Here is a 72089-nt window from a genome sequence, read left to right on the forward strand (position 1 = left end):
GGGAGGGCGGAGGGGCCGGGCAGTCCGGATCCAAGCGAGGGGAGGAAGGCGGGTCGCGTCGAGGTCGAACCACTAGAGATTCGTTCTGAGATTTTTCTGGCTCTGTTGTGATGAGGAGAAGGGAACGCCGCGGCGGCGAGTGGCCGTGGGGGGGAAATAGCCGAGACGGTGCGGCGCGTCCGTGGTTTCGGGCTCGGGCGGGCAGGCGGCGCTCACGGGATTGGGTGATTTTGGAGATGCCGTTGCGTGGTTTCCACCGCGTTTACGGCAAAGCAGAAGGGGTGGAATTTCAGTTCGCGCTGAGGGGCTGCAGTCCACTAGAACCGAGTCCGGGTTGGGAATTTGCCAATTTGGGGTGTGCTGGTCTGGCATCGGTGACGGGCTAAATTTGATTTGAATTTACAATTCTCGTTCGCAATTCCCGTCATCTCATAAAATTGGTGACAGGCTAAATTTGATTCGAATTTGTTTTGCTACAGTTGCTCAAGGAAGAATTATAAATAAAAATGTTGTTCAGAGGAGTACGGGACGGTAGGCATGGTCAGGCTTGTAACACGGGGACGGCAAAGTTGTGAGGTCAAAACGGCGGTCGGTTGGCTAATCGCCGTCCACGACTATTTGCTCCCCCACATCAGTCTTGTTTCCCAAGAAAGGGAGAAACTTGGTGCCGGGTACTCGGGATTCGGGAAGCTGGTTCGCAACTTGCAGAGAAGTGGGAAGAGGCGGATAGCGAAGCAGTGACGTTCAGTTCAGGTGTTCAGTACATGTAAGAGCACCACCAACACCACGCATGCTAACACACGGTCTATTTGGAGCTGTTTCTCCCTGGCTTAAAATAAAAAATAAAAAAGCCCACGAACGGCGCAATTTGAAGGTAACTTTTTCTCCTCGTGTCCTGTCCGGGATTAATATTAGGTATCCGAAGAAGAGTTAATGACCATCAACGTTGATTCATCCACGTGATCAAAAGCGCGACTACACCGCTTACCGAGTCACTCCTCGTCCGTCCACCGAGACCATGGGCCCCGCCTCAAGCTGACTCCCGAGGAGTGGCTCCGTCTCGCCTGACGTCTAAGGGCAGACTCCGTCTCGCCCGACGTCTATTGGCTTACATTTATCTATCTTGAATCTCTTGAGAAGATCATTTGTATATTTTTCTTGAGAGATGAAAATCCCTTCTCTTATTTGCTTGACTTAAAAACTAAGAAAGAATATAAGCTCTCTAATCATTGACATCTCGAATTCCTTCAACATTAATTCACCAAACTCTTTACAATAATCTTTATTTGATAATCCAAAGATGATATCATCAACATACACTTGACAAATGAAGATATGTCCATCATGCTTCTTGGTGAATAGTGTGGTGTCGACCTTTCCAATGGTGAAGCCCTTCTCAATGAGGAAATCTCAAAGGCGCTCATACCAAGCTCTTGGGGCTTGCTTAAGCCCATATAACACCTTGAACAACCTATAAACATGATTAGGATATCTAGGGTTTTCAAACCTGGGAGATTGATCAATATAGACTAGTTCATTAATAAAGCCATTTTAAAATGCACTTTTCACATCCATTTGATATAGTTTCATGTCATAATGTGATGCATATGCAAGGAGGATACGAATGGCTTCTAGTCTTGCAACCGGTGCAAAGGTCTCTCCAAAATCCAAACCTTCAACTTGAGAGAACCCATTTGCAACTAGTCTTGCCTTGTTCCTCACAACAATGCCTTGATCATCTTGCTTGTTGCGGAACACCCACTTTGTTCCAATGACTCTTGCACCTTTTGGTCGCTCTTCAAGAGTCCAAACTTCATTGCAGGTGAAGTTGTTTAACTCTTCATGCATGGCATTTATCCAATCCGGATCTTGAAGAGCTTTTTCTACCTTGGTAGGCTCAAAACAAGAGACAAAAAAGTGATGTTCAATGAATGAAGCAAGCTTTTGAGAACGAGTCATTAGTCCCTTTGATAGACTCCCTATGATGAGATCTTGTGGATGAGCTTGTAGTAAAGGTGAATTTATTCTATCAACCACTTGAGGGGGGGGTTGTGGAGCATCAACATCATGTGCTTGTGTCACCATTTGCTTATGAGAGACATGAGTGTCTTTATTTTCTACTCTCCCATCTTTTTCATCATCTTTTGGCACACTTGATGAAGAAGGTGGATTGATCACTTGTACATCATCTTCATCATCATTAAGCTTGATGTCTCCAACCGGAATATTCTTTATGGCCTCCCTCAATGGTTCATCACCTACACCATCAAGATTCTCAAGTGCTCCTTGGGAGCCGTTAGATTCATCAAATTCCACATCATATGTTTCTTTAATCAAACCGGTGGCATGATTAAATACTTTATATGCTTTGGACTTTGATGAGTAACCAACAAGAAAACCAATATCACAACATCTTTGAAACTTCCCTAGGTGTTGCCGCTTCTTCTAGATGTAGCATTTGCAACCAAACACCCTAAAGAAGGAGATGCCCAGCTTCTTCCTATTGAACAACTCATAAGGTGTCTTGCCAAGAAACTTTTGAAGGAGTAGGCGGTTGGATGCATAGTATGGGGTGTTGATAGCTTCCATCCATAGAGCTTTAAGAGTGTTGTACTCATCAAGCATTGTTCTTGCAAGAGTGATCAATGTCCGGTTCTTCCTCTTAACTACACTATTTTGTTGAGGAGTATATGTTGTGGAGACCTCATGCTTGATCCCAACTTCATCACAATAGGCTTCTATGTTTGTGTTGTTAAATTCTTTACCATTGTCACTTCTAATCTTCTTGAGCTTTACTTCAAATTCATTTTGTGCTCTGTTGGCAAACTTCTTGAAGCATGATGCAACTTTGGATTTGTCATAAAGGAAGAATACCCAAGTGTATCTTGAATAGTCATCAACAATCACAAGACAATAAAGATTTCCTCCCAAACTCTTGTACGTTGTTGGTCCAAATAAGTCCATGTGAAGGAGTTCTAGCACTCTTGTGGTTGATATAAAAGCTTTTGTTGGATGAGTATTTACAGCTTGCTTGTCGGCTTGACATGCACTACAAAGCTTGTCCTTCTCAAACTTCACATCCTTCAACCCTCTCACCAAATCATTCTTTATTAGCTTCTTGAGTGAGTTCATCCCAACATGAGCAAGTCTTCTATGCTATACCCACCTAAGTGTTATTTTGGTGAATAGATAAGTCTTTAAATTAGCATCTTTAGAGGTGAAGTCCACTAGATATAGGTTGTTGTATCTAAATCGTTTGAATATCACTTGATCATCATCCTTCTTAGATACAACAACTTCCTTCTCGGTAAATAAGCATTGGAAGCCAAGATCACACAATTGTCCAACGGATAGCAAGTTGAAGCTCAATGAAGCAACATATAGCACATTTGAGATAGAATGATCATTTGATATTGCCACTTTGCCCAATCCTTTAACATTGCTCTTTAAATTATCTCCAAATGTGATTCTTTCTTGTCCATCTACTTCTTCATCTAGTGAGGTGAATATACGAGGATCACTAGTCATATGTTGTGTGCAACCACTATCAATAACCTAATAACTTCCACCGGTCTTGTAGTTCACCTACACACAAGAGATCAAGCTTTAGGAACCCAAACTTATTGAGAGCCCTTCACCTTCTCAACAAGTGACTTTGTTACCCAAATTTTCTTAGGCCTATTCTTATTGGAAGGTCCTAAGAACATGACTTTCATCTTTCCACTAGAATCTTTTCTAAGCATGTAGTGAGCATTGAAAGCAAAAGGTCTAGCATGCTTGGGCAAGGGTTGTGGTGGTGGAGTTTGGCACTCATGGGCAAAGTGATCTTATCCACACTCAAAACATCTCTTTGGCTTTGGCTTTGACTTGTGTTGTTGTTGAGCTTGAGCCTTCTTCTCTTGGTTTGCCAAGTACCCAATGCCACTTCTATCCATCTTTATGACGGTATTCATTAGTAGCTCACTTTGAAGATGCTTGCCTCTTGTGAATTTGCTCAATCCAATCTTAAGATGCTCTTTCTCCAATTTGAGCTTCTTGTTCTCTTTCTTGAGTGCATCATTATTTTCTCTTCCTTGAGCTTCTTATTCTCTTCTTTCAACTTCTCATTCTCAAGAATCAAATCACCATCATGATCAAGAGTTTCTAGCACTATGGTGTTAGTGGTTTTGAGCTCTTCAAGATCTTTCTTTAGCTTTTTATTGTCATTCTTGAGCTTGACATACTCATCATAACTATCGGTCTCAACCACTTGCTTGCCCTTGCTACCAGAACTTTGCTCAATGCCCTCAATGATCAAATCATCATATGATGTGGCTATATCAATCTTAACAACATTGTTAGTAGTATTATATGGCTCATTGGATAAATATTCTTGAGTAATGACAAGATTATCATGATTAATCTTAAGAGTAGTATATTCTTCTTTTATCATGTTGTGGCTAGTGATGAGCTCATTGTGTATCCTCTCAAGTTTATCATGTTTTTCTTTAAGCTCTTTCTTAGAAGATTTGAGCTCCTTGAGTTTAGATGATATAGCATCATTTGCCTCTCTAAGCTCAACACTAGCCTTTTTGGCTATATCACATTTAGCTAAAAGAGAATTATTCTTAGCTTCTAGTTTTTCATTTTTAGCTCTACTCTTTCTAATGATCTTAGTGTATTGATTTAGCAATTTAACAAGATCATCATAAGAAGGTGATTCATATTCATCATCATCACTATCGCTATTATCATTGCTAGCATGTTCATCACCACTACTATCATCATTTGATACCTTGTGATCACCCTTGGCCATAAGGCATAGGTGTGTAGAGGATGATGGCGATAGTGGTGGTGAAGATGATGAAGAGTCAATAACAATGGCGGCCACCTTCTCGTTATCACTACTATCATCGGATGAGCCACTAGATGAATCAATGTCCATGAGCCAATCACCAACGATGTATGCCTTTCCACTTTTCTTCTTCTTATGGAAGTCCTTCTTCTTGCCATCTCTCTTCTTATATGGCTTGTTTTCTTCTTCTCATCTTCTTCTTCATTGCTTGAGTCATCTTTCTTGCCCTTGTACTTGTTCTTGAACTTGTCTTTCTTGGGTTTGGTGCATTGGTGTGCTAGATAACCAAGTTCTCCACAATTGTAGCAATCCATCTTGGAGATTGGCTTCCTTCTAGAGCTAGTGAAGAACTTCTTCTTCTTGCCATCAAACTTAATGCCACTCTTGTTGAGCTTCTTTAGCATCTTGGTGGTTCTTCTCACCATGAGAGCAAGACTTGCATCATTAATTTCATCATCACTTGAGCTCTCATACTCAAGCCTTGCTTTGCCCTTCTATTGGCTAGCTTTGAATGCTAAGTCTTTTTCTTTCTTCTTAGTAGAGGATGAGCCATCTTATGGTGTGATGTACATGTATATCATGAGCATTGATCTTTCCTAAGATTTGTGTTGGTGTAGCGGTGGAAAGATCACCTTGATGAAGCACGGTCACAATATACCCATATTTATCAATGGGGAGGACACTTAAAATTTTTCTTACAACATCAGATGGTTGCGTTTGAGTGAGTCCAAGCCCATTGACTTCCTCTACAAGAACATTCAAACATGAGTACATCTTATTAGCACATTCTTTAGAAAGCATCTCAAAAGAGTTAAGCTTTTTTATGACAAGTTGATAGCGTTCCTCATGCTCACTCTTTGTTTCCTCATGGAGCGCACAAACATCCGACCACAGTACATGGGCATCCTTGTGGTTTCTCACCCAATTAAACACATCTTTACAAAGTCCTCTAAAGATGGTGTTTTAAGCCTTTGCATTCTATTTCTTGTAATTCACCTCATCGCCTTGTAGGTGTGTAGCATCCTAAGGTTTTGGTAAGCCTTGTGAGGTGGCTCTAAGTATTCCAACATCTAGAGCTTCTAAATACGCCTCCATGTGGATTTTCCAATATGGAAAATTATCCCCCTCAAATATAGGAGGGGGTCTATCCCCGTGAGACATCTTTCTCTAGATGGTTAAGTCTAATTCATGAGCATGAGGCTCCAATACCAATTGAAAGGATCAAGATACCCAAGAGGGAGGGTGAATTGGGCTAATTCTAAATTTCTTTCAATAATTAAGTCCTATGGTTAGCCCAATTAACCCTTTGCGCCTAGAATGTATTTCTATTGATCTACCACACAAAAGTTTAGCAACCTATGTTCCAATCCTACTCTAGCATGGCAATTCTATGAATGTAAATGACAAGAATTGAATTACTCAAAGTAAAAAGAGGAGGAATGCAGTGATGTTTTGCTGAGGTATCAGAGAGTCGCCACTCTCCACTAGTCCTCGTTGGAGCACCCGTGCAAGGGTGTAGCTCCCCCTTGATCCACGCAAGGATCAAGTGCTCTCTACGGGTTGATTCTTTGACACTCCATCACGGTGAATCACCCACAACCGCTCATAACTTGAGTTGGGTCATCAACAAGCTCTGCTGGATGATCACCAAGCTTCCAATCACCACCAAGCTGTCTAGGTGATGGCGATCACCAAGTGTAACAAGTACAAACTCTCACTTGACCACGACAAGCCTAATGAGAAGGGTGGATGCATAGTTTGCTACTCTTGCTTTCACTAATGAGGGCTCTCTTTGGGATTCTTAAATCTCAATCACCTCACTAGGACCTTGCTCTTCTTGACACTGTCAAAGGTGTTTCTCAGCTGTAGGAATGAGCAAAAGTACCCCCTTACATGAATGGAGGAAGTATTTATAACCTTGGTTGAAAAACAAACCGTTATGTGCCTCTGCGGGGTGACCGGACGCTCTGGTCATGTTGACCGAACGCTCCGGTCAGTTCTCCCCAAACTCTAGTGTTTAAGTTGTGACCGGATGCGTCCGATCATGATTTTTCCTCTCTGGAACCTTACTAGAGTCGATCAGACATGGGCACCCAGCGTCCGGTCACTCACCTCTCAGTGTCCGGTCGCATCCAAATGATTTCACCTTGATCAAATGAACTGACCAGACTCTATGCTAGCGTCCAGTCACTCTGGAACCAGCATTCGGTCAGCATTTGACCCTCCATTCACTTTTAACTCTCGATCATACATGAATGAAGTTTGCTCCAATGGATCTAAGGGATTTTTAGGAGCTATCTAGTGCTAGATTTAGCAAGTGTGCACCACAGCTAACCCACTAGACTCACCTAGGTCAAGCTACCCGTCCATACCCCCTTAATAGTACGACCAAAGGAAAAACAAAGTCCTAAACTACTCTAAGTATCTCCTCAACACCAAACGACACTTAGAACTAGTCCATCCTTTGAAAACCAAAATGATTCCCATCGTAGGGGCATGACCACCATGATAGCCCAATCGATCTCCATTACCGTGACCTAACTTAATTGCCTCTGCAAAACACACATTAGTCACAGTAATCACGTATTGTCATTAATCACCAAAACCCAACTAGGGGGCTAGATGCTTTCAGCGCCGCCTGCTCCCCATAGGGTCATGGATGAGCACCCTGGTCCATCGCATTGACCGCTGGAGCAGGATGGGATGTGACCACTTGCTGATAAAGCCAAAACATGGCATCATCAGCGGATAAACGCCCAACATGGCCCTATCAGGATTAGCAGACTTGCACCCAGCATGGAGCTATCCCTAGCACCGTCTATCGTGTCAGCAGGACCTGCTTAGAGGAAAAGGAAGACCCAGCATCTTGGTAGAACCTCCTTTGCCTTTGGTTTCTCTTCTTTCTCCCATTTGTAATCCCTGCTTCCCCTTGGTCTATAAAAGAGAAGGCAGGGCACCCTACTAAGGGGACATATAAATTGAAGACACCACACATCACATCACACATAGCTGAGTAGCGACCAGGCTCTTGAAAGGTCCTTGTTTGGTTTTGGTAATTGAGTGACAACTTAGGTGGACTAATTGTGTTTATGTGAGATACACAGGTGATTAGTCCACAGGTATATGTGTGTGAGCAACATATGCCATGAAGGTGAAAATGGCTTGGAGATGTTGCAAAGCTCACACATGTGATGATGAAGGAGCTTATTGCACATGAGACATGACATTGAGTCATGTGATCAAGGTGGAGAAGATCAAGACAAGACTTGGCTTGATGGACCGGTTGCAAGCGTGAAGGGCAAGTCGAAGGCTTTGGAGTGATGGACCGCGTGGCGGTGAAGCTTGAGCAAGACTTGGCGCCGATGGACGATGGCAACGGTGAAGAGTAAGTAGAGTCAAGATCGATGAACCAATATGATCATGTGATGATATGAAGTGGATCATATCATTGTTGATCATGTTGGTGCATGTGTTGCATCGACATTGAAGGAGATGGAATGGAATGCGCAAGGCAAAGGTATAACCTAGGGCATTTCATTTCACCGGTCATAGGTGTGTAGAGAAGTTTATGACCGGGTTTAGGATAGATGGCCGTACTATCAAGAGGGGCAAACTTGTTTGCATATCGGTCATCTAGTGCCACTCGAGTGATCTAACTTTGCATTGTCGCTAGGATCGAGTGGCGTGGCAAGTTGAGTGGCTAACATCCTTTGGAGAATGATTGTGAAAATGCTAACACACATACACATGTTGGTGTACACTTGGTGGTGTTGGCACATTTACAAAGGCAATGGTGTTTGCAGGGGTGAGATGGGTTTGGGTCCCTCTCTCCCTCCCGCCGAGCTTGCTCGGCGGGATTCGGCGCTTTCGGGAAAATGAAATGCCTATTTTCTATTGCGCCGGATGCAAATTCTTGTGGTTAGCACACTTGAGCAAGGGTGAAGAGAATGGAGAAGATGCTGGCGTCGGTCAACTGACCGGACGCTGGATCTGCATGCACCGGACGCTGGCAGGCTGCGTCTGGTCGCGCTGACGTGGAGTGTAGCAGTAGCTAGAGAGTGACCGAACGCTGGCTGCGTCCGATCGCGTTCGACCGGACGTGTCCGGTCATGCTCGGGAGCTTACTGGAAACGACCGGACGCTGGGGGTTCAGCGTCCGGTCAGTTGAAGCTGGAGCGTCCAGTCAGGTCAAGTGACCGTTGGAACCAGGACATGTGGTCGTCTGTGGGCGACCAGACGCTAAGGTCCAGCGTCCGGTCAACACGACCGGAGCATCCGGTCGGCCCGACCGTTGCCCAGTGAAGGGATAACGGCTAGTTTAGCCCTTGGGGCTATAAATAGAAGTGGCCCTCGGCCATGGCTGGGGTGGAGCACCTCAAGGGACTTAGTGTCCATGCTTGTGAGTGCTTGGGGGCCCTCCATCACACACATACTTGATAGTGATCATTCGATTGTGTGAGTGAGCGATTCTAGTGCGATTGCATCGTGAGGTTGCATCGAGTGGCACTAGGTGATCGAGTTGCAAGCCGGTGGTGCTTGTTACTCTTGGAGGTTGCCACCTCCTAGACGGCTTGGTGGTGGTCTCCGTCGAAGCCCGCAAGAAGCTTGTGCGGTGCTCCGGGGAAGTGCTTGTGAGGGGTACTTGTGCTCGCCCCGCGGGAGTCACGAAGAGCAACTTTAGTAAAGCGTGTCATTGAGCTACCCTCACTCAAGGGGTAGGTTCTTGCGGCGCCCGACGTGCGGGCTTAGCGGGTGATGCTAATTAGCCGCCGAACCACCAAGTGAGCAGTCGACACAACGGGGACTAGCGTGTTGGCAAACACGTGAACCTCGGGAGAAAAATCATCGTGTCAACCTTATTCTTCCCGTTGGTTTGCATCCCCGTTACACAAGCTTGCAATTACTTTTATACATATTAAGCTTGTGTAGTTGCTCTTGTAATTAGATAGCTTGTGTACCTTGCTAATTACCTTCTTGCTTGTGTAGCATAGAAGTAGCTCCCTTGCGTGGCTAATTTGGTTTTAGTAACCTTGTTAGTCACATTGCTTAGTTTGTGTAGCTAAGTATTTGAGCTCTCTAATTAGGCATTGGTTGCCTTGTTATTGAGCATTGCTAGTGAGCATGTTAGCTTTGTGCTTTTGCTTACTAGCATGTGTAGGAGCTTCCTTGTTGCTTAAAGTACTAGTGGCATAGGTTTGTGTAACCTTGCTCCTAGAATTGTTTAGGAGAGCTCTAACTAGCCCGGCACCTTTGTTGCATAATTGTTATCTTTGCAAGGTGCTAGTGAACATATATAGTGGGGTATAGTCTTGGCTAGACCGATAGTCTTAATTCCGCATTTGTATCGGTTAGCCGACGCAATTAAGTTTTAGAAAAGACTATTCACCCCCCCTCTAGTCGCCATCTCGACCCTTCAGCTCTCAGCACCCATTGGACCTTTCCATCAGTGGCTTGGGATCTTTCCCTCTCTCGCTCGTTTATAACCCCTACTATGAACTTTTTAGTGCAAATAACATGAGCAACAGCCATGAACTGGACGTAGGGATATTCTGCTCAAACTAGTGTAAACCTTGTGTCTTTTTAGCACACCATTCGGCCTAGATGCGCAATAACACAAATTTACTTGTTGGCATTTACTTGAAACACCGATAGTTGGTGCGCCAGGTAGGGGACCTTTGCGTGTTCCGATATTAACATCAGCCCATGGATGGCTAGCCATGGTATCAGTTGGGTTCTAGGCGCACACGTGCATTTCGGGGACCTGGACTTCATCATCACAGTGGGAGGAGAGTTGGCATTGGCTCACGCTGCCATCCAACCTCTCCCCTCCATCGGCCTCAACTATAGGAGGCTTGAGCACCAGCTCGGCATCTCCCTAGGACCCTAGCCATCCAGGGAGGACCCATGCCACCTTCCCTTCTCTGACGCCAACATCATGGCGTGGCACACCAGAGGGGAACCCCTCTCTCCAGAACACCTCATGCAAAGCACCCCAACAGTGCTTCCGTTCGGTCTCCTCAATGTTGCGGTGACCGTTAGCCACCTTGTGGCACAACGCATGGTCCCACCTCCCATGAATAATGAATTTGTGGGGGTGATCGAACACACCGTAGAATCTTTCCATGACCTCCTAGCAGAGGAGCCAGAGTTGCCCTCTTGCTCTGACTCCAGTAGGGGAAGCCATCACCCCTCTTGGAAATGCTTCATGACGAGTACCCCCGAGGGGCACGTCGAAAGCGTCCACGAGGGGGAGGCTACCCCAACAAACGACATCGATGACGAGGCCGAGAGGGAGACAGCAACCCCTCCACATATGCTAGTGGAGCAGCTTAAAGCCTAACACCGAGAGATCGAGGAAGCGTGACTCTAGCTCGAGCAGGAATGCGCAGAGCTCGATCAGGAGATCGAGCGCCGCGGAGACGGTGGGTGCGCTCACACCATAGCCCATGACGTGAACTGAAGGATCATCGCCGATGATGAAACCCTCCCTCGCTTCACCCGGGCGAGCCAGAACATCGCCGCCGCGGCAGCCTTGCCACATGGCCTTCCAGAGGCCACGACGCCCGAGGATTGTTGGGCCCACTGTGAGATTCACACGCTGCTCGAGCGTGCGACGGCGTAGTAGGCCAAAAGCTTATTATCTCTATGATGTGAGCTCGACGCTAGCCAGCGCACGCCCTCAGAGCTTCCTGGTAGGGACATGTCGGTCCACCAAGAACCACAAGGAAGTAGGCAACACACCTCAGTCCCGGTGCATCAGTGTCTCGATCACAACTGTGACGCGCACAACACCCTCGACGCCCGTACACGCGCCTACGACAACTCGAGAGAGGGAGCCAGATGTGGCTATCACCCTCATTGTGGCTGATGCTATGACAGTAGCGAGGACCGAAGTCTGAGCCTTGGCCCACTAGGGCCTTAGGCCTTCGGTCGACACATCCTCAACACTGCCTTTCGCCAAGGTACCGACCACCAACCAATATCCCAAAGTACTCTAGGAAACAAACCCTAGACTATAGCTCAAAGACTATTGGCTTGCCTGCCAAGCCAATGGTGTGGATAATGATGACTTCATTATCCGCAGCCTTCCATTATTCTAGGCCGATTCGATAAGAACCTAGTTGGAACACCTTCCGTCTAACAGAATCCAAAGTTGGGTGGACTTGAAGGAGATCTTTGTGGGAAACTTCCAGGGCACATACAAGCACCCTGAAAACCCATAGGACCTCAAGAACCATCGGTAGAAGGCTAGAGAAACCCTCCATGGGTACATTCAGTGCTTCCTCTAGCAATGCAACGAGCTCCCTAACGTCGCTGACGCCAATGTTATAGGAGCTTTCCTATCCAGGACCACCTGCGAGTCTCTAGTTCATAAGCTAGAACATAAGGGCCCATGAACCACCAAGGAACTCTTGGACATCACCACCAGCCATGCCTCGGGTGAAGAAGCGGTTGGAGCCATCTTTGATCGCTTCAATGGCAGGGTAGGGTGAGACATGGACGCCAGCGAAGGCACCTCCAATCGTCCTGTCAAAAAGAAGAACAAGGAGCAACGACGCGAGGGCTCGCTCATGGCCACTGCTGACTGAAGGGGTGGTCAGAAGCCCATAGAGGGCACTCCAAACCATTTCAAAAAACTACTCGAGGGGCCATGCCCAAACCATGCTTTCCCTGTCAAGCATCTGTACAAGGACTGTAGGCTCATGCAGTGGTTCTTGTCTGGAGGCTCCAACAAAGGGGAGCACGGAAAGGATTCTGACCCCACCACGGATGACGCTGAGGAGAAGGACGACAAATTTCCAACACCGGATGGTTGCCTCATGATATTCAGAGGATCGAAGGCCTATGACTCCAAGCACCACCAGAAGATCGCACGCCGTGAGGTCTATGCGACCGAACCGGCCACACCCGCCTTCCTCCAGTGGTCAGAATCTGCCATAACCTTCAACTAGACTGACCACCTAGAGAGCATCCCACAACTGAGGAGATATCCCCTCATGGTTGACCTAATCGTCGATACGAAGCGCCTCACCAAGGTACTGATGGATGAGGACAACAACCTCAACATCCTATACACCGAGGCGCTAAATGCCATGGGCATCAACCAAGCGCACGTCCGGCTGATCGGAGTGCCTTTCAATGGTGTCATGCTTGGAAAGCAGGCCTTACCACTTGGGCAGCTCGATCTACCCATCACCTTTGGGGGTCCATCCAATTATAGGACGGAGACCCTCACCTTTGAAGTGGTTGGGTTCCATAGGACCTACCATATCATCCTAGGATGACCATGCTATGTAAAGTTCATGGCCGTTCCCATCTACACCTACCTCAAACTAAAGATGCCAGACCTAGGCAGGATCATCGCCATCAGAACCTCCTTTCAGCGTGCCTATGAGTGCGAGGTTGAGTGTTGTGATCACACCGCAGCAATCATCGCCTCTATAGAGCTCGCGGCCCTTAGGAAGGAGGTCGTCGAAGAAGCACCTGACCCCAAGCGGTTGACCGGGTCCTTCAAGCTAGTGGAGGGCTCCAAGGAGGTCCTTGTAGACCCTGAGAGCACCAAGGGCAAAATGGTGCGCATTGGTACCACGCTTTCCTATGAATAGGAAAATGCACTCATCGGTTTCCTCCACGCCAACAAAGACATCTTCATGTAGAAACCCTCATACATGCTAGGCATTCTGAGGGAAGTCACTGAGCATGCCTTGAAGATCTACCTAGGCTCCAAGCCAGTGAAACAATGCCTACATCACTTCGATGAGGGGAAACATAAGACCATCGGCGAGGAGCTCGCAAAGCTTTTGGTGGCCGGATTCATCAAGGAAGTGTACCGCCTAGAGTGGTTAGCCAATCCCGTTCATCAAAAAAGTGTACCACCCAGAGCGGTGAAATAAGAGTGGGACATAGAGGATGTGTGTTGACTATACGGGTCTCAACAAAGCATGCACAAAGGATCCATTTCCTTTGCCGTGCATAGACCATATAGTTGACTCTACCTCGGGGTGTGAAACCCTCTACTTCCTTGATGCATAATCCGGGTACCATCAAATTATGATGAAAGAGTCTGACCAGCTCGCGACATCTTTCATTACCCCCTTCAGATCGTTCTACTATGTCACAATGCTGTTCAGTCTAAAGAACGTTGGGGCTACATACCAGCACTGTATGCTCAAGTGCTTCGAGAAACTCATTAGGTGGATCGTTGAGGCCTACGTTGATGACATCATGGTCAAAACCAAATAGGCTGACCACCTCGTAGCCGATCTTGAGCAGACCTTTGCAAAACTCCAAGCGAACAACATCAAACTCAGTCCCGAGAAGTGTGTTTTTGGGGTCTCGAGGGGCATGCTGCTTGGTTTCATTGTCTCTGAGTGCGGCATCGAAGCCAACCTAGAGAGGATCTTAGCCATCACAAGGATGGGCCCGATTCAGAACATAAAGGGGGTACAACGGGTTACGGGTGCCTCGCCATGCTCAGCCGCTTCATCTCACACCTCGACGAATGAGGTCTCCCCTTTATCGACTTCTGAAGAAGGCCGATCACTTTGAATGGATATCCGAGGCCTAGGAAGCACTTGACATGGTTAAGCAGCTCTTGACAAAGGCCCCGATCCTAGTTCCTCCTACCGAGAGAGAACCCTTTCTGCTCTACATCGTGGCCACCACATAAGTGGTCAGTGCCACCCTGGTAGTGGAGCGGGAAGAAGAGGGACACACCCTCAAAGTACAGCGCCTTGTGCACTTCATCAGCAAGGTCCTATCCGACTCTAAGACCCGCTACCCCTAAATCTAGAAGCTTCTATACGGTGTCCTCATCACCAGGAGGAAGCTACGCCACTACTTTGAGTCACATCTAGAGATAGTCATGACGTCCTTCCCCCTCAGTGAGGTCGTCCAAAACCAGGATGCCATGGGAAGAACCATGAAATGGGCACTCGAGCTAATGGGTCAGGGCATTGTGTATGCCTTGCGGACAGCCATCAAGTCCTAGGTGTTGGCCGATTTCATCATGGAATGAACCGAGGTCCAAATGCCACCGGTAGTCGTCGATCAAGAGTACTAGACAATGTACTTTGATGGATCGCTGATGAAGAAGGGCGCCAGCGTGGGGCTGGTCTTCATGTTGCCCCTCAGGGTATGCATGAGGTACATGGTCCATCTCCATTTCCCCTCCTTGAACAATGTGGCCGAATATGAGGCGCTCATCAATGGCCTATGCATTGCCATTGAGTTGGGCATCCGATGCCTCAAGGAGATTCTTAGCTAATCGTTGACCAAGTCATGAAGGAGTCAAACTACCATGACGTCAAGATGACCATGTACTACCAAGAAGTCTACCGGTTGGAGGACAAGTTCGATGGCCTCGAGCTCAACCACATCCCAAGGCATCTCAATGAGGTGGCTAACATGCTTGCAAAAGCAACATTCGATCAAGAGCCGGTGCTAATGGGCATCTTTGCTAGCGACCAACACAAGCCCTCGGTTTGCTACAAGGAGTTAGAACAAGGCGGTGATGGTCTGTAGCGAACCATCAGCTACATCCGGCTTTGAGGTCAAGGAGCTCGAAGAGGACCCAGCGACAGAGCCCCACCCTCTAGTCGACTAGAGGATGCTCTACCTCAACTACCTCCTCTATGACACACTACCAATGAATAGGACAGAGGCTCGACGGCTCGCACGTCGCGCCAAGTCCTTTGTTCTTGTGGAGGGTGAACTCTACAAGCGAAGCCACACTAGGATCCTGCAGTGCTGCATCCCATTTGAACAAGGGAAGCGTTTACTGAGCGATATCCATAGTGGGGTCTATGGTCACCATGCCACACCCAGAACCTTGGTTGGAAACGTGTTTTGATAGGGCTTCTACTAGCCTACCACGGTAGCCGATGCCGAGCAAATCATATGCACCTGCGAAGGGTGCCAATACTACGCTCGACAGACTTATCTACCGGCCTAAGCACTCTAGATGATCTAGTTGGACCACTAAAAAAGGCACCCAAGGGCTACACCCACTTGCTTGTCACCATAGACAAGTTTACAAAGTGGATAGAAGCTCGACCAATTTCCAGGACCAAATCCGAGCAGGCCATACTATTCTTCCTCAACATCATCCATCGCTTCGGAGTCCCAAACTCCATCATCACAGACAACGGCACATAGTTCACTAGCAAGAAATTCCTCTAATTTTGTGATGAACATCACATATGCGTTGACTGGGCCTCCGTAGCGCACCCTGAACAAATGGGCAGGTAGAACACATAAACGGCATGGTCCTATAGGGCCCCAAGCCTAGGATCTTCAACAGGTTGAACAAATTTGGCGCACGCTGGGTCACTAAACTTCCTTCAATACTCTGGAGCCTAAGGACAACCCCTAGTCGAGCCACTGGCTACACACCCTTCTTCATGGTCTATAGTTCTGAGGCTATCCTCCCAACCAACCTCGACCATGGAGCGCCAAGGATCAGGGCATATGATGAACAGGGAGCCAAGGCATCCCACGAGGATGCCATGGACCAGCTGGACAAAGCACGAGATGTTGCCCTCCTCTACTCAGCCAAGTACCAACAGGCGTTGCGACGGTACCACAGCCGACAAATGCGGGGCTGAGCCTTCAATGTCGGGGACCTGGTCCTCCACCTCATACAGAGCAACAAGGACCACCACAAACTCTCCTTGTCGTGGGAGGGACCAAACATAGTTGCAGAGGTGCTCTGTCTAGGTTCCTACAAGCTTAAGAACATCGACGGTGAAATCTTCACCAATGCCTAGAACATCGAGCAGCTACATCACTTTTACCCCTAATAAATGCACACTTTTTTACTTATCAGTTTCATTATCAAATCTCCTCGATCCTTCATGACATCTAACCCTAGTGAACAGTAGGGGGTCGGGCCTCACTCGGGGGTTGATATGAGTACATTTATCCTGCAAACATTCTCTATGCCTGCCCTCTTTTCTCACGTTAAGTCCTAAGAGCTAGGTTTTCGGGAATAAGCTCTGAGTAAAACTAGGTGGACTGCGAGACACCTACGCCCCAGTGGCTACGACGCCTTTGCTCGCCAGCATAATCAGAGCTAGCTCACCGACACTCTGAGCTTTTATGACCTTAATTATGGGAAGGGTCGGAATGCACTAAACCTCTTTTACAAAAAGAGGGAGAAGAGCTAAAAAGCTATTCGATATAATGAAGAGCTAGTCCATTTTGCACAAATTCGATGCTTGGCTTGAGTGGGATATTCTCATCCTCTATTTCCATAGGAAAATCTTGTCTTGATAGGTAACGCGGGTCAATCGGACGGCTTGGCCACCAATGAGAAGCAGATAAGGAGAAGATAGTATCACGCTCATATCCAGGGGAGGCTTTCCGAACCCATCGCTCTTACCATCGAGGTAAAACTGGTGCCCAGGTCGATCAGACGGCTCAAGACCATTGCCGAAAGATAAGCATTCTCACTTAGTTACTTTACATATTAATTTCATTACCGAGCCTCCGACCCTAGCAATGGAAGAGGGTCGAGAATTGCTCAGAGGCTGATGAGGGTGTCTATTCACTAGACGTTCTCTTTGCCCAGCCCCTCCTTATGTTTAAAAAACTAGAGGCACGGTGTGCAGGCACAAACTTTGAGTAAGCCTGGTCAGACCACTAGGACCCTACGCCCTAGTGGCTACGGCATTTTTTTATCCACCAGCGCAATCAGAGTCCCTATCTTCGCACTCCAAAGCTTAACCTCCACCTTCTCGGGAAGGATTTGGAGAGGCCTACCTATGGAATCTCCATCAAGGAGAGGCTGTCAGGTCACCCAAATCGATCGAACGGCTCAAGCCACTGTCGAACGATAGATATAGAAGAATGGGAGGCTCATGCAGGTTACAAAGGTTTCGTCATGAACAATGGGCCCGGACCCCCACACGAACATATCCGATAAGAGCTCCCAGAACCCGTCACTCATACCATTAAGGTAACATTACCAACCCCCACTATTTCTTTATATAATCATTCATACACTTATCTCATACACCCAAGCATTGCATATGCAATTGCTACATCACAACGCTTTGCATCGTGTCATGAAGCGGTAGTCGTCTCATTCGATATGAGCGGGAACCGACCGAGGTTCGAAGGCCAGCCCACGAAGGGCTCGAGGTGGCCTCATGTCAAACAGAGCCCGGGGAGAAAAACTGAGATGAGCCCCAGCGGCCTTGCCCGACCCCGCTTAGAAGTGGACAAGGACATCTTGACCTCTCTCATTTGATTCTAACCTCGAGCCAAGCCTATGGAATCTCCATCGAGGAGAGGCCAATGGGCCACCCGAGCCTATCAAATGGCTCAGGCATCTGTCGAGAGGCGGGTTAAGTAGTGGAATACCACATGAGGGCTCTACCGACCCCGTCAGTGGATGATGGACCCGGATTCTACTCGAACATGCCCGTTAGCGAGCTCACCGAGCACGACACTCAAGCCATCGAGGCAAGTGTCATTAGCTTAGCCCCTCTGGTTGTGGAAATTGAGGATGGGGTGATGCATGAATCACGGCTGACCCCTATCGAACCCCACGGGGCTTGGGGGCTCGAGCCGCCTGATCCTAGATCAAAAGACCAAGGGTCAAAGGCTGGCTCACGGAGGGCCTGAGGACGCCTCGTGTTGAACAAAGAGCCACGGGAGAAAAATGCAGATGAGCCTCAGCGGCCTATGCCCATCCCGCTTAGAAGTGGACAAGGTCATCTCAACCTTTTTGTTCGATCCTAGCCTCTATCCAAGCCCACAGAATCCCCATTGAGGGGGAATTTATTGGAAGGCGGGTTAAGGAGCAACAGAATGCCACACGAGGGCTTTGCCAACCCCATCACAAGCGACAGAACCAGATTCCATTCAAACATACCCGTTAGCGAGCTCACCGAGCATGTCACTCGAGCCACTGAGGCAAGTAACGTTAACTCAACTCCTCCAGTTGCGGAAACCATGGACGGGGTGACAGTCACAAAAATGAGCCAACCCTTGACCGATCCCTACCATGCGCGAGGGCTCGAGGAAGGATGGACTTGCAAGGAGACCTAATGCATGGTCGTAGAATGATAGCTAAGATCCTAGGGGAGGGTATGTGCGAATACAAGAGACGCATTCTCCTAAAGTTTCGCTATCTTCTCCTTGATTTTTAGTGACATTCAACCCTAGCAACGGTAAAGGGTCGGACCCCACTCGGGGGCTGATATGGGTATAAATACACCTTTTCTAAAATAGTCATTGCGTCAGACCTCTTCCTCATGTTAAGCCTAGCGACAAAGTTTGTGGAAACAAATAACTAGGCATGCCTGGTGAACTGCAAAAAACTACGCCTCAGAGGCAACGGTGTCTTTGCTGACCAGTGTGATCGAAGTTTTTCCTCTTACACCTCGGGCCCTATGGTCTTAACGAACGGAGGGGTCAGAAGGAGACCTTCTTTTGCATATAAAAAGGGAAGAAAACATGTTCAATTAAATAAAACGAAGTTATGAAATTGTTTTTGATACATAAAGGTCGACCCTTGTTCACATATTACAATAAGTGTTTCATCCGACCTATATGACTAACTACCCCTTTAGGGGAGAACTATGTCTTCAACTTTATCCGCCAGGTCCCACATGAGAGGAGACACCGCTATCTCTATCTCATCTAGCTCGGAGGCTTCGTAGCCAGGCGTGAAGCCAAGGCTCATTGTCTCTAAGTTAATACTATCCGCATAATGAGATCGGGTGATGGCAAAGGCTTGGGTGATCCTAGAGCGAAGGGCTTCCCTCTTGAGATGGTGCATCCATGCTGTGATATCTATGGCACGGGCCACAAGTGAGCTGGTCCCCTCTGGCTACACCACCTCCAGGTCATCGTAGACCACTCCGAGGGCAGCGCGTAGGAGATCGTGCTCGTCGCTCTCCGCCTAAAGGCCCCTCCATGCCTCGGCGAGCTCCATGACTAGCCCAACAGAGATGCTCTTGGCCTCCATCCTTAGGGTCATCGTGGTTCTGAGCTCAGCCTAGAGGGAGTCAATCCTCTACTGTGCCTCGTCGTGCTCTCGGACGGCCTGGTCGCGCTCCCCGTGGGCCGCGTCATGCTCTGAGCGGAGGCTCTCCGTAGTCTAGCATAGCTCATCTTGCTCCTTGCATAGCTAGGCAACCACCTCGATATCTAGGTTCACCCTCTGCTGCAGGGTCATGGACCTCTTCTTGGCTCCTAGCTTGAGCTCCCGCTCCATCTCCACCTTGGCCAGGAGGTCGAGGATCCACTGGCAGGCCTCGACATCCCTCAAGAGCAGCTCATCCTGCTCCTTCCAGACTCTGGCGGCCTCCTCCTCATCCTGCCATGCCCTCATTGACAGTTCCTCAAATGCCTTCTCGGCTTCCTCCACGTCCCGATGGGCCTCGGCCTCCTGTAGCTAGAGACTGCCCACCTCCTCGGCAAGGGGAGTCAACTTGACCACCCTCTATCAGAGCTAGGTGGTCACATCCTTGTGCAACTGTGCCTCGTTGACGAGGCGATCCCAGTCCTCCTTATGCTCATGAAGGAACCAAGATTTCTCCCGGCTATGAGCGATAAGAGACTGAAAAAGATGGTGGTCAGAACATAAAAATACATGAAGAAAGAAGAGGGCGAGAGGCTAGATTAAGTGAATATCTAACTGGTGGGAACGACGACATCGCGTAGGGCGCCCCTGGCATGATTCAGAGCTTCCAGCATGGCTACAATCCCCTCGTCGAGACTCTCTAGATCCATGCTCTCAGTAACATCATCGAGGGTAAAGAGTGTCGACGATGAGTCCTGTGGATTTGCCCACCGAAGCAGGGACTCATCTCATGGAGGCGAGCGGCTGCCCCCCGACATCAGGGCCAAGAGCACCTCCTCGCCGGTCCTCTTTGCCACCGGCACAATGTTCGAGGGCCCCTCGGTCGCGTCCCTCTCCGTCTAGCCCATGTCGGGCGCCGCCACTTGGGCCAATAGTGGCGCAGATTGCACCACTACCTTGGGCACCGCCATGGTGGCATCCGGCTATGGCCCACCCATCGTGGCCACTACTACCTTTGCCTACATTGACGGGGCCTTGATGGGCAATGTCACGTCCGCTATGGCCAACGCCACTTGCACGATCGATAGCTCCATCTGCCCTATCGCCGGTAGCGGGATCACCTCCATCGTCGGCTATTTAATGACCTCCGAGGTCGTCCATTGAGTCCCCTCATCCACCTGTCCCGCCGAGGGCACAGGAACCACCACGGGTGATGCCTGACCGACCGACGAGGTAGCAATGCCGGTGGTGCCACTCCCGCCCAAGACTGGTGCGACGACAGCCGATGGCTCTCGCCTCACCCAAAGGGCGACACTCTTCTATGGCGCCACCTCAAGACACTGCAAGAATAGAAAAGGCATAAGTCACGCTAAAAACAGAGAAAATGGAGGAGTTAGGGACTTACATTGGCGCTGTTGGGCATTGGATACGTTTGGGGGATGAACCCCTAAGTCCCTGCTCTGCCTCCTCGGGATGGGGTCATTTTGTGCCTGCCCCCTACTCTCGGGCCGAGGGGCTTGCCTCCCTTGCACCCGAGGGCACGGCAGCAGAACCACCCCCTCCATCGGCACCTTGGGCATGGCGGTGGATCTGCTCAGTGGGGCCACTGCCCTCCGCTGGCACCTCAAGTATGGTGGTAGAACCGCCCGCTCCTACTGATTCTAAGGACTGGCCAACGATCTATCTTGCCTCCTCTGGTCTCATGGACTCGTCTCCCCCTACATGGATCAGGAAGGGTCCCTGCAAGGATGAGTGGATACCTATCAGCGTATCCTCGCTCTCTAGGTCATCCCACTTGGTGTTGGCAACTACCTTGTCATCTTCCTTGTCATCATCATCATCATCACTGTCCATGTCCTCCCCTTGCTCCCATGCCCACAGCTTCTGCTCCTTCTTCCTCCTCTCATCCTCCTTCGCCTTCCACTACCGCTCAGCCACGGCGCGGTTGGCCGCCATCACGGATGAGTCATTTGGTAGTGGAACCGTGTGATCTGTAAGGACAAGTCTCTTTGGATGGTCCCCCTATCTCAATATCAGCAACAAGAGGTCAGGAGTTCAATTAAAAAGGAGGCACGAGGAAAGAAAACTTACGAAGATAATGTACCTCGGTTCCAGCTGCATTGGGGGATGCCCCGGCACTGGATATACAAAATCAAGGATAGTGCTAGCGTCGTCCTACGGAGGCTCCATCACCTCCTTGATGCGCTGTGCTAGTTTGAAGGGGAGGGCGCTCCCTCAGCGAGCGCCATCCCATCGAGTGAGGCCCTGGGCCCCATCATGTGCAGGGAAAGCACATGCCTCATCAGCGGTGCCACCCTCCGTGTGTGGTAGGTGCCGATGATCCCTGACCCCTTCACACCCCTATCCTTTAGGATTTGGATGGTGATGAGATGGTCTTGGATTCTCTTCTTGTCTTTCTCCGGGACTCCCCACTTCCTCCATGAGTCTAGGACCTCTTCGATGAGGCGCCTGATGAACTCTGGCAAGGGGGCGGCTGCGTCGTTCTTGACGTAGAACTAATGCGAATGCCACCTCTTGTTGAAGGTCGACAGACGCATCGATGGGTACCCACTGACCTGGTTGTTGCGGAGCTAAATGCCGACGCATCCCATCGGCATGTTCAACTCCTGCTTCTTCTCCCACTTTTTAGGAGGGTGACGGTGAAGAAGTACCACCATAGATCAAAGTGGGGACTAATCCCCAGGAATCCCTCACACAGGGCGATGAACGCCGCAATGTGCTAGATTCCGTTGGGATTAAGGTGCTGCAATTATACCTTGTAGTAGTGCAGCAATCTCCAAAGGAACTTGTGGGCGAGGGTGGCGAATCCCCACCCGTGGAAGTGAGCGAAGGACACGACATAGCCATCGGGCGGCGACAACACATCCTCATCGTCAGGCAGCCACCACTCCTCGGTGGCGGTCCGCGCGCAAAGAAGACCATAGCGAACGAGGCCCTCCAGGCGCTGGAGGGTGATATCAGAGCGGCACCACGGCTCCATTAGAGGATTGGAGTGGGTGGATGCAAATTCAATGATGGCTGAGACGTGGATATGGGAGGCTTAGGCGATTGGTGGCGGAGGTTGTAGATGCAAAGGCAAGGAGACAAAGTATGAAACCCTAGGGGCGAACCCTTTGGTTTTGTTGGGGCGATGGATGTGAGGAAGGTAATTGTCCAGCTAGATCTCTGTGCCTACCATGATTTGCCACCATGTCACATCACGGGATATGTGCCCATAATCTCTATCCTTTCTCTCCGAAGGCGCGCCGGACGTTTTGCCTCTCCGGGCAGACTAGGACTCTTTACCAACAAAAGGGATACGGGTCAAAAAGCGTTCCTCTAGCCCACCTGAGCCTAGGAGTTCGAGGGCTGGCCCATTAACAATTTCGACGGCCATCCCAAGGCACCCTTATGGCAAAGGATGGGCCCACGAGCGGCCAAAACTCAGGCGCACGAGCTTCATGGGAGTCTTGTCTCGCGATCGAGTCTCAGCCGGGCTGACCCTGGCTGGATCCCCGTGAATGGGATACCAGGATCCCAATTGAGCTATCCGGCTAAAACAACCACCAAATCTCATGACCCTACCCGCGAAGGGACCGACCTCGGCGAAGAAAAAATCACCATCTTCAGGGTGCGCCGTGGGCAACAATAGAGGGCCAGGGCTCTCAGAGTCCTCTCTTTTGAAAAACCCTCCAAAGGAGTATCCTACTCCTCCGCAGGCTCGAGGGCTACACCCACCAAGTGCGCTCGCGCGCACCCATTGGCAAGTCAAAAAATCCCCTAGGCAATTCTACTCGAATCATCCGGGGGCTCGGGGCTTACTGTCGGGGACCAATTTTAGGATACCCGAAGAGGAGCTAATGACCATCAACGTTGATTCATCCACATGATCAAGAGCGTGACTACACCGCTTACTGAGTCACTCCTCGTCCATCCACCGAGACCATGGGCCCTGCCTCAAGCTGACTCCCGAGGACTGGCTTCGCCTCGCCCGACGTCTAAGGATAGACTTCGTCTCGCCCGACCCCCGAGGGCCGGCTCTACCTCGCCCAACATCCGGGGGCTGGCTCCACCTGGCTCGATGTTCAGGGGCTGGCTCCGTCTCGCCTGATGTCTGAGGGTGGGCTCCACCTTGCCCGACGTCCGAGGGCGGGCTCCACCTCGCCCGATGTCCGAGGGCTGGCTCTACCTCGCCCGATGTCCGGGGGCTGGCTCTGTCTCGCCCGACGTTCGAGGGCTGGCTCCACCTCACCCGACGTCCAGGGGCTGGCTCTGCCTCACCCGACGTCTGGGGGCTAGCTCCGCCTCGCCCGACGTTTGAGGGTAGACTCCGCCTCGTCCGATATCTAGGGGCTGGGTCCGCCTCGCTCGACGTCTGCGCGCTACTCCCTCATAACTATGCGCACAGATAAGGCAGGGCACTCAAGTCAACCGTAATATCAAGGACAATACCCTACACGCCTGTAGGAAGGTACCATTAGGATATGACAAGATGTGCGCTTTAAGCCTTTCCAGGCATGTTAGAACTCGAACAGTGTTGTAGGCGCTGACATTTGTCTACACTGTTGTGGGCGCTACCATTTGCCCTCGGGCGTGGATCCTGACGGAAGCATACGATAACCACTACGGTCCAGAAGGAAACTCGCATAATCTATAGTACGAGCATGCGGTCACTGTGCCACCTGCTCCCTGTAGGGTCGCGGATCAGCACCCTGGTCCGTCGCGCCGACCGTCGGAGCGGGATGGGACGTGACCACTTGTTGACAAAGCCAGAACATGGCATCGCCAGTGAATAGATGCCCAGCGCGGCCCTATCAGGATCAGTAGACATGCACCCAGCATGGAGCTATCCCCGGCACCGTCTGCCATGTCAGTGGGACTCGCTCAGAGAAAAAGGAAGACCCGGCATCTCGGTACGACCTCCTTTGCCTATGGTTTCTCTTTTTTCTCCCATCTGTAATCCCTGCTTCCCCTTTGTCTATAAAAAGGAAGGTAGGGCACCCCACTAAGAGGACGGATAAATTGAAGACATCACGCATCACATGACACATAGTTGAGCAGCGATCAAGCTCTTAGCACCCATTGGACCTTTCCATTAGGGGCTTGGGATCTTTCCCTCTCTCGCCCATTTATAACCCCTACTACGAACTTTTGAGTGCAAATAACACGAGCAGCAGCCATGAACTGGACATAGGTACATTCTGCCCGAACTAATATAAACCTTGTATCTTTTTAGCACACCATCCGGACCAGACGCGCAATAACACAAATGTACTCTGTTGGCGTTTACTCGAAACACCTTCACATCCTTTGACGTGGAAGCGGTGGCCACTCGCTATGGGAGAAATCCTCAAGATTCTTCTTCCTCCTTCCCTCTCATGCCTCGTCAGCACTCACGCCTCCTCCTTGCCGTGGTAGATCTAGCCGAGCTAGAGGATTGGCTCCTCGAGGTGGACGAGACTGGGAGAGGGGTCGTCGACGCCCCCGCGCCCTTTTCATCCTCCCCCTCCCCCTCCCCCTCCTTGCAGTAGATCCACCAGAGTGGTTGAGATCAGACGAGGGCACCCTAGGGAGGGGGTGCCAGCGCTCCTGCACCCTCTTCCTCCTCGCCGACGCTCGAGGAAGAAGATCATGCCTGCTGCCTTTGGTAGTGGTCCCCGAGTTCTTCTCGCTATAATCGGTCTGCCAAAAGGTAAGATTCTTATCTATGGAATTATTATGGAAGCTAGCAGTGGGGAGAAAGCTAGCTTTGATTCAAAGCGTGATTCAAATAAGTTGTCCCGTACAGGACCATAGTTGTTTGAAGAAAAAACAAAGTTACACATAAGCAAGGAAGGCTCGGGCTCTTAGGCCAACACCAACGCTAGGACACAGTAACGCTGGCACCCACTGTCTGTCATTGGGGGCGTTTGGTTTAACGCACTAAATTTTAGTACATGTTATGTCAGATGTTCGGATGTTAATTAGGAGAATTAAACATGAGTTAACTATAAAACTAATTACACAGATGAAGACTAATTTACGAGACGAATTTATTAAGCCTAACTAACCCATCATTAGCATATATTTACTGTAGCACCATATTGTCAAATTATAGACTAATTAGGCTTAAAAAATTCGTCTCGTAAATTAGTCGTAATCTATGTAATTAGTTATTTTTTAGTCTATATTTAATACTTTATACATATGTCTAAACATCCGATGGAATAGAGACTAAAATTTTTTGGTTTAAGAAACCAAACAGACCCGCTTTCCCTATTTTCATCTCTCTGGCTTCAGCAACTGCAACTTGTCAGATGAAGCACCCGGGTGCCTCTGCAGGCTGCACTGACAGTCTGCGAGGCCGCCGTCTCGCCACTTTCCCGCATCCGAACCTATCTGGCCTGACGAGACCACCAGCCACCGTGGAGCGTTGGGAAGGCCGGCCTTAGCCTCCAGACGCAGATTACAGATCCAATTTTAAGGCTATCTGCATTCGTCCATCTTTATTTTTATCTCTAAAAATAAATATTTTATCTTAGTCATTGAGATTCTCTACTCTATAATCATTTCTCTCGCACTCGTGTTATCTCTATCCCATACTCTATACCCACTATTCCATATTTTATTCCTCTCTCTTCCCCTTTCTCTCTCACCAACTCTTTTCTCTTCCGTGCTACAGTCAGTGTTGCTACAGTGTTTATCGTTGCTCTCTCGCCTACGCGGTCTGTGGCGTTTTACTGTGTATACGGTACGCTCCCGGACCGTTTGCAGGCGCCTGGTGCAGACGCGCGATACGCTAAACCTGGCGTACCGCTTGCTTTACCGCTGCGCGGTGTGGACAGCCTAACGAAGGTCCCACAACTTTGGCCTCCAACTAAAAGGTCACTTTTGAACACCATAGATCATCTTCAATAGTTTTTTTTTTTAAAATTCACTGTCTAGGTTATCATCCGGAGAATCATTTGAATAAGAGAATTGTTATCTCTCAACCTGTTGTTTTGGCTCCCTCTAGCAGCCGAAGTTGTGCCCATCGATCTCCCTCTCTCTTGCTAGTGATATGCCTGTGCGCGCTCGGCTTGGGTGCACGACGGGTGGGGGCTGGAGGTGGGCTGGTCAAGCGACGCTGCGAGGGGGGCCAGCGGCGGCAGAACGACCGGCGCTGGAGTGGGAAGCAGGCGGCGGCAGATCGATCGGCGCCAGAGTGGGAAGCGGGCGACGCGGTGGGTGGGGCCCGAAGGCAAGCGGGTCGAGCTACAAGTGGGGGCCGGCGGTGGCAGATCGACCGATGTCGGAGTGGACAAAAGCGGGCGGCGGCTAGTCGAGCGGCGCAACCTCTGTCGCGGCCGCACGGCTTGTTTTTCACTAGCGTTCAGGCGAGGGATAAGGTTAGGGGAGGGTGGGTCCCACCACATTTGTGTGAACAATTTGTAATTTGTTCTGAAATTTATGAATAATTTGTGAACAATTTGACATATATTTCTCTGACATCTAGAATTCATAGAAATAATTTATAAATTTTTATGAAAAAATAGCATATATTTGTGTTATCCCCAAATTACATGAGTCTATCAAATAAGTTACACCGATGAAATCATTGTAAATATAGTAATAAGATAGTGTAATATAGCTAAAAGATAGCGTAAATACATGGGCAAAATTCAGTTGTTCGGGGGAGTTAAAACAACTAAATGTTACTGAGACAAATCCTTGAATAAAAAACATGTTCTCTATATTTTTTCACCGTCCAATAACTTCTCTATCTTATGCAAACACTTTGCAGAGCTAGCCTTACTTATTATATTTGACTAGCGATAAACCAAGAATAGAGGATGACATTATTTAAAAATCTAGCTGAAAAAATTCTTGGAGTGTTTCACTAAAATCTCTACTATCTATACGGAATGATATAATAAAGATGCTCTTACAAAAGGGATATATCCACCACGATATGAGTGTCACAATTTTTTTTAAGAAAACAAGAAAAATCAAGATCTTTGTTACATTATTTAAAAACTGCCATTGGTACTTATACTAGGTATTTTTTCTTTCTGATTTTTACTTACCATTAATTTAAGGATATTTAGTAAAATCAGGTACCATGGTAATTGCCTTTAATTTATCTTTCTATCTCACATGCACGGTGACAGTCAGGTGTGTTTATCAGGGAGGAAGCAGTCAGTTGACTCTCTTTACGGCGATTTCGACCTCTTCGTTTTGGTTTGTTCTATTGCAATGTCTAGCATCTCCATTACTCTTCTGATGGTGAAGGTTTGTAAGCCTCTATTCCTTGGAGGTTCCTCCAACCGATGTTTTTTTAGTGGGTACTAGATCTATTGAAAGCGGCGAGTGAATTTGGCGGTCTTTAAAGCCATTTATGGCGATGGTGTTTGCGGGTGTCTCTTTTCCTTGCTATCTTTTCAATGTATTTTTATATTTTCGACAGACAATGGATGATCAAAGGAAGAAGATAATCGTTTTAATCTTCAATGTACTCTTATTTTTTAAGATTATTTTGTGTCAAGCTGTCCTTTTATACAAGCTATTGTTTTTCTTGATAAGATACGGGACACTCTCTTTAATGTCTTTCTGAAAAAGATCTCGACGCCCACACAGGACTACCTGCCTCCACCTGCTAGCCTGTGTCGAGATCAGCGATGCCACCCGCCGTTGGCCTGTACCACCTCATCCGATAAGACCTAGTCGACGCCTCGCGCTTGGCTCATGCGCCACAGTCCATCCGCCAAAGCTACCGACAGTCAACTCAGTGGTGTAGAGCAGTCACGGGCCGCTTGACTTGGGAGGTCCAGCCACCCTAACCACCATCATCTATTGCGAGAGTTCGTCGCAAAGGCATGAACCTGTCACGCTGGATGCAAAAGAGCTCACTGATGAGCCTGGCTCCTGGGAAACGAGTTTCATTTCCGCTTCCCGCTAGCCTAGCTCGCTGGATGCGAGGTGGCTCCTTGCTAACAATGCCATGAGTACATGCCTAGTATACATGAAGTGATATTAGTGCATTGAAGAGGTAATTAAGACCTAATAAGAAAATTTAGACATTAACTACTTTTATCTTACATATTTTATCCCACACGACGTATCCTTTGGCCACAAGAGGTCTTGCTTGTCTGTTGCATTTGTACAAAAGAACCAACGATGGATAGAATATCCTAGATACGGAAATTTCTAGATCCAGAAACACCAAATCGTGCACATTTTGGCAGGCAGTACGATGGGCATGTGTCGGTGTGATCTATCACCTGAAGGCGTGTCAAGATAGAAATCCTAAATTTTTCTTCAAGCATTTGGTTGATGAGGACGACCATTTGAAGGTATTGTTCTGGTTTGATAGTCAATCCCGCCTTGACTATGAAACTTTTGGTGATATTGTTCTCTTTGGAAGCACTTATAGATCCAATCAATACAATTTACCCTTTATGCCTTTTGTTGGGTTTAATCACCATCGAAGCACTATTATCATTTTTTATCTGGAACTATTTCTCATGAAACAAGTGAGGCGTATGAGTGATGTTGTGAACTTTTCCTGCTGCCATGTCCGAGAAGCATTTGATATCTGTGATCAGTGATGGAGTCCTTGCAATATTAGGGTGTTTGGCCAAATTCTAATAATATGATGGGCGAATGCATGGTATATTGAACACAACATATATAGTACGTAGTTTGCATGATAATACGGTCTTAGGAAGAATTCAGGACATTTCTATATGATTATTGTTCTATATAGAAGAGCTTGAAAAGAAATGGATAGAGTTTTTAAAGATGATCGAATAAAGTTATTAGAGAGGAGTCATGGTTGCATCAGATGTATTAGATGCGGAACCTGCATATCAAGTGAGGTTTTATTTTTGTCTCGCAAAAAAAAAAGCGAGCTATTGTTTTCTAGGGATTGAGGAGTAATTGGCGGAGGGAGGGCCTAAACTCAACATTGCATACCCATCTTGATGGTAAAATATCGCTATATACATGCTACAACACTATGAGCACTGCCTATCAGCAGTGTGCATAAATGAGCTGAAATTGGACATTTTAGCATTGTAGTCGATTTCACTCAGAGTTAGATGGTACAAAACTTGACAAAGATGTTGCACAAGTGTTCACTCCTACAATCTCTAAGTTGCATTGGTTAAATGGAGCATAGATGATGTAAGCAATTATGTAGCCAACAAGATACTGGATAGGCATGATTCGACTTCGTACATTGTGGCTAATAAGGACATAAGAGAGATGAAGTTCCATGGGAATTGTGAGTTATATGGTGCTGATTGATCCAGCTGAAAAGGATGTTACAAGTCTGTTGAAGCCCTAGGCTGTCCGGCTTTTATCTATATTCAACAATCTATACACCTAAAATATACCTATGGGTATCGTCTGCGCAGGATCACCTCGCCCCGCTCCTGCGCGTCGTCCCGCTCTGGTGGAGTCCGCGTCGACTATGGATCCCGCAGGAGATCATGCGTACGTAGCACCTTCCATGGTTGCAACGTGCCCACATGCATACGTTGCAAGCAAGATGCATGCTCACATGCAATATGGTTTTGTTTCACGTACGTACAACGTACTAACCTGTATAATCAAGAGATAGAGTTTGGCCCTGAAAAAAGTTTGTCCCTGAAAAAACTTAGTCTCTCGACCGACTACGGCGTCAAGTCCAATCAGCACCCACGTCACTTGTACTTACAGTTCTGGAGGAGGTAGTCGATGAAGAGGCACGTTACTAGATGCCCCATCGTCCGGCATACATTGGCCCGCATAAGGCTGCATGTCTCCATGGCGGTGGTCGGAGATGGCGAAGATGAGGAGGAGTTGACCAGAGACGCCTTCAAAGACAAGGAGGTGGTGGCCAAAGACGTTGTTGACGACGGTGCAGAGGATGAAGAGGAGGTGCAGCGTATGTACCGGTAACTATCAGCGAATTAAGTTGCCCTTGTGGAGCTTCATGGCTGCGAGGGGCGTACGCGAACGTAAACAACGAGAAAAAAACCAAATCCTCATGGAAGAGGAACTCCAACCTGAAAAAGAGGACAAGGATATAGAAAGTAGATGAAAAGATAACATGATTCCATATAAAAAAAACTAAAAAAGAAAAAAAATAGTGAATATCTCCATAAATTTAGAAATAGTGTAGGGTTCCAATATAAATTTATGCATTAGTTTTTTATTATTTTCTAAAAATAATCAAATTTGTCATCGTAGATGCGCACGAGTAAAAATATGGCCCTCGTGCAACGCACAGGCATATATCTGGTCATCAAATATTTTCAACAACCTCAACTACTTGTGATTTGACGTCACATAGCCTCAACAAGAGTACAATAGAAAATAAAATTTACATAAACAACATGGATTGACACAAACTACCACAGCACGTATCTTTCAACTAGACACAGGTGAGCTTTAAACAATTGAGGAGAGGAGCATATAGCTAGAGCAAGAACATTTAGTACAACAATCAAAGCGAACAACAATACATAAACACCTTGTCTTTCATGCCAATTTACTTGATACAGTAGAGGTGAGACCGTGAGCTCACAACTTCAATCTCACCTGTCCCTTGAGCCTTTTTATGCGATCTCATACGCTGACGGTAGCAGCCTGGGTACTGGATGAGCCATTAGTGGCACGGCACGCTGTAGCAGCAAGGTGAAGGCCTCCTCCATGTTCAGCTTGTCTGGTGTCTGTCCTGCCGGCAACTCCCAATCAAATGCGTGCACCAGAGTGGCGCTGGTTAGTGTGACCATCCGCAGCCCCCAGCTGAGCCCGGCGCATATCCTCCGGCCAGCGCCAAATGGTATAAGCCCGAAGTCGCCTCCTTTGACATCCACATCCGAATGCGATCCACCTGCCAGGAACCTGGCAGGGCGGAACTCCAGCGGGTCAGGCCACAGGGCGGGGTCGCGGGCAATGCCCCACACATTGACTAGCAGCTCGCAGCCCTTGGGGATGCGGTAGCCGGCAACCTCACACTCCTCGGCAGCCATGCGAGGAAGGGAGAGGGGTGTCGATGGGTGCAGACGGAACGTCTCCTTAATGACCGCGTTGAAGAAGGTGAGGTGTCGGAGGTCTGACTCAGTGACCAACCTTCCGCGACCCACAACAGCATCCAGCTCCTTTTGTGCCTGCCTGAGGATGTCCGGGTGGCGGATCAGCTCGGCCAGCGACCACTCCACTATGGTTGATGTGGTGTCGGTCCCTGCTACGAACAGGTTCTGGCGTGTCCGGGAGTCATGCATGAACAATAGACACAATGATTATATACTCTCTTAGCTTCATTACAAGTTATTAGTAGTTTTAGCTTTGTACTGAGTTTTTAACCGAAAAATATACAAATATCTCCATCATCACATAAGATTTATTACTGTGAATTATATTTAACCAGTCCATTTATTTTATAGTGTAGATATTAGTAACTCGGTCAAATAAACAAGTTTGTCGACTTTTTTTTTTTTGAAACTAACAAGTTTGTCGACTTAGTACAAATAAAAACAGACTTTCAATTTCACGAAGGGAGTATTATATAATAATGGCAGAAAAAAAACATATGATGGTATGCCGCGTTATCTACTCGTCACATCGCTATATATTGGGTTCGGATGTTGCAATCAGATCAGATAAAGCTCGATTACAGGCCATTTATCATCGACAGCCGAAAGCAGTAGATAGCTGGTCATTTTGGTACCGTGAAATAGAGACTGGACAACTCTCTGATGCGCACCTACCTCTACCTGAAAGGGTTAGTCTTTAGAGGTGCAAGAGGCACAAGTTAGCACGACTGGGACCCAAAATCCCATTCCCATCGACCATCGTCCAACTCGTCATCTAATTTCCCTTTCGAAAACGTAAATATCTTCTCCGTCCCCTTCCTAGCCTTTCGCTCCCAATGTATATACTTCCTTTTCGAGCCCAAAAAATGTCACGCCCTACTCAAGTGGTTCTCATATAGCGTGTTAACTTACTTGGTCAATTAAATTATCTTGAACCTGACTTGCATATATTGCTCTCCAATCCAAATTACAAGACAGACTTTTCTAGATATTTTTTTTATGTATCAATCTAGACATAGTGTATATTTAAGTGCAACAAAATTATGTATTTAGAAAAAACAAAATACCTAGAGTGGACGGAGTAACTTTTATAATTTGGAATGGATTTTTGAATAAGACGAGTGGTCAAACTTGTGGTAAAAAAGTTAAATAAATTATAATTTGGAACGGATTTTGTAGGTTTTTATTCAAAATGACTAGAGTTGATATTGATTATTTAGCAAAGGATAACATATTGTAAGAGAAATTAAGAAACAAAGTCTATCTCATGACTTTTTAACCAAACTAGGATTATCATTCCTAACGAAGGCAGTCACGTCCACCTCACGTGTCTTCTTCGTGTGGTAGTGAAGAGAGATGTTAGGACTCCCAATGCAGAAACCATCATAGTTTCTATGGACATTAATTATACTGCCATCTAAATGTTTTGTTGATGTGACAAGGTAATTATCGGAGAGAGAGCAAAAATCATAGAAACCGGGTCTAACGTCTCGTTCGGCTTGCTGAATCTTGGCTGAAATTGGGTGAAAAACACTGTTCTGACTGAAATGTTGTGAGAGAAAAACACTGTTTTGGCTGAAAAAAAAAGTCGAATAAGCCGGATATAGGGTAAGCCGAAGGGGGCTATTAGAAACCATGTCTACACAAGAACCAAGACATGAAGGAATGTGATTGGTAGAGAATAGGGAGAGAATGTATGTGATTGGATAAAAAAAATTGTTCGGTAGAAACTATTCATTAGGATCATGATTTCTATACGTAGTAGTGCATATATAAATTAATAGGTATAAAAACTATACGTAGTTTCTAGTATTGGGACTGCTGACGTCTTATTACCTAGGTATATGCGATTACTGCTGGTATAAATACCGTCGGCTATTGTCTTTGCGTGAAGCAATACCGTGTAGTACCCCTCCGTTCCAAAATGATAAACATATTTAGTACATAATAATATATATTAAGATCCCTCGACCAGGAATAATTTGCTGGACGCTCAGCTTCTCACGCACTGTTCAATACTGTCTGTGTCACTGTGCAAACACTATTAGGCACTTCATGCACTGATGCACTTGTTATGGGACGGAGCGATTACGCGCTCTGCTCCAAACTTCATTATTCCTTCTTTTTTCACGAATTTATAAACTTCAATTATTCCATATATACACGTACCTGTGCGTTTTTAAGTACCCTGTACCATATCCCCGTATCCCTGACTTTATTCTGCCGAATGTACTTCGGTTGGCTGGAAAGCTGCTCGTGCTGATTTATATGGCTGATTTTTTTAAAGAGAAAATTACTGTATCATAGCTTATAAACCAGCGAATAAGTTGACTGATAAGACCAGCTGAACACTCCCTGAATAAGGGAGACATATCTAACTATTTAGGGGGGGGGGGGGGGGGGGGTTTCGCTTGAGCTGCAATTTGATTACTGGTACGAAATACAATACACTGAACTAAAATAATTTCAGCGGCTATGGCTTTACAGCCTGTTTGTTTAGTTGGATTGGCTTATAAGCCATGGTTGAAAGTACTGCTAGCTAGTTTAATATAAGAGAAAAATATTATTGACTAGCTGATAAATCAAGGCTTATAAGCCGGATACATGCTGCCGAACAAGCTGTTAATCTGAAGCGAACACATGGTTCACTTTACTAGCAATAAGATTTGTTTAGGTTCGACTGTTTGTGGCCAAAAGGCTAACACATGGTTCGATTGAAAACGAGAACTTACCAAAATAAGTGCCTTGACATCGGTTTCGGTGATCCTGACTTCGTCGCCGCCGGCGGACGGCCGCTCGTCGTCCTCCACCATCGACAGCAGCAAGCCCAGCAAATCCTTGCTTTCCTCTCCGGCGGCTGGCGTAGCCCTGGCCTTCCTATTATCTGCAATGATCCCGTTCATCATGTCGTCGAACCGGCGGTGCAGCTTCTTCATCCTGCCCACCACGCCCTGCGGGTCGAGCCACCGGAGCGCCGGCACGAAGTCACCGACGTTGAGCACCCCGCCCACCTCCATCACCTCAAGCACGATCTCCTTGAACTCCCGCGCGCCCTCGTCGCCGGCGCCGGCGGCAGCGAACACCCGCCGCCCAACGGCCGCCCGCGACAGCGCGTTGGTCGTACAGACGTTCACGGCCTTGCCGAGCGCCACCGCCGTCGCAATATTTTCGCGGTCGTCGCGGGCCTGCTCCGCGAGGAGCGACCTCACCATGAGCGCGGCCTCACGCTCCCGGACGTCGCGGACGTCGTCGAGCGCGCGCGCGGAGAAGAGGTTCACGGCGCACACCTTGCGCATCGCGCGCCACCGGGGCCCGTAGGGCGCGAACACGACGTCCTGGTAGTTGTACGCCATGAACTCGCCGCCGGAGTTGGGCGGGCGGCAGCTGAAGTTGGCGTCGTGGACGCGGAGGAACTGCTCCGCCACGGCCGCCGACCCGGCCACCACCACGTCGGCGCTGCCGAACCGCAGCCGCAGCAGCGGGCCGTATACCTTGGTCAGCTCGTGCAGCGTCTGGTGCGTCTTCCCGCCCAGCTGCGGCAGGTTGCCCAGCACGGGCCAGCCCCTCGGCCCCGGCGGCAGCGGCGCTTGCCGCGCCGTCTGCTGCTTCCAGAAGAGGACATAGCATAAGGCCACGGACACTAGTATCGTCAAGGTGTAGAGCAGCAGCGGGGTTGGGAGATCAGGTGTAGTGAGCACGAGCTCCATGATGGATTCGATCGCTTGACGACGTGCGTTGCGTGCAGCGCGGGAAATAAAGGCACGGGCACGGGCACGGGCATGGGCATGGGTATGTGTAGTAGTGGAGAAGAATACTGATAGGTGAATCAGGTGCCAAGTCATTGCCTTACCTACTACTAGTACTGCATGCTCACTGCCTCACCTACTACGATATAAAATGATCAGCTTTCTCAAAATTTGCATTACCGTGTCACAAGTTCTAATCTCGGCTTACTCTCTTTCTGTATTTTTTAGTATAATTTAACAGCAGCTGAGGGTAGTGAACTTGTGATGGATATGCTTCCAAGTGTATACTGGCTAGCCAGTCTATTGATGACGATGTTCATGCATTCATCTCACGCTAAAAACTAGAGCCACGGGAGAGAGACGCCCGTACAGTCTTTCATTAAGAGGGAGAACTTTTTATGCAGCTCTAGAAAATCTCTGAACCCTAGCTCCACCCATATACAGCATCACCAGTATTTTCATGAGACGGGACAGCATAGACCTATATTTTAGTATGGGACAGACGAGGAAATTTTTTTTATTCTCAAGCCTGAAATTTGTTTCCATGGGGAATCCAACTTAGGACCCGATGGGTGCTGCTGGAACTATTTAACCAATTAAACTAGACATGCTGCTTTTTAACTTTATAATATTGTTCGTGCCCTCCGACGGTCCAACCTACTGCAAGCATAGTTCTCTACGAAAGCTGATTATTCGATATGCTTTCAAGTATATACCGGCTAGCCAGTCTACCTTCCAAATGCTGTTTTTTTCTGAGTCCATGTACAAGCATGGTGGGCTGGCTGTTCTTTTGTCTATTAAGGTAGCATTCGGTTAAGAGGCTAGGTGGAGTGGGATGGTTTTAGGAACGGAATGGCCTTAGGATGGCCCCATTTTATGTTTGGTTGAAGAGAGACCGAACTATCGTGAGGCATAAAAAATGGGATCAGCCACCTCGGGACCCATCCGTTGGTCTTCCTTCCTTGCACGCACGCATCGAGCAAGCAGAGGACGGCGCTGGGGCTCGCCTCGACCACGCATTGGAGGGGCTTGGGCTCGCTGTCCACAGCGCATCGACAGGGCTAAGGCCACAGCGGGCCCTCGCACGCTCGCCGTCGGGGCTAGGGCTCGCCCTTGACCGTGCGCCGGAGGGGCCGCAGCTCGCTGCCTCGCTAGAGCTCGCTGCCTCTTCCTCCCTAGGCGCTCCTCTCCTCCCTTGCATGGTGCGCGCACGCTCGTCCCACGCCTGGGGACAACCCTGTCCATTCGTTTCAAGGGGATGGTTTTGCCCCGCATATTGTGGGAATATTCCCTGGGTGGGATGACACTGCCCCTCTTGCCCCCAACCAAACACCCAGGAAGTGGGTTCATCCCATTCCGTCCACCCCATCCCCTGAACCAAACACTACCTAATTATTTCATCCTTTGGTCCCTGGACGAAACAATTATGTACTCACATACCTTTCTCTTGCGATTGTATGGTACAGATTGACCCTTGGTCCCTTGCATGACTTCTAATTTTATTTAGGTATATTGTTGTTGTTTCATTTGTCTTGTCATGGATATTAGTTTACTTAACATCTTAGATTGTTAGGTTGTTATAGGCTTCTAAAGGCATTTTCAGGAGTACTACCTATTTCTCTGTTTGGGTAGCCACCCATTTTCATACTACCCATATTTTGTCCCCAATTCCAGCAATACTACCTAAAACAGGCTACCCAAACTAATCCTAGTTGAGAATGCCATGTGGGTCCCACATGACATCCTCTCTAGTATTCTTTTTGCCATAAATGGAACCGAAGGTGCGCCGGGACAGGCCCGCCGCGCTAGGGGCAGCCCGTTGCGCCGCTGGCAGCCCGTCGTGCTGGGGGCCGCTCACCGCGACAGGGGCCGCTCCCTACGCTGCCTAGGGCAGTGCACCACCTAGAAGTCCGCCAGAGCTTTTCGTGGTTGAGGGCGGCGGCTAGGCCCAAAATCGACATAGGAGGGTGCAGGTTAAAAGGTCCTAATATGGCTAGAGGAGGGGTGAATAGCCTATTAAAAAATCTACAAGATCACTAGAGCAATTTGATTAGTATGACAAATAGCGAAATGCAAACTTGCTCTAACTCTACAAGGGTTGCAAGCCACCTATCCAACAATTCTAGTTACTATAATCACTAGGCACACAAATGGCTCAGTCACTACTCACTAAGAGCTCTCACACTTGCTACACTAAAGAGCTCCACTAGATGATCTTAACCTACAAAGCAAGCTATCAATTCTAGCTACACTAAAGAGCTCGCTACAACTAATTTGTGGGAATGTAAACGAGTGAGTAGGGTGATTATACCGCCGCGTAGAGGATTGAACCAATCACAAAATGAATATCAATTCAATCACCGGGAGAATACCAAGGGGCAAGAGACGACCATTTTTTCTTTCGAGGTTCATGTGCTTGCCGACACACTAGTCCTCGTTGTGTCGACCAACACTTGGTGGTTTGGCGGCTAAGAGGTGTTGCATAAACCTCGTCCACACACTTGGACACCACAAGAACCTACCCTCAAGTGATGTAACTCAATGACATGAGCCATTTACTAGAGCTACCTTGCGGCTCTTCGCCGGAGAAGGTGCAAGACCCCTCACAATCACCAGAGCTAGCCATGAACAATCACTAACTCATGCTGAAGCTCCTCCGCTACTCCAAGCCATCTAGGTGACAGCAAGCACCAAGAGAAATAAGAAATCCGCAGCCACAATGATCCCAAAGTGCACTAAATGCAATCACTCAAATAAATACACTAGGAATCACTCCCAATCTCACTATGATGATGAATCAATGATGAAGATGAGTGGGAGGTGTTTGCTTAGGCTCACAAGGATGTCAAGTATGTCAAAGTGCTAAAAGTGTGAGCCCCAAGCCGGTACCTTCCTATTTATAGAGCCCCAAGACTCAAAGAGCCATTGGGCACTCTCGGCCTGACTGGATGTACTGACCGGTCTCAGCCCAGCGTCCGGTCGCACCGATGGCCGCCATGTGTCCTCGTTCAAACCTCAGCCATCGGATCCCAATGGTCACTTAACGTTCAACGCCATAGTCAACGAGTGACCGGATACGCCGCTCAGTGACCGGACTCCAAGCCCCTAATCATCAGATCGACTCCAGAAAGGTTCTAGAGCCGATAAAAGTTGATAGGACGTGCCCGATCGAACGTGACCTGACACACCGTGGCGTCTGGTCTTCACTGGCATCCTCTCTGTGCGCGTGACGTCAGCATATGTCAGCATATTTGTTTCACTCCTGCGCGTTCAGTCGCTTCACTACTCCTGTGTCCGATCACGCCACCGAGCACTGTGCCTCACTGCTGTGCATGATCGGACACGAGCCCACGTTAGGTCCAGCGTCCGATCGTGTTCCCTGTGCTCTTGGCCAATGCTGCGCCACCTCGCTATAATTGACCGGATGCGCCGGGGTGAATCCGGTCACCCCGCAGCAAGCGTCCGGTCATGGACTTTTAGCTCCTTTTCTTTTTCTAAGTCCACAACCACTTCATCCTTGCTTCCAACTTGCTAACCATAAAGTGGAGAACTTGTGTGCATGTGTGTTAGCATTTTTCAAAGCATTTTACAAGGGTCAAAGTTAGCACAATAGGTTCCTAAATGCATATGCAAAAGTCTTGTCACCTAGTGGCACTCAATAAACCGTTTAGCCAAAGATTTCCCCCTCTTTATAGTATGGCTATCGATCCTAAGTCACTTACACCCTCTATGGTGTCTTGAGTGCAAAACAAAACCCTATCATATACCTTTGCCTTGATCAACTTGGTTTTTGTTTTTCTCTTCCTTCTTTTCGAAGTTGAGCTTGATCATCTTCATTTCATGTCCGTCTCCATCACCATGGACCTCATCTTGCTCAAGCACTTGGATTGCACCAACCTAGCTCATATCACAACCCATGACAAAGGTTAGTGCTAGATTTCATCAATTATCCAAAACCAAACTAGGGCTTTCACAGGTCATGGCAGAGGAGGGCCGGCGTCGGTGGTGGAGGTCTAGATCTAGTGGCCCGAAGGTCCGGTGGCGCGCCGAGGTGTGGGGACCCACCGCGTTAATTCACCTAAATCGAGTGTCATCCACTTGACTGACCCAATTTAAGCAAACTAACCTCGATGACTCCCCCAGGAGCGCACTTGGTAACTCCTCTTTAGGATCAGGTTGAGTGTCATACCACAATAGCCTCCACAACTCAAGATTACATCTTATCATCGGAGCACATAATAATTCAGCGGAAACATATATTACAAGTCTTGTTGAATATAATAGATGTATTACACAACGTAAGACTAATTGTAGTGTGAACCAAATGACTCTCTTACCAACACCGCTACACTATGGATCACTCATATAGCTAATAACTGGTGGTCGCCTTGCCCATGGGCGTTGCCACCGTAGCTTGGACGACACATGCCATTCACCCACCTTGCCACTAACGATGGGGTGAGATGGCCGCCAATGTCCTTTACCTGCAAAACAACTTAACGGTAGCACCATGAGTACATTGCGTACTCGCAGAACTTAATTCTAGCATATAATATTTGGTGGATGCATTGGGTGATTATTAGGCATTTGTATAAGTGCAGAAAGCAATGATGTTCATTAAAAGTATGACATGCTATGCTCAACATAGAAGTAAAGGTATTTATTAGTATAACAGAAGTGCTCATAGTCCATCATTCATGCTACCATGGGTATAGAAAGAAAGAACAACCAAATAGTTCCATCCTGAGGGACTCTAGGCTTTTAAGACTTTGTAGGGGTGTATAACTATACCCACACAGAGAACGGGATGAACCTCCATATTTGAGCGACAAATAAGGGTTGCCTCATGTCTCCAACCTTTCCCTAATCTGGCTCGAATGTTACATGAAAGGTTCGAGCGGATGCCCGGGTCAGGCTTCCACCTGTCTCGGGTCAGGCTTTTGTACCATAATGGGTCCTCGGTTCATTACGTACACCATCTTCCCGGCGCCATCCCCCTTGCCAGTTTCACGGATAGATAGGTCACGATTAGTTACTTGGCTTGTCGACCCCATCCGCGACATGTGGTCTGTATGGGTGGTTACTCAAACTTATGTATCCCAATACACGGTCCTTACTGCTCCACGAGCTATGTCATCTGAGATCCCACACTCACGGCGACCTACCCCTCGCATGAGCAAGATATACAAGTTATTATCAAGATTATCATATTAGGGATATTAGTCCTTAGCCAGATTAGTTAGGTAAGTCAAGTTGTACCCTCATTGGTTTTAGTGGTTAATTATCCAGGTTAGCATCCTACATGCGTGAGTATGAGTTCCCTTCTCAGCTTGACTTCTACCATTGCCCAAGCAACTAAGCAATAAGCATTAAGCATTTCCATTCCCATTGTTTAGATGAGAGGCTTCTATAGATTATTAGACTACTCTAGGTGTAGTATAAGAGTGATCATTATCCAAGACTACATGTAATGCATAACTCATAATGCAACTTGATAAGTATCCAAAGTAGGGTTTATAATAGTGGGGTGCCTACCTGTTGGAAGAGCAAGGATCACATAGCTTGGAATATCGCTGGACGTCTCTCTGATATCACGTACCTATATATATGTCCATGTATGAGATACTTATGTATGCATGACATTATATTAAACATGCAAGAGGGAGTGTTCATGTATACATTGAAGGATTGTCGGTTGGTGTTATTGGATAGTCCGGTGTGAATGTCGGATGGTCCGGTGGTTCTGAGACTTAGTGGGAAAAGGACATACATGGAACATCGGACCCTCCGATCTAATATCGGACTCTCTAGTATGGAGTTTGTGCTCTCGGGTAACTCTCTGTCTGTGATTTATAACTCATCGAACACTCCGGTACGTGTGGTGAAACCTCCGGTGAATTATAAGGACTTAGCCTCTTTCGGTGGTAAAAAATGAGATATGCCCTTTGGTGCCAAAGTTATGTCTAGCTGATAGAGGATATTCTATGGAGCACAATGAAATTAGTTTCACCATTTTTGAGGTCAAACGCATCATCTAAGACCTTTACAGGTTGGGGCTGTGCTGTTGTGGTACAGTGGATAGTTGGCCAGGGATGAATGCATGCGCCGGGGCATTTCGCTGGGACAAACACTGGCGCCGACGGATAGTCCGTGGGAACGACGGATCATCCGGTAAAACGACGAACAACAGTTGTGCCAACATGTTGGGATCAATTCCCGGGGCATCCAAACTCCAAATCAAGTGCGGTTTGTTTCTATGGCTTTCTAGTGATGTAGGGAAGCTTCTACAAGTGTTGGATGTACCATGCATGGGCTGTGGTGAGCTCGACCACCTCCATGGTGGTGGTGGCCATGGATGGAGGTGAAGCTCATGGGTATGGCCATGGGTGGTTGGGGGAAATGGTTGGGGACTTTGGGGATGTGCTCACCATGCCTTGGGGAAGCTCCATCTATAGCAGTTCGGACTAGGACACTTTGTGGTGGGAGATCGACATCGGGCTTGCTCCATGGCTCGAGGAAGAAGAAGACGAAGCTTGGGGCCATCTCCTCCAACTCCGGTGAAGTGGTGGCATGGGGAAGCTTGCTAGCGATGACCTCCATCATGGCTACAGGAGGGGCATCCTCCTCTCCTCTTCTTCCTTTCTCTTCTCCTCCTCCTCTCCTTCTCCTCTCTTCTCCCTTTCTCTCTTTCTCCTTCTCTGTATGCTGAACGTGAATGTGTGTGAGTGGGGAGGGAGTGGAGAGAGGGATGGTGTTGTGTATGTGAGTGGCATGGCAATGATAGGTGGGGCCATGGTGGTTGTGGTGTGGACAGCAAGACATTTTGCATGTTACGGGTGTCGGTGGATCTGACGGACAGTCTACCGTGAATGACGAATGCTCCATCAGCGCATGAGCACGTCTATGTGTGACAATGCAACACCTGGATGGGACACGTGTCAACACATGTTGACGGACAGTCCCCCATGGGTGATGGATGATCCACCAGTGCTGGACTGTGCTTGACAGACTAACTAGTCGTGCAAGGGTTTTGATGGACACTCCACCGTGACGGCGGACACTCCGTCAGTGCACAGGTTGGCCAAGATTATCCTAAGTCTATGGGATGTCTTAACGGACGATCCGATGGTGATGTCGGATGATCCGCCAAAACTGGTAGTGCTCGGTTTTGGGTTGGCCTAGGTACAAGTCGAATTCTAATTTGGACTAAGATGCACATGATGCTCAGCAAGTTCACAAGTAACATGCAAGATTTTGTTTAATGGAATTGTTAGATGCATGTTTATGCTCAAGGTGCTTGCAAACTATTGTAGCGATTTTTGGGTCACTACACGAGGCATTAGAAGAGAGGCAGGATGGTGGCATTTGTCGAGTGGATGCGAGGAAGATGAGCGCGCATACGAGAAACAACCGAATAAGAATTTGAGTAGTCACCGGTTGGCCCAATAGAAGTAGGTAGTGCGAGGGGGATTTGTTGGGCCAACAAATTTGGGTAGTCTGACAGTGAGTCTACTGGAGTACGTTTTTTGACCTCCACTACCCAAATGTAGGATAGATAGTGTGCTTAGGTAGTCTGCTGGAGATGCTCTAACTACTTGTCGGTGTTTTCAGACCACCGACGAGTAAATTTGTATTTGCACGTCTAGCTCGAATGGTGTGCTCGGAGGACACAAGGATTTATACGGGTTTGGGTGGAATGTCCCTACATCCAGTTTGCTGCTGCTCGTGTTACTAGTACTTAGTTTGTAGTAGGGGTTACAAATAGGCGAGAGAGGGAAAGGATCCTAAGTCTCTGGTGAAAGGAGTGAATGAGTGCTGAGAGCTCGATCGCTGCTCAGCCGTGTGCTCATGTCGTGCTCTTGTGTTTTTATCTCATGGTTCGGTCTCGTGCGGATCTGGATCCCCCTTCATGGAGCGCCCTGCTTCCCCTTTTATAGGCGAAGGGAAAGCGCGGATTACAACGGAGGAAAAGGAGAAGAACGAGAGAGAGAAGGCTTCCAGGATCGTCGGGTCATTCTTCTCCTTCATGCGGATCCTGCCAATCCTGTAGATGTCAATAGGGATGGCTCCACATCGTGGTCCTATTCATCACTGGCGCCATGCGCAAGCGTCATCTGCCGGTCATGTCCTTCTATTCCGTCCTAGCGGACGTTGTGGTGAACTGACGCGCCTGTCAGCGTTCTTACGAGGGTTAGACAGAACAGCACCGGCACGCCCGACGCTGTTTTTGATGTGAATCCTCAGGTACGGCCCGTCATGGCCATGGGTTACATCGAGGCGTGCCAGTCTCTTATTTGGTGTTAGAGTTTTGATCCAGGCTCATACGCTTGGACCTGGAGTGGTTGGCGGCGGTATGGGTCCCCATCGAACGAGACGGAACCCGCGTCCTTGGGGTCGGGCTAGACGGAGCCCGCACTTGAGGGGGCGGGTGAGACGGAGCCCGCACCCAAGGGGTCGGACGAGACGGAGCACGAACCCAAGGTGTCGAGCGAGACGGAACCCGTGACCTCGAGGTCGGGCGAGACGGCGCCCGCGTCCTCGAGGTCGGGTGAGACGGAGCCCGCGGCCTTGGGGTCGGGTGAGGCAAAGCCCGCGGTCTTGGGGTCGGGCGAAACTTTTTAATACATCTTGCCCCATCCGGGAAAGTCAGCGTGTGCGCTAACTTCCTTGCTTTGGGTATCCCTAATATCGATACTTGACACTACTAATTCTGTATTTGCATTATCATCTTATTTAAGGTAACCATACTAGTTATTTTTACTGTTATTTTAGCTTCATCTATTAATACTATTGGCATTTTTTTAATTCTAAACTAAACTACAAGTTAACTTTTTTTTGACCTGAGCATTATGCGGGATGGGTTGGCAAAAAACTCCATTGTGTTCGGGTCTAGAATATGTGCCCAATAGCATCCCACGGGTTGCCTCAGGCCTATTTCGGTCTTGGACGGCCTACTTGCTATAAAAATGTTTTAGAGTGTGTTTGGATTGAAGGAATAGCATAGGAAATTTGTAGTAATAAAAAACGGAGGAAAGGAAATAGATTTGAGCGTTTGGATTAGAGGAATCGCGTCACCCCTTTCCTCTAGAATACTGTAGCTGGCAAGCCATTTCACGGGAAAGAAACAATCTAATCCGATCCATGGTTTTGGTTTCCTTCGTGGAAGCCCGAGGCAGCGTGTGTAAGGAGGGAAAAAAAGAGCAGTTAAGAGTAATTAGTACACATATTTGCCTACAATTCCTATGTTATAAATTCCTATGTTCCAAACAGCCTAAATTTTTTGTTCCTGTATTTTGAAATCCCGTAGTTTTTCACTTTTCATCATACTTTATTCCTGCGTTTTAGATTCCTGCTTTCGAAACAGGCCCTTGGTCTAAGCTTTGAGCCAATTTTTTTCTGGGCAGCGATACCTTTATACAGTGAGCCTCATGGGATAGGCCAAGCCCATCGGGTTTGAGAGGAGGGGGGTCAGATTTGCTCAGATCTACTCTTACTAGTACTGTTATATATAGTTCATGTTACACACACAAAAAAAAAGAATGTTAGGGCCTACATGTCGTGTTTGCCCTTGGGTCCTCAAAATTATAGAGGCGGGCAACCGTATATGCAGTTGGGTTATATATAGGTTGTGGAAAGCAAAGTAAAACAGTAAATACAATTTTTTAGATGTGTTCAAAATTGACTGTAAATGTGAAATTCGGATCTCTAGAAATGAGCACTTGTTGGGTGTGTACAACCGCCTGCAAGCCAATTTCCATGGAGTCGTTATAATTATTTCAAAGACCACACTAGAAAATCGATTTCAAGTGGCAGTTGACATTTATATATTGCCTTTGGAAACCGTTACATTAGGGACAATTCACATTCACATTACATACCATGTCTAAGGGCAGTTAACATCACACTCAGCCCCTAGATTTTTTTTTTTTTCAAATTTTTGAATCCTACCAAAGTCAAAATATCATTTCCAATAGTTTTTTTTTTGTCGAATTTACTCCAAGCCACATTGACATTACTATTTATTTGTAAGGAATATAACCAGTTTGCAACATACTAGTTGTAATTTTAGCGATTGTTTTTTTCAAGTGTAATTTTAGCTGGGAAGAAAGCAAAAATATATATTGCAAAAGCATGAGGCAAGCATGACGATGCAAAGGATATAAAGAGGTAGCTGAACGTTTGATCGTGGACGTTTCCTAACCATATGGGTCCATGGCGTTTTCTAGTTTCCTATATATATGATCTATATCGCTGTTGGAGTTTGAGTGTTGGACAGGGCTGGGCGATGACAGGGACTTTTGGCAAGTCTCATCGCCTCATCGCCTCATCAGGCGCTCGGATGCGACGCTCCAACCTGTATGATGTCTTCTCAGTTCTCTGGCCACTAAGACATGTGCACGCGTGCTTTGGAATATAGGTCCCGTAGGCTTCGATGAAAAAAAAAAAGATAAAATACTATTTTAGCTGATTTGTTGTTAGAGAAAAATACGATTTCAACTAAAAACAAACTAAAAGAGACAGATTATAAGAGAAGTGAACAGAGCCATAAAACTAATCGCTACCTGCTTTTATCAAAGAATAAACATAGTGTAACTCTATAAAATTATATGACTCGTGCAGCAGCAACCTGATTATTTATTCATGAAATAAAAATAAACTAGCAAGGTGATCCGTGCAGCGTGGGTAGCTACTTTTTTTTACTGTAACCGTTAGAGTTTTTTTGTTTGTTTGTTTGATTGACAACATCCACTTACACGAACTCCGTACTGCTATCATTGACTAATTTTTTTGGTTTCTCAATTACATCAAGTATCTTCTTTTTTATTTGTATCCCCTAACTATGTAATTTCCGTCGATACTAGGTACAGACAGTCTGACGAATCAATTCTTTAGTGAGCTCGGTTGGGAACCAATACTAGGGTATCAAAGAGAAGAAGCTAATAATCATCAACATTGGTCCCGTTCGCTTCGCTGAAAAACAAGCAAAACATTGTTCCGGCTGATTTGTTGTGAGAGAAAAATACTGTTCCGGTTGAAAAAAGAAGCTGAAAAGTACAGATTATAAGAGAAGCGAACAGGGCATCTAAACGGTCAAGAGCGTGACTACGGCTCCAACCGACCTCTAGGTGCGCGGGCTCCGCCTCGACCGACCTCTGGGGAGCCTCTGGGGAATGACTCCGTCTCGCTCGACCCCGAGGCCACGGGCTCCGCCTCATCCGACCCTTGGGTTTGCGCTCCGCCTCGCCTGACCCTTGGGTTTGTGCTCCGTCTTGCCCGGCCTACGAGAGAGGGCTCCGCCACGTCCGACCCCAAGGTCGCGGGCTCCGCCTCGCCCAATCCTTGGGTTTGCACTCCGCCTCGCCCAATCCCAAGGTCGCGAGCTGCGCCTCACCCGACCCATGGGTTTGCACTCCGCCTCGTCCGACCTTGAGGCCACAGGCTCCGCCTCGCCCAACTCCAAGGCGGCGGACTTCGTCTCATCTGACGGAGACCCATGCTGCCGCTAACCACTCCAGGTCCAAGTGTACAGGCCTGGGTCAAAGCTCTGACACCAGGGAGGAGACCGACACGCCCCGATGTAACCCACGGCCACGATGGGCCATACTCGAGGATTCACATTAGGAACAGCGTCGGGCGTACCAGTGCTGTTCTGCCTAACCGTCGTACGAACATTGACCGACGCGTCAGTTCACTACGACGTCCACCAGGATGGAGTGGAACGCCATGACCGGCAGACGACGCCTGCGCATGACGCCAATGACGAACAGGGCCGTGACTTGGAGCCGTCCCTGTTGACATTTACAGGGTCAGTGGGGACCGCATGAAGGATAAGAAGGACCTAGCGATCTTGAAGGACTTCTTCTTCTCTCTCTCTCTCTCTCGTTCTCCTCTCTTCCTCCGCTGTAACACATGCTTTCCCTTAGCCTATAAAAGGGAAAGCAGGGCGTCCCATGAAGCGGGCGGCATCTGATCGAATCACCCCAATCCGATTCAAGCCAGATTAACACACAAGAACACAACATAAGCACATGGCTGAGCAGCAACCGAGTTCTCGGCACCCGTTCACTCTTTCCACCAGAGACTTGGGACCTGTCCCTCTCTCGCCCGTTTGTAACCCCTACTATAAACTTTTGGTGCAAGTAACACGAGCAGCAGGAACGAACTAGACGTAGGGACATTCTGCCCGAACCAGTATAATTCTCGTGTCCTTTAAGCACACCATCCAAGCCAGACGCGCGATACTAGAAATTTACTCATTGGTGGTAACTCAAAACACCGATAGTTGGCGCGCCAGGTAGGGGCCTTTTACACGTCTCGACATCCACACTAGGCCTCGGATGGCTAGTCACAACGTCAGCTAGGTCTTGGGCACGCACGTGCGCTTCGAGGACCTGGACTTCATCATCACGATGGAGGGAGAGCTGGTGCAGGCTTCCGCCTCCATCCAACCTCTCCACTTCACCGACCTCGATGCAATCGCCGAGGCGCTTGAGGAGCTGCAGCTACACGCACCGGAGGCCCACGCCCCTAGGAGCGACTAGCTTCTTGGCTTCGACTACGGGAGGTTGGAGCACTAGCTTGGCACCTTCCTAGGACTTTGATCATCCCGGGAGGAGCTATGCCACCTCACCTTCTTGTTGGCCAACGTCATGGCGTAGCTTGCTGGAGGAGAGCCGCTTTCTCTGGAATACCTCATCTGGAGCACCCCAACAGCGCTCCCGTCTGATCTCCGCAATGCCACAGAGACCATTGGCCACCTTGTGGCGCAACACGCGCCTCCATCCCCCATGAACGATGAGTTCATGGGGATGACCAAATATGTCATGGAGTCTTTCCACGACCTCCTCACGGGAGAGACGGAGTCGCCCTCCACCTCTGACTCCAGTAGGGGGAGCTATCACCCCTCTCATGAATGTTTCATGGCAGCTACCCCTGAGGGACACGTCAAATGCATCCACGAGGAAGAGGCTATCCCAATGAACGACCTTGATGATGAGGTCGAGGAGGATGTAGGGGCCCCACCCAGCCTTCGGGTGGAGCAGCTGAAGGCTCGACACCAAGAGCTTGAGGAAGCGTGACTCTAGCTCGAGCAAGAACGCGTGGAGCTTGATCGAGAGATCGAGCGCCATGGAGACGGGAACTGGAGGATCATCGAGGATGATGAAGCCCTCCCACACTTCACCTGGGCAAGCCAAAACATCATCATTGCATCGGCCTTGCTCTGGGGGCTTCCGAGGCCTGCAATGCCCAAGGATCGTCGGGCCCATCATGATATTCGCACGCTACTCGTGTGTGCAGCAGCACAGCAGGTCAAGAGCTTGCTGTCTCGACAATGCGAGCTCAACTCTAGGCAGCGCACGCCCTTGGAGTGACCCTACAAGGACGCGTTAGTCCACCAGGCATTGTAAGGCGGCATGCCGTGCACCGTGGTCCTGGTGCATGAGCATCTCGGCCACCACCATGACGCGTGGGACACCCTCGATGCCCGTAGATGTACCCATGGCGATGCAAGGGAGGGGGCTAGCCTTAGCTACCACCCACATCATGGTGGACGCAAGAACAGTGTCGAGGACTGAAGTCCAAGCCCCGACTTGCCAGGACCTCAGGCCTTCGGCCGACACATCCTCAACGTCATCTTCCCACCATGGTACCGACCACCAACCAACATCCTAAAATACTCTGGTAAACAAACCCCGAACTATGGCTCGAGGATTATCAGCTTGCTTGCTAGGACGGTGGAGCAGATAATGATGATTTCATTATCCGCAACCTTCCATTGTTCCTAGCCGATTTGGCATGAACATGGTTGGAACACCTTTCGCCTAATAGAATCCAAAGTTGGGCGGACCTAAAAGAGATCTTTGTGGGAAACTTCTAGGGCACATACAAGCATCCTAGGAACCCATGGAATCTCAAAAACTACCGACAGAAGGTCGAGGAAACCCTTTGTGGGTACATCGAACGCTTCTCTCGGTAGTGCAACGAGCTGCCTAATGTCGCCGACGCTGATGTCATAGGAACTTTCCTATCTAGGACCACTTGCGAGTCCCTAGTCCATAAGCTAGGACGTAAGCGCCCACGAACCACCAAGGAGCTCCTCGACATCGCCACTAGCCACACCTCGGGCGAGGAGGCAGTCGGAGCGATCTTTGATAGCCTCAAGGGCAAGGTGAAGCGGGATGAGGATGCTGGTGAAGGTGCCTCCAACTGCCCTAGCAAGAAGAACAAGCAGCGATGCGAGGGCTTGCTCTTGGCCACCATAGACCGCAAGGGCGCTCAGAAGCCCATAGAGGGTACCCTAAACCACTTTGAGAAGCTACTCAATGGGCCATGCCCGATCCAGGCCTTCCCCGTCAAGCATCTCTACAAGGACTGTGGCCTCATGAAGTGGTTCTTGTCTGAAGGCTCCAACAAGGGGGAGCATAGAGGGGACCCTAAGCCGACCGCAGACGACGCCGAGGGGAATGATAGTGGGTTTCTAATGCTAGATGGCTGCATCAAGATCTTCGAAGGGTCAGCAGCCCATGACTCCAAGCGCCACCAGAAGCTTGCGCACCGCGAGGTCTATACTATTGAGCCGGCCGCGCCTGCCTTCCTTTGATGGTTGGAGTCCACCATAACCTTTGATCGGACCGACCACCTAGAGAGCGTCCCGCAACTGGGGAGATATCCGCTCAGGGTCGACCTAATCATCGGCACGAAATGGTTCACCAAGGTACTGATGGATGGAGGCAGTGGCCTCAACATCCTATACGCTGAAACACTCGACGCCATGGCATGGACCTATCACGCATTCGATCGATTGGAGCGCCTTTCCATGGCATTGTGGCTAGAAAGCAGGCCATGCCACTTGGGTAGATCGATCTACCCATCACCTTTAGGGATCTGACCAATTATAGGATGGCGACGCTTACCTTCGAGGTGGTGGGGTTCCATGGAACCTACCTGTCGGTGTTTCGAATAAACACCAATGAGTAAATTTATATTATTGCACGTCTGACCCAGATGGTGTGCTAAATAGTCACAAGATTTATACTAGTTTGGGCCGAATGTCCCTACGTCTAGTTCATGGCTGCTACTTGTGTTATTAGAACCAAAAAGTTCATAGTTGGGGTTACAAACGGGCGAGAGAGGGAAAAGATCCCAAGTCTCTGATGGAAAGGTCGAATGGGTGCTGAGAGCTCGGTTGCTGCTCAGCTATGTGTGATGTGATGCGTGGTGTGTTGAATTGATCCCTTTAATGGGGTGCCCTGCCTTCCCTTTTATAGACCAAGGAGAAATAGGGATTACAGATGGGAGAAAGAAGAAAAACTAGAGGCCAAGGAGGTCCTTCAAAGATGTCGGGTCTTCCTTTTTCCTCTAAGCGAGCCCTGCTGACACGGCAAACGATGCTAGGGATAGCTTCATGCTGGGTGCACGTCCGTTGATCCTGATAGGGCCACGCTGGGTGCCTGTCCACTGATGATGCCATGTTCTGGCTTTGTCAACAAGTGGACATGTCCCATCCCGCCCCAGCAGGCAGCGTGACAGACTAGGGTGCTGATCTGTGACCCTACGGGGAGCAGATGGTGTAGTGATCGCACGTTCATTACTGTAGATGATATGAGCCTCCTCCTAACTATAGTGGTTGTCATGTGCTTCCATCAGGATCCATGCTCGAGGGAAAATGGTGGCGCCCACAACACTGTAAGATAAATGTCGACGCCTACAACACTGTTCAAACTCTGACATGCCTAGAAGGGCTTAAAGCACCCATCTTGTCACATCCTGATGGTACTTTCCTATAGGCATGTAGGGTATGTTCCTCGGTATTACAGTTGACTTGAGTGCCATACCTTATCTGCATGCATGGTTATGAAGGAGCAGCGCACCAACGTCGGGCGAGGCGAAGTCTGCCCTCAGACGTCAGGCAAGGCGGAGCCAGCCCTTGAGGGTCACGTAAGGCAAAGTCTGCCCTCAGACATCAGGTGAGGCGAAGTCTGCCCTTAGACATCGAGCGAGGTGGAGCCAACCCTCAGACATCGGGTGAGGCAGAGTCTGCCCCTAAACATCGGGTGAGGTGGAGGTTGTCCTCAGATGTCGAGCGAGGTGGAGCCTACCCCCGGAGGTTGGGCGAGGCAGAGATAGCCCTCGGGGGTTGGGCAAGGTGGAGCCAGCTCTCGGGGGTTGGTCGAGGTGGAGTCTGCCCCCGGATGTTGGGCGAGGTGGATCCAGCCCTCAGGTGTCGGGTGAGGTGGAGCCTACCCTTAGACATTGAGCGAGGCAGAGCCAGTCCTTGGGAGTCAGCTTGAGGTGAGGCCCATGGTCTCAGTGGATAGACGAGGAGTGACTCAGCAAGTAGTGTAGTCACGCTCTTGATCGCGTAGATAAATTAACATTGATGGTCATTAGCTCCTCCTCTTCGGATACCCTAATATTGGTCCCCGACAGTAGCCCCGGGCGATTCGAGTAGAATTGCCTGGGAGATTTTTTAACTTGCCAGCAGGTGCGCGCGAGCACACCCGGTGGGTGTAGCCCCTGAGCCTGCGGAGGAGTAGGATACTCCTTCAGATGATTTTCCAAAAGAGAGGATTCTGAGAGCCCTGGCCCTCTATTGTTGCCCATGGCATGCCCTGAAGATGGTGATTTTTTCTTCGCCGAGGTCGGTCCCTTTGTGGGTATTGGTCGTGAGATTTGGTGGTTATTTCAGCCAGATAGCTCAACTGGGATCCTGGTATCCCATTCACGGGGATCCGACCAGGGTTAGCCCAGCTGAGACTCGATCGTGGGCCGAGACTCCCTTGAAGCTCATGCGCTTAAGTTTTAGTCGCTCGTGGGCCCATCCATTGTCGTAAGGGTGCCATGGGGCGGCCATCGAAACCGTTGATGGGCCAGCCCTTGAACTCCTGGGCCCAGGCGGGCTGGAGGAATGCTTTTTGACTTGTATCTCTTTTGCTGGTAAAGAGTCCTATCTGCTCAGAGAGGCAAAATATCCGGTGCGCCTTCGGAGGGAAAGGATAGAGATTGCAGGCGCATATCCCATGATGTGACATGGTGGCAGATCGTGGTAGGCATGGAGACCTAGGTGGATGGTTGTCTTCCTCGCATTTGTCACCCCTATAAAACCAAAGGGTTCACCCCTAGGGTTTCATACTTTGCCTCCTTGCCTTTGCATCTACAACCTCCACCACCAATCGCCCAAGCCTGGACGCTGCGTCCTGAGGAGGCAGAGCAGGGACTTGGGGGTTCATCCCTCAAACGTATCGAATGCCCAATAGCGCCAATGTAAGTCCTCAACTCCTTAGTTTTCTCTATTTTTAGTGTGACTTATGCCTTTTCTTTTCTTGCAGCGTCTTGAGGTGGCGCAATCCTTTGTCGGTGGCGCCATAGAAGAGCATCGCCCTTCGGGTGAGGTAGGAGCCATCGGCTATTGTCGCACTAGTGTTGGGTGGAAGTGGGATGGCTAGCGTTGCTGCCTCATTGGCCAGTCAGGCACCGCCTACGGTGGTTCTCGTGCCCTCGGTGGGACAGGCGGATGAGGGGACTCAACGGACGCCCTTGGAGGTCGTAATGTAGCCGGCGATGGAGGTGATCCTACTGCTAGCGATAGGGTGGACAGAGCTGCCGGTCACACATGTGGCATCAGCCATGGTAGATGTGATGCCATCCATCGAGGCCCTACCAACTAGGTGGAGGTGGTAGATGCTGCAATGGGCAGGCCACAACCAGACACCATCGTGGTGGCACCTGAGGCAGTGGTGCAATCTACGCCACTATCGGCCCAAGTGATGGCACCCGACGTGGGCCAGATGGAGGGGGCATGGCTAAGGGGCCCTCGAATGTTGCGGTGGTGGTAGAGAGGACTGGTGGGGAGCCGCTCCTATCCCTGATGTTGGGGGGCAGCTATTAGCCTGCGTGAGATGAGTCCCTGCTCTGATGGGTGAATCTGTAGGACTCATCGTCGACACTCTTTACCCTCGATGATGCTACCAAGAGCATGGAGCAGGAGAGTCTCGATGAGGGGATTGTGGCCATGCTGGAAGCTCTGAATCATGCCTGGGGCGCCCTATGTGACATCGTCGTTCCCACCGACCGAGTATTCACTTAGTCTAGCTTCTCACCCTCTTATTTCTTCATGTATTTTTGTGTTCTGACCACCATCTTTTTTGTGTCTCTTATCGCTTGTAGCTAGGAGAAATCCCAGTTCCTTCATGAGATAAGGAGGACTGGGACTGCCTCATCAACGAGGCATGGTTGCATGGGGATGTGACCACCCAGCTCTAACAGAGGGTGGCTGATTTGACTCCCCTTGCTGAGGAGGCGGCCAATCTTTAGCTGTGGGAGGTTGATGCCCGTCAGGACGTGGAGGAGGCTGAGAAGGCGTTTGAGGAACTATCGGTGAGGGTGTGGCAGGATGAGGAGGAGGCCGTTAGAGTCCAAAATGAGCAGGACGAGCTGCTCTAGAGGGACGTCGAGGCCCGCTAGCGGATCCTCAATCTCCTGGCCGAGGTGGAGAAGGAGCGGGAGCTCAGGCTAGGGGCCGAGGAGAGGTCCGCGGCCCTACAGCAGAGGGCGAACCTAGACACTGAGGCGGTTGCTCGGCTACACAAGGAGCAAGATGAGCTATACTAGACTACAGAGAGGCTCTGCTCAGAGCGCGGCACAGCCCGCAGGGAGCATGACCAGGCCATCCGAGAGCGCGATGAGGTGCAGCAGAGGATCAGCTCCCTCTAGGCTGAGCTTGGAACCATGACAACCCTAAGGCTGGAGACCAAAAGTGTTTTCGTGGGGCTGGCCACGGAACTCGCCGAGGCACAGAGGGGCCTTCAGGCAGAGAGCGATGAGCATGATCTCCTATGCGCTACCCTCGGAGTGGTCTACGATGACCTAGAGGTGGCACGGCCGGAGGGGACTAGCTCGCTCATGGCCCATGCTATAGATATCACGGCATGGGTGTGCCAGCTCAAGAGGGAAGCCCTTCGCTCTAGGATCACTCAAGCCTTCGCCATCACCCGCTCTCATTATGCGGACAGTATTGACTTAGAGATAATGAGCCTTGGCTTCACGCCTAGCTACGAAGCCTCCGAGCTGGATGAGATAGATACGGTGGTGGCTCCTCTCGCGTGGGACCTGGTAGATAAAGTTGAAGACATAGTTCTCCCTCGGAGGGGATAGTGAGTCATATAGGTCGGATGAAACACTTATTGTAATTTGTGAACAAACGCCAACCTTTATGTATCAAAAACAATTTTGTAACTTTGTTTTATTTAATTGAACTTGTTTTCTTCCCTTTTTATATGCGAAAGAAAGGCTCATTCTGACCCCTCCATTCATTAAGACCATAGGGCCCGTTGTGTAAGAGGAAAAACTTTGATCACGCTGGTGAGCAAAGACACCGTAGCCTCCAAGGTGTAGGTTTTTTGTAGTCCAACCAGACATGATCAATTATTTGTTTCCACAAACCTTGCCACTAGGCTTAGCGTGAAGAAGTCTGACATAGCGACTATTTCAGAAAAGGTATACTTATACCTTTATCAGCCCCCGAGTGAGATTCGACCCCTTGCCGTTGCTGGGGTCGGATGTCACTAAAAATCAAGGGGAGGATAGCGAAACTTAGGAGAATGCATCTCTTGTATTTGCACGTACCCTTTCCCTAGGATCCTTGCTATCATTCTATGACCGTGCGTTAGGTCTCCTTGCAAATCCAACCTTCCTTGAGCCCCCGCGCATGGTGGGGATTCAATCAAGGGTTGGCTCATTTTTTATGACTGTCGCCCCGTCCATAGTTTCCACAACTGGAGGGGTTGAGTTAATGTTTCTTGCCTCATAGGCTCGAGTGACGTGCTCGATAAGCTCGCTAACGGGCATATTCAAACGGAATCTAGTTCCGTCGCTTGTGACGGGGTCGGTAAAGCCCTCGTGTGGCTTTTCGTTGCTCGTTAACCCGCTTTCCAATAGATTTCGCCTCAATGGGGATTCTATAGGCTCGGCTAGAGGCTAGGATTGAACGAGAAGGTGTAAATGACCTTGTTCGCTTCTAAGTGGGACCGGCACAGGCCACTAAGGCTCATCTGTGTTTTCCCCCTGGCTCTTTATTCGACACGAGGTGGCCTCGGGCCTTCTAGCCTTTAACCCTCGGTCTATCAATCTAGGATTGGGCGATTTGAGCCCCTGAGCCCCTTGGGGTTCAATAGGGGATGACCATGTTTCATGCATCACCCCATCCTCAGTTTCTGCGACCAGAGGGGCTGAGCTAACGACACTTGCCTTGATGGCTCGAGTGTTGCACTCCATGAGCTCGCTAACGGGCATGTTCGAGTGGAATCCGGGTCCGTCATCCACAGACGGGGTCGGCAGCACCCTCATATCGCATTCCACTACTTCTTAACCAGCCTCCTGGTAGATGCTCGAGTTGTTCGATTGGCTCGGGTGTCCCATTGGCCTCTCCTCGATGGAGATTCTGTGGGCTTGGCTTAAGGTTAGAATCAAATGAGAAAGGTCAAGATGTCCCTATCCTATTCTGAGCAAGTTGGGCAAGGCTGCTGGGGTTCATCTTAGTTTTCTCCCCTAGCTCTATTTGACATGAGACGGCCTTGAACCCTTCGCGGGCCATCCTTCAAACCTTGGTCAGTTGTCGCTCATATCGAATGAGACAACTACCGATTCATGATGCGACACAAAGCGTTGTGATACAGCAATCACGTATGCGATGCTTGGATGTATGAGATAAGTGTATGAATGATTATATAAAGAAATAGCGGGGGTCGGTAATGTTACCTCGATGGCACGAGTGATGGGTTCTTGGAGTTCCTACTGGATATGTCTATGTGGGGGTCTGGGTTCGATGTTCATGATGGAACTGGTGCAACCTGCATGAGCCTCCCGTTCTTTCGTATCTGTCATTCGGCGGTGGCCCGAGCCACTCGATCAATTTGGGCAGCCTGACAGCCTCTCCTTGGTGGAAATTCCATAGGTAGGCCCCTTCAAATCCTTCCCAAGAAGGTGGAGGTTAAGGTTTGGAGTGTGAAGACAAGGACTTTGGTCGCGCTGGCCGATAAAAAACGTCGTAGCCACCGAGGCGTAGGGTCCTAGCAGTCCGACCAGGCTTACTCAAAGTTTGCGCCCGCACATTGTGCCTCTAGTTTTTTAAATCTAAGGAGGGGTCAGGCAAAGAGAATGTCTTGCTAATAGACACCCTCACCAGCCCTGAGCAATTCCCAACCCTCCACCATTGCAGGGGCCAAAGGCTCGGTAATGAAATCAATACATAAAGTAAGTGAGGATGCTTATCTTTTGGCAGCGGTCTTGAGCCGTCCGATCGACCTGGGCATCGGTTTTACCTCGATGGTAAGAGTGATGGGTTCAGAAAGCCTCCCCTAGATATGAGCATGATCCCACTTGCTCCTTATCCATTTCTTGTTTAGTGGCCAAGCTGCCCGATCGTCTCGCGTTACCTATTGAGACAAGATTTCCCTACAGAAATAGAGGATGAGAACATCCTTGTAAGAAATTAGTTAGGCAGATAAGCCAAGCATTGAATTTGTGCAAAATGGATGAGCTCTTCATTATAGCAAATAGCCTTTTAGCTCTTCTCCCTCTTTTCGCAAAAGTGGTTTAGTGCATTCCGACCCTTCCTATAGTTAAGGTCATAAAAGCTCGGAGTGCGGGTGAGCTAGCTCTAATCACACTAGTGAGCAAAGATGCCATACCCACTGGGGCGTAGGTGTCTCTTAGTCCACCTAGTTTTACTTAGAGCTTGTTCCCAAAAACCTAGCTCCTAGGACTTAACGTGAGAAAAGAGGGCAGGCACAGAGAATGTTTGTAGGATAAATGTACTCATATCAGCCCCCGAGTGAGGCCCAACCCCCTATTGTTTGCTAGGGTCGGATGTCACAAAGAATTGGGGAGTTTTGATAATGAAACTGATAAGTAAAAAGTGTGCATTTATTAGGGTAAAAGCGACGTAGCTGCTCGATATTCCAGGCATTGGTGAAGACCTCGCTGTCGATGGTTTTTAGTTTGTAGGCGCCTGGTTGGAGTACCTCCATGATGACGTGTGGTCCCTCCCATGGTAGGGAGAGCTTATGGTGGTTCTTGTTGCTCTGGACGAGGCAGAGGACCAAGTCCCCGACGTTGAAGGCTCGGCTCCGCACTCATCGATTGTGGTACCATCACAATGCCTATTGGTACTTGGCCAAGCAGAGGAGGGTGACATCATGTGCTTCATCTAGCTGGTCCATGACATCCTCATGGGATGCCTCGGCTCCTTGTTCATCATATGCCCTAATCCTTGGTGCTCCATAGTCAAGGTCGGTTGGGAGGACGGCCTCAAAACCATAGACCATGAAGATGGGCATGTAGTTAGTGGCTCGACTAGGGGTTGTCCTGAGGCTCCAGAGTACTAAAGGAAGTTCAACGACCCAGTGTGCGCTGAATTTGTTCAACCGGTTGAAGATCCTAGGCTTGAGGCCCTATAGGACCATGCTGTTTGTGCGTTCTACCTGCCCGTTCGTCCGAGGGTGCGCTACGGAGACCCAGTCAACGCGGATGTGATGTTCATCACAAAATTAGAGGAATTTCTTACCAGTGAACTGCGTGCCATTGTCTATGATGATGGAGTTCGGGACTCCAAAGCGATGGATGATGTCGAGGAAGAACAGTACGGCCATCTCGGATTTGATCGTGGAAATCGGTCAAGCTTCTATCCACTTTGTAAACTTGCCTATGGTGACAAGCAAGTGGGTGTAGCCCCCGGATGGCTTTTTGAGTGGTCCAACTAGATCAAGTCCCTAGACTATGAACAATCAAGTGATGGGGATTGCCTATAGTGCTTGGGCTAGTAGGTGAGTCCACCGAGCGTAGTACTGGCACCCTTCGCTGGTGCGTATGATTTGCTTGTCATCAGCTACCGCGGTAGGCCAGTAGAAGCCCTATCGGAATGAGTTTCCAACTAGGGTTCTAGACATGGCATGGTGATCGCAGACCCCCACCATGGATATCGCTCAGTAAACGCTTCCCCTGTTTGAAGGGGATGCAGCGCTGCAGGATCCTAGTGTGGCTTCGCTTGTAAAGTTTGCCCTCCACAAGAACAAAGGACTTGGCACGATGTGCGAGCCATTGAGCCTCCATCTTGTCTGTTGGTAGTTGGTCATGGAGGAGGTAGTTGACATAGGGTGTCCTCTAGTCGACCAAAGGGTCGAGCTCTGTCACTGGGTCCTCTTCAGGCTCTATGACTTCGGGGCTGGATGTAGCCGACGTTTGGTCAGCCCCCGGGCCAGGATTGTACGGACTGTCATCGCCTTGTTCTAACCCCTCATAGCAAATCGAGGGCTTGTGTTGGTCACTGGCAAAGACACCTATTGGTACCAGCACTTGGCCAGATGCTGCTTTTGCAAGTGCGTCGGCCGCCTCATTGAGGCGCCTGGGGATATGATTGAGCTTGAGGCCATCGAACTTGTCCTCCAACCAGCGGACTTCTTAGTAGTATGCGGCCATCTTGGTGTTGTGGCAGCTTAACTCCTTCATGACTTGGTCGATGACTAGTTGGGAATCTCCTTAAACATCGAGACATCAGATGCCCAATTCGACGACAATGCGTAGGCCATTGATGAGCGCCTCGTATTCAGCTACATTGTTGGAGGAGGGGAATAGAGATGGGCCATGTGCCTCATGCGTATTATGAGGGGCGACATGAAGACTAGCCCCATGCTAGTGCTCTTCTTCATCAGTGATCCATCAAAGTACATCATCCAGTACTCTTGATCGATGATCGCTGGTGGCATTTGGACCTCGGTCCATTCTGCGACAATATTAGCCAACACCTGGGACTTGATGGCCATCCGGGAGGCATACATAACGCCTGACCCATCAGCTCGAGTGCCCATTTTGTGGTCCTTCCTGTGTTATACTGGCTTTGGATGACATTGTCGTGGGGGAAGGACGTCATGACTATCACCGGATGTGACTCGAAGTAGTGGCGCAACTTCCTCTTGATGATGAGGATGGCATACAGAAGCTTCTGGATTTGGGGGTAGCGAGTTTTTGAGTCTGATAGGAGCTCACCGATGAAGTACATAGGGCGCTGTACTTTGAGGGTGTGCCCATCATCTTCCTGCTCCACTATTAGGGCGGCGTTGACCACTTGCGTGGTGGCCACAATGTAGAGTAGGAGGGATTCTCCATCGATAGGAGGAACTAGGATCGGGGCCTTCATTAGAAGCCACTTGACCATGTCAAGTGCCTCTTGGGCCTCAGATGTCCATTTGAAGTGGTCGACCTTCTTTAGAAGTCGATAAAGGGGGAGACCTCATTCATCGAGGCATGAGATGAAGCGGCTTGGTACAATAAGGCACCCTGTAACTTGTTGTACTCCCTTTATGTTCTGAATTGGGCCCATCCTAGTGATGGCTGAGATTTTCTCTGGGTTAGCCTCGATGCCACGCTCGGAAATGATTAAACCAAGCACCATGCCCCTCAGAACCCCGAAAACTCATTTCTCGGGATTGAGTTTGATGCCGTTTGCTCAGAGTTTTGCAAAAGTCTCCTCAAGATCAGCTACGAGGTGGTTAGCTCGTTTGGACTTGACCACAATGTCGTCAACATAGGCCTCAATGGTCCACCCGATGAGGTCCCTGAAACACTTGAGCATACAATGCTGGTATGTGGCCCTAGCGTTCTTTAGACCGAATAGCATTATGACATAGCAGAATGATCCAAAGGGGGTGATGAAAGATGTCGTGAGCCGATCAGACTCTTTCATCGCAATCTGATGGTATTCGGAGTATGTATCAAGGAAGCAGAGGGTTTTGCACCCTGAGGTAGAGTCGACTATTTGGTCAATGTGTGGCAAAGGAAATGAATCCTTTGGGCACGCCTTATTGTAACCCGTGTAGTCAACACACATCCTCCATTTCCCATTCTTCTTTCATACAAGGATAGGATTGGCTAACCACTCTGGGTGGTATACTTCCTTGATGAATCCGTCTGCCAAAAGCTTTGTGATCTCTTCGCCGATGGTCCTACGTTTCCCCTCGTCGAAGCGATGTAGGCGCTGTTTCACCGGCTTGGAGCCTGGATGAATCTTCAATGCGTGCTCGACGACTTCCCTCGGGATGCCTAGCATGTCCGAGGGTTTTCATGCAAAGATGTCTTTATTGGCGTGGAGGAAGTCGACGAGCATGTTTTCCTATTTAGAGGAAAGCGTGGTGCCAATGCGTACCACCTTGCTGTCGGGGCTACCAGGATCTATGAGGACCTCATTGGAGCCCTCCGCAGGCTCAAAAGACCCAATCGATTTCTTGGGGTTGGGCGCTTGTTCAGTGACCTCCTTCTTGATGGCGGTGAGCTCTTCAGAGGTGACGATTGCTGTGGTGTGATCGCAGCACTCGACCTCGCACTCATAGGCATGCTAGAAGGAGGTGCCGATGGTGATGACCCCGCCGGGGCTCGATACCTTCAGTTTGAGGTCGGTATAGTTGGGGATAGCCATAAACATCATGTAGCATTAACGTCCTAGGATGGTGTGGTAGGTTCTAGGAAACCCCACCACTTCGAAGGTGAGGATTTTCATCCTATAATTGGATGGATCCCCGAAGATAATGGGCAGATTGATCTGCCCAAGTGGCATGGCCTGCTTTTCGTTCATGATGCCATGGAAAGGTGCTCTAGTTGGCCAGATGCGTGTCCGATCGATGCCCATTTCATCGAGCATCTTGGCATACATGATGTTGAGGCCGCGGCCTCCATCCATCAGTACTTTAGTGAGCCGCTTTGTGCTGACGATTAGGTCAACCATGAGTGGATATCTCCCTGGATGTAGGATGCTCTCTGAGTGGTCAGTTCAATCAAAGGTTATGGTGGACTCTGACCACCGGAGGAAGGCAGGTGTGGCCAGTTCAGTCGCATAGACCTCGCAGCATGTGACCTTCTAACGGTGTTTGGAGTCGTAGGCCATTGATCCTCCAAAGATCATGAGGCAGCCACCTCATGTTGGAAAGCCACCGTCCGTCCCCTCGGTGTCGTCCATGATGGGGTCAGGGTCCTTCCCGTGCTCTCCTTTGTTGGAGCCTCCGGACAAGAACTACCTCATGAGGCTGCAGTCCTTGTACAGATGCTTGACCAGGAAGGCATGGTTCGGGCATGGTCCCTCGAGTAGTTTTTTGAAATGGTTCAGAGAGCCCTCCATGGGCTTCTAACCACCCCTACGGTCAGCGGTGGCCACGAGTGAGCCCTCGCGCCGTTGCTTCTTGTTCTTCCTTTTGGTGGAACGATTGGAGGCACCTTCACCAATGTCCTCATCCTGCCTTGCCTTGCCATTGAGACAATTGAAGATAGCTCCGACTGCTTCTTCTCTAGAGGCATGGCTGGTGATGATGTCTAGAAGTTCCTTGGTGGTATGCTATAGGGAGGCATGCGCCACTGAGATGGCCATCCCCCCTTCCTTAGCTAGTTGGATTCCCTGATCACCTTTGATCAGAGGGACCATCCCTCCCACATCACGAGATTAGGATGCTACCCTCTCATCATTGACCCCATCATCCGCAAGAAGAGCATAGGCATACCCGCTCGGGTAGATCGACCTGCCCGTCATGTTTGGCAACCGAGCCAACATCCGCTCAGAGGTCCTCACCTTCGAAGTGGTGGACTTCCCAGGGTCCTACCATACCATCTTGGGGTGGCTATGCTACACCAAATTCATGGCGATCCCCAACTATACCTACCTCACCATGGGCAGCGCCTTCTCACACGCCTTCATGTGTGACTGTGAGCATTTCGAGCTTGCCACCACAGTCATCAACTCGATCGAGCTCCCATAGCACAGGGAGTCATCGACCCCAATAGTCCTAGATTGCAACAAACCCACCTCCTCGATGGCCTTCCATCCACTCAAGGAAACCAAGGCGGTGGGGATCGACCCCACTGACCCAACCAAAATGGTGTGGATTGGGACCTAGCTCCCGGCCAAATAGGAATGTGAGCTCATCGACTTCCTACGCGCCAAACATGATGTCTTTGTGTGGAAGCCATCTGACATGCCGGGCATACTGCGGGACATCGCAGAGCATGCACTGTGCCTCATCCTAGGCTCGAAGCCCGCTAAGCAATGCCTGCGTTGCTTTGACAATGAGAGGCACAGGGCCATAGATGAAGGGATCACCAAACTCCTGGCAGCTGGACTCATCAGAGAGGTATTCCACTCTGACTAGCTTGCCAATCTCGTTCTTGTTAAAAAGAAGACTGGGAAATAGAGAATGTGTGTTGATTATACTGACCTCAACAAAGCATGTCCAAAGGATCACTTTCCTTTGCCATGCATAGACCAGATAGTCGACTCCACCTAGGGTTGCGAGATCCTATCTTTTCTAGATGCCTACTCGGGCTATCACCAGATCATGATGAAAGAGTCTGATTAGCTCGCAACCTCATTCATCACCCCATATGGTTCGTACTGCTATGTAACCATGCCTTTCAACCTGAAGAACATGGGCACCACCTACCACAGGTGCATATAGCAATGCTTCACTAACCAAATCGACCCGCTCGATTAGCCTGATCAAGCCGAGCGGCCAAAACCAACAATCACCGTCTATGTTGATGACATAGTAGTCAAAATGGCTCAAGCTTGTGACCTGATCGCAAACTTGGCCACAACGTTTATGAACCTCCGAAGGTTCAACATCAGATTGAATTCCAAGAAATGTATTTTTGGAGTTCCAAAGGGGAAGCTGCTAGGATACATTGTGTCCGAGTGCGGTATCGAGGCCAACCCCAAAAAGATCATGGCCATCTCCAACATGGGCCCTATATGCAATGTCAAGGGCATACAAAGGCTCGCCGGCTGTCTGGTTGCCCTGAGTCGATTCATCTCCTGGCTCAGCAAATGGGGTATGCCACTCTACAAGCTCCTCAAAAAGACAGATGCCTTCGTCTAGACTGAGGAAGCTCAGCAAGATCTAGAGAGCCTCAAAGCATCCCTAACATCGGCCCCAATCCTTGTCGCTCCCAAAAAGGGAGAACCCCTCCTCCTCTATGTCACGGCAAGCAACCATGTGGTGAGTGCCGCCCTAGTTATCGAAAGGGAGGAGCCAAGACACCACCTTAAGGTCCAGCGGCCCATATACTTCGTCGGGGAGGTACTCACTGACCCTAAGGTTTGGTACCCCCAGGTGTAGAAACTCCTATACGCCATGCTGATGGTGACCCAGAAGCTCCTGCACTACTTCAACGACCACGAAGTCGCGGTCATTATTTCAAACCCACTCGGGGACATCATCCGCAACCTCAACGCCGTAGGATAGATCTCCATGTGGGCACTCAAACTCATGGGCCACAACATTAGGTATATCCCCCATACTGCTATTAAATCTTAGGCTCTCACAGATTTTGTCGTCGAATGGATGGAGGTGCAGCTACTGACCTTGGATGTCACCCATGAGTATTGGGCAATGTACTTCAATGGGTCCATAATGGCACTCGGCTCGGGGGCTAGAGAGGTTCTGATCTCCCTGGATGGGAGTAGGCTCCACTATGCCATCCACCTCCATTTCTTGGCCTCAAACAACACCGCAGAATATGAGGTCCTCATCAATGGGCTGCGCATCGCCATGGAGCTCGGCGCTACGTGACCCTACGTTCGCGGTGACTCAGAGTTGGTTGTTGATCAAGTCATGAAGGAGTCCTCCTGCAAAAGCCCCCTTATGGCAGCATACTGCTAGGAGGTGTGCAAGCTTGAGGACAAATTCTAGGGGATCGAATTGCATCACATCCCCCGAAAGGACAACGACGCTGCCGATTTTCTCTTAAAATTGGCCGCCAGGCGGGATCCGTCTCTGACTGGGATCTTCATCAATGGTCTCCATGAGCCATCTACCCATGTCCTAGAAGCTCCAATCTAGACACACCTTAATGCCAAGCCGACGCCTGAGGGATCCAACCCTGACACCAAGCTGGCGCTCAGGGGCTCCAACCCTAGTGCCTCCATGACGACGTCACTCGCTGATGTTGCCATGCTGGCACTCGATCAAACCAACTAGCAAGCACCGCTACTCGCCTACCTTCTCAAGGAGGTTCTCCCACTTGATAGGACTAAAGCCCAATGGATCACTCGATGTGCCAAGACCTTCGTCGCGCTTGGTGATGAACTCTACAAACAAAGTCCATTGGGGGTGCTCATGAAGTGCATCCCTACTAACCAGGGGAAGCAGCTCCTCCTCGAGGTCCATGTCAGAAAATGCGAACATCACATGGCCCCGAGGTTGCTAGTCGAAAAAGCCTTTTGCCAAGGTTTTTACTGGCCCACCGCACTACGAGATGCAGAGGAGGTCGTCCGCAGGTGTGAGGGATGTCAATTCTATGCTCGACAAACTCATTTATCGGCATAGGAGCTTCAAACCATCCCCATCACCTGGCCATTCATGGTCTGGGGCTTCAACATGGTAGGACCCCTCAAAAAGGGCCTAGGCAGCTTCACTCACCTGCTCATAGCGATCGACAATTTCACCAAGTGGATAGAGGCCAAGCCCATCACCAACATCCGCTCAGAAGAGGTGGTCAAATTCTTTCTCGACATCATCTACTGGTTCGGCGTTCCTAACTGCATCATCATGGACCACAGGACTAACTTCACTAGGAAGAAGTTCCTGGACTTCAGTGATGGATACAGCATTAGGATCGACTGGGCCTTGGTCGAACATCCACGTACTAATGGTCAGGTCGAGCATGCCAACGGCATGGTCCTCCAAGGACTTAAGTCGTGCATCTTTGACCGACTCAACAAGTACGCTGGACGATGGGTTGCAAAGGTCCCAGCAATCCTCTAGAGCCTGAGAATGACCCCGAACTAATCCACAGGGTTCACACCCTTCTTCCTAGCCTATAGAGCAGAAGAAGTGCTGCCCTCCGACCACGACCACGGCGCCCCAAGAGTGAAGGCTTTCGACCGTGAATGAGCCACGGAGGCTTAGCAAGACGCTATCGACCTACTCGAGGAGGCCCATGAGACGACCGTCATCCACTCCACTCGCTACTAGCAAACTCTCTATAGGTACCATGAAAGGAAGATCAGGGGGAGGATCCTCAAAGTTGGTGATCTCGTACTCTGGAGGACCTAATCAACGAAGGAGGAACACAAACTCTCTCCACCATGGGAAGGACCTTATGCGGCGACCGAGGTGATTTGACCGAGCGCCTACCGACTAAAGGATGACAACGACAACGTTCTCATCAACACTTGGAACATTGAACAGCTACATCATTTTTCCCCTAAATTCGGTCTTACCGCTTTTATTCAACACTTGCTCCTGTAAAAGCACCCTAGCATGAACACTTTTAGCCTGGGTCACTCAGGGGCTCCATGAGAGTACAATACTAAATACTACCTCTCTTTTTTGCTATCACATGGTAAAAACTTTTTGCCTAAACAAAAGCGCATTCCATTCCTTTGATTACCCTACGTAACTTTTTTACTCTCGACCAAGCGCAACGCGCCATGACCTATGGTTATGAGCAGCCGAGCCTCGCGGGCCATGCCTAGGTTCTTAAAAGTTGCAGCCTACAGAATGAACGGGTAGGTGCGAAAAAGAAAGGATAAAAACAAAGCTATGCTAGGATAAAAACAAGGAACGGATAGTGATTCTATCACAAAATAGAACTGATGTATTAATTGATACAAAAGTTGTTCACACGAGGGCTCCCCCATGAACTTAATGATTACATTTGCTGACTACTTCTACTCCAAATATTACTGTGGCCACTCGGTAGCATCGGTTGATGCCAAAGGAGAGGCCACGACACATGTCACCGAACATAACCACTACCGCAAGGGCCCTGCCTGGTTCCGCTCCCTCGACTTCAATGAGCGTAACGGGTACCTCAAAGGCCCCACCTAGTTCCACTCCCTCAACTTCAGTGAGTGCAACAGGTACCTCAAAGGCCCCACCTAGTTCTGCTCCCTCAACTTTGCTGAGCGCAATGGGTACCTCATGGGCGTGGCACCCATAGATGCTCAGGAGAAGAGCATGGAGCTCCTGACCTTCTTATCTAGTCGAGGTATGGCTACCATGGCTAGAAGATATCTCATCAAACTTTATGAACTGGCCAACCTGAGCAGCTGCAAGGGTGAAACCTCCCACTGGCGTAGTCCTGAGCGTCTTCCTCTTCGACAAGGCACGCCCGGAGAAGACTCGCGGGAAGGAGTCCACGTGTGGCTCCATCCCGATGAAAGCCTCATAGATGGTGATGAAGCCGGTGATGTACGACATCCTCCAGTGCGCTACCTCCTTTGGTGGAACCAGCCCCTTCTTGGTGAAGGTGACCAACACCATCTCATCTATGTTGGGAGACCTCCAACTCGACATCACGCTCTGGAATCATGAACGGGTTTGTGAGTTCTCCTTTTCTTCTCCCTTCCCCTATTTAAAAGAAGAGTCAGAGCAGTTGAGGAAAGGTGAAAGGATTGGGGCGAGAAACCCTCTCCCTTCCCCCATTCAATGCGGATGAGAAATGACGGGATGTGCCCTGATCGATGGGATGCACCATGCCTGACAAAACGGCGCCTGGTCAGACGAGATGTGGCCTAGGTATGGCCCACCACTACCGCACGCCGAGCACGAGAACCAAATCACCACCACATGTAGGTGGCCCTCCGCCTTCTTAGATAGGACTTCGAAAGGCCCAACCATGGGATCTTTGCCTAGGAGAAACCATCGACCTTCCTAAGTCAATTAGACGGCTCAGGCAAACATCGAGAGACAGGTAAGGAGCAGAGGGACGTCTCATGTGGGCCATGCCAACTCCGTCACGAACAACGAGCGCAGATCCGAATCAGACATTTCCGATTGGAGCTCCTCAAACCCCGTCACTCAAGTCATCAAGGTAACATTACCAATGCCCACTATTTCTTTATATAATCATTCATACATCTATACATGCATTCATTCATTCCATACATCCAAAGCATTACATATGCGGTCAAATGCATCACAACGCTCTGTGTTGCGTCATGAAGCGGCAGTTGCCTCACTCAACATGAGCAACGACCGACCGGGGTTCCAAGGCTAGCCCATGAAGGGCTCGAGGCCGCCTAGTGTCAAATAGAGCCAGGGGAGAAAATGCAGATGAGCCCCGAGCGGCCCTCGCCTAGTCTGCCCTGAAGCAGACAGGGTCATCTCAACCTTCTCGTTTGATCCTAAACCTCTGCCAAGCCCAGCAAATCTTCATCGAGGGGAGGCCAGCGGGCCACCCAGGTTGGTCTCTGGAACAACCCAGGCATCTGCCAGGTTGTAGGTTAAGGAGCAGTGGAATGTCATAAGATGGCTATGCCAACCCCATCATGAACGACGGACCCAAATTTCACTCGATCATACCCGTTAGCGAGCTCACCGAGCGCGTCACTCGAGCCCAAGCCATCGAGGCAAGCGACGTTAGCTCATCCCCTCTAGTTGCAAGAAACCCTAGATGGCATAATGCACAAAACTCAACCGACCCCTACGAAGCCCAAAAGGGTTTAGGGGCTCAAGACACCTAAACTGCCTCGACTGCGCCCAATGCCTGGATCCGCGAGATCCATCTCACCCGATCCCTAAAAACTGCCTCGGCTGTGCACATGGGTCTACAAGTCCACCTCGCCCGATCCCTCGACTGCGCCGATGCCAGGATCCACGAGATCTGTCTCACTCAATCCATAAAGACTACCTCGGCTACGTACGATGGGTCCGTGAGTCCACCTCACCTGATCCCTTGGCTACGCCCGATGCTAGGACCCACGGGATCCGTCTCGCCCGATCCCTAAAAATCACCTCGGCTGCGCATGATGGGTCCACGAGTCCGTCTTGCCTAATCCCTCGGCTATGCCCGACACCAGGATCCATGAGATCCATCTTGCCTGATCCCTAAAAACTACCTCGGCTGCGCACGATGGGTCTATGAGTTCGCCTCGCCTGATCCCTCGGCTACGCCCAACGCTAGGATCCATGAGATCCATCTCACCCGATCCCTAAAATTGCCTCGGCTACGCACGATGGGTCCATGAGTTCACATTGCTGGATCCCTCGACAGCGCCCGTCGCCAGGATCCATGAGATCCATCTCGCTCGATCCCTAAAGCTACCTTGGCTGCACCCGATGCGTGCGCTCGATGCTAGGATCCATGAGCCCCATCTCGCCCGATCCCTAAAACGTCTGATGCTAGGATCCACAAGCTCCGTCTCACCCGATCCTTAGAAACTACCTTGTTCCCTAAACAACCCACTGACAAAACCCCTAGGCGATTTAGCCTGAATCGCTCAGGGGCTCGGGGGCTACACCCGTGGGTGCACTCGCGTGCACCCACTAACGAAACAAAACTTCCCCCGCTAGCAAACATGAAAACCCCCCTAGACGATTCTACCCAAATCGCTCGGGGGGTCGGGGGCTACACCTGCGAGTGCGCTCGCGTGCACCCACCGTCAAGACAAAAATCCCCTAGACAATTCTACCTGAATCACCCGGGGGCTCAAGGGCTCGGGGGCTCCTGTCGGGTTCATAAACCCAGGGTCCCTCATGGACCGGCTTTCCAACAAAGGCTCGGCCCAGCAGACGACGTTGCGAACGTCGCGCAACTCATGGGCCGGCCCAAAAACCTAAATGACAGGCTAGAAGGGCGATCCAATCTCCAACCGGAAGGCCTCACTAAGATGGAACAAACGCTCGCTTTTGGCTCTGGCCCACCTCTCTGACTAGAAGGCCTGGCCAAAGAGGTAGAGCGCTCGCTTCTGACCCCAGCTAGCCTCTCTGATCGAAAGGTCTAGCCAAATACCGCTTTTGACTCTGACCCGCGACTCCGACCAAGGATGCGCCGAACCCCTGCTCATAGCTCTTCTCCAACTGGCACAATCAGAGTCGACTGGGACCAACCAACCGGGGATGCCCGCTCGGTAAGGACCAGGAAACAGATGGAGAAAGTAAGGCAGGGCACTCAAGTCAACCACAGTACCAAGGACCGTACCCTATACACCTATAGGATAGTACCCTGCGACCTTCCAAGCATGATAGAACCCAAGCAGTGTTGTAGACGCTGATATTTTCCCTATAGTGTTGTGGGCGCCATCAACTCCCATACTAGTCAAACACGGTAAGGCTCCCCCCACATGCCTCTGGGCATCAATAGTGTTGTGGGCACCGGTATTTACCATACCAGGCGAACATGGTAAAACCCCCTACATGCCTCTAGGCATCAACAGTATGGCAGGCTCCGACGTCTGCCATACCAGAAGAAGACAGCGCAATCTCCCACGTGCATCTGACATTAAATAGTATTATGGGCACCTACCATTATCTGGTACCCACTGACGTGGGCAATAAGACTTAGTAGCATACGTACTCTCTCTCTCTCACTTGTAAGGTCGTCCCCTTCATCTATAAAAGGGGATGCGCCCCTTCCCAACAAAGGGATCGATCAAGTTCACTAGCACACAACAGCAGAACCACTAGGTTCAAACCTCGAGCACACGCTCAAACACTTAGCACATAGCAGAGCTCCTGTCACCCTCAGCCCTTTAGACCAGAGTTTGACCGGACCTGTTGTACTCCCCATCTTTCTCCCTTCTATTTGTAACCCCACAGCAAACTTCGAGCACCTAGCCTCAGGAATAAAGTCACCGATCGACTCAAATTGGACGTAGGGCACCTAGGCTCAGGAATAAAGTCATTGACCGACTCAAGTTTTCAACACTTAGAATTTTTCTAAGTCCTAGCGCGTTTACAATTTCGCAAAGTCCTAGCGCGTTTACAGTTTTGCTGAGCTGACTTTGAGATGATTTTACTCCTTACTCGTTGAGAATTAGACTTTGGTCTTTTAAGAGAAGTTGTAGATTGTATATAGGTATACGACTTTGGTTAAGGAAGATTTTGCTTGTGAGCCAGAGATTAGGATTTACAGAGGGAGGAAGTTTGGGTTTTAGGCGCATTTTCGAGGTAGTATTAGCAGCTCCTTCAGTTTTTTGAATCTAACTGAGTGGCTGACCGGCTCAGCTTGCGCGCGCCACGTGGAAGCAGTGCATCGGCGCTGCCCCCACACGCCGTGGTGGGTCGCAGTGAATAACCGAGCGTCACGCCTGCTGTCTTCTTCTCCATTCACTTGCTTGCTTCTCCTTGCCTGTTCTTCTTTCTCCGCCTTGAACGGCTGTTGAACAGAGCAGTGCTGCCGCCGTGAAATTCATCGCCGCAGGAAGTGTAGTATTTTATAAAAATATGAGATGTACAGTTTCTAGTATTTTTATTGGTTATTAAAATGTATTTAGATAAATGCTTTTTGAATGTTTACAATCTTGTAAATTATATATCTTGGGCTAGAAATGTGATAAAATTGTAATTCCAATTTTTTTAGTCTTATGTTGACATGCTCTAGCTAGGAAAAATATTAATCTTGCAGTAAACTTGATTGAAATATGATCTTTCTATTTGTCTATTAATAAATCGTATTATCTGAGGAAAATTATAGGGATAAAAATATGTAACATATTACTATGCAAATTTTTGCACAGAGTATGGCACTAATATGAAGCTATAAAAATTATATAATCTGTTGTTTGACACTTTTATATAGGGTTTACTATTTTCACTAAAATAACCCTTGCTAGCTTATCATTTTTGCATAGGATATTTGACATGACCAAATGTTAAATTTTCAAAGTAGCCTATTTTAAGTACTAGGAAGCTACTGTAATTTTATGAGAATTTATTGTGCATATTTGGTGTATGTTTGTTATTTACCCTAACTACCTAATTAAATTAATAAAGGCATTTAAGTAATTAAATTATGATTGACCATGATGTTTTCTATGGTGCTTGTGATGCATAGTAACTATTTATGTTCATATTAAGGCTTAGAAGCAATTGATTGTATGCAACTAACTAATTATCACTTTATAATTCAAATAAAGGGTTGCATGTATGGTTTCGGTTGTGTGGATGATTTCATATTGATAATGGCCTTTTTCTGTAAAACTTGTTAATAACAAAGTTGTAGATAACTTACTAATTTACCTTGTGTTAAATTTTCATGGTCATAGGCCTTAGGGTTTAAGAGTTTTGGCTGTTAGAAGTTTACTGCCCTAATTGTTTGCTCTCTGGACAGATTTGCTTGACTGGTTTGTTTGACCTAGATAACTATTGAATCACCTTGAGAGTATCAAAACAAAGTTTTAGACAATTTGATAAGATTTCCAGAATATCCACAACCATATGATTGTGATCTATATAACTCTAGTTATGATTAAAACAATTAGCTATTGTTTTGGTAGTTCAATAAATAAATTGTGAAAGTGTTTGCTTAAGTAATAGAGAAAAAATATGCACCTACTTAGTAAAATAGGATGCACTTATCATTACTTTAGCACCATGCTATTGAAAATACTTACGAGCATGCATTCATCACCTTTTATCATATTATACATGTTGCCATACATGCATTAGTGATAT

The 72089-nt window shown here is 49.0% G+C and overlaps 2 protein-coding genes across 2 annotated transcripts in view; both read right to left on the reverse strand.

Moving 5' to 3' along the window:
• The window catches only part of LOC136510139 (ATP-dependent zinc metalloprotease FTSH 8, mitochondrial-like), a 6041-nt gene extending 5829 nt beyond the window's left edge, over window positions 1-212 (reverse strand). The window contains exon 1 of the mRNA XM_066504702.1: window positions 1-212. This exon is cut by the window's left edge and continues 89 nt beyond it. The gene's annotated coding sequence lies outside the window, so the exon portion shown is untranslated.
• A 30892-nt stretch (window positions 213-31104) lies between these two features.
• LOC136512247 (flavonoid 3'-monooxygenase CYP75B4-like) lies at window positions 31105-35682 on the reverse strand. Its single transcript, XM_066506223.1, has 2 exons — window positions 34642-35682; window positions 31105-32074 (listed from the first exon to the last, which is right to left on the reverse strand). Exons 1-2 carry the CDS (start codon window positions 35614-35616, stop codon window positions 31430-31432), a joined length of 1620 nt encoding a protein of 539 aa, XP_066362320.1. The 5' UTR covers window positions 35617-35682; the 3' UTR covers window positions 31105-31429.
• Window positions 35683-72089: the final 36407 nt, after the last annotated feature.

The sequence above is a fragment of the Miscanthus floridulus genome, chromosome 16 (genome assembly GCF_019320115.1).
Source record: "Miscanthus floridulus cultivar M001 chromosome 16, ASM1932011v1, whole genome shotgun sequence".
Lineage (NCBI taxonomy): Eukaryota > Viridiplantae > Streptophyta > Magnoliopsida > Poales > Poaceae > Miscanthus > Miscanthus floridulus.

Excerpts from the sequence above, each read along its gene's own strand:
- LOC136512247 (XM_066506223.1), bottom strand. The coding sequence starts at position 35,616 with ATGGAGCTCGTGCTCACTACACCTGATCTCCCAACCCCGCTGCTGCTC. Across the intron at positions 32,075-34,641 it reads ATGTCAAGGCACTTATTTTG|AACCTGTTCGTAGCAGGGAC; the intron begins GTAAGTTCTCGT and ends CGGACACGCCAG.